Source organism: Passer domesticus, chromosome 9 (genome assembly GCF_036417665.1).
Source record: "Passer domesticus isolate bPasDom1 chromosome 9, bPasDom1.hap1, whole genome shotgun sequence".
Taxonomy (NCBI): Eukaryota; Metazoa; Chordata; class Aves; order Passeriformes; family Passeridae; genus Passer; species Passer domesticus.
The window spans coordinates 19,319,372-19,390,950 of NC_087482.1; positions in this window are offsets into that span (position 1 = coordinate 19,319,372).

The following is a 71,579-nucleotide window of genomic DNA, read 5'->3' on the forward strand; positions in this document are numbered from 1 at the left end:
GCAGGCAGCCGGCCACTCCGGCCACTCTGGGCCCCGGAAAAGAATGATGGCCTTTCCCCAGAGAAACAAAAGTCACCAGGCCAGGTTCCTGATGTCAGTTTGCAGGAGGCACTTGGCACTGTCAAACCAGCCACAGTTGCCTCTGGGGTCATTTTTCATCTGGGAGGCATCCTGATCCATGCGGAATTTCAGCAGGCAGCCGGACACTCCGGGCCCCCAGGCCCTGGACATGAACCATGTCCTTTCCCCAGAGAAACAAAAGTCACCAGGCCAGGTTCCTGATGTCAGTTTGCAGGAGGCACTTGGCACTGTCAAACCTGACGCAGTTTCCTCTGGGGGCATTTTTCATGTGGGAGGCATCCTGATCCTTTTGGAATTTCAGCAGGCAGCCGGCCACTCCGGGCCCCCAGGCCCTGGACATGAACCATGTCCTTTCCCCAGAGAAACAAAAGTCACCAGGCCAGGTTCCTGATGTCAGTTTGCAGGAGGCACTTGGCACTGTCAAACCTGTCGCAGTTTCCTCTGGGGGCATTTTTCATGTGGGAGGCATCCTGATCCATGTGGAATTTCAGCAGGCAGCCGGCCACTCCGGGCCCCCAGGCCGTGGACATGAACCATGGTCTTTCCCGAGAGAAACAAAAGTCACCAGGCCAGGTTCCTGATGTCAGTTTGCAGGAGGCACTTGGCAGTGTCAAACCAGCCACAGTTACCTGTGGGGGCACCTTTCATCTGGGAGGTGTCCTCAACCGTGAGGAATTTCACCAGGCAGCCGGCCACTCCAGGCCGCGGGGCACTGGACACGAATAATGGCCTTTACCCAGAGAAATAAAAGTCACCAGGCCAGGTTCCTGATGTCAGTTTGCAGGAGGCACTTGGCACTGTCAAACCAGCCACAGTTGCCTGTGGGGGCACCTTTCATCTGGGAGGCATCCTGATCCGTTTGGAATTTCAGCAGGCAGCCTGCCACTCGAGCCACCGGGCCCTGGAGAGGAACGATGGCCTTTCCCCAGAGAAACAGAACTCAGCAGGCCAGGTCGCTGATGTCTGTTTGCAGGAGGCACTTGGCAGTGTCAAACCAGCCACAGTTGCCTCTAGTGGTACCTTTCATCTGGGAGGCATCCTGATCCTTTTGGAATTTCAGCAGGCAGCCGGCCACTCCAGGACACCAGGCTCAGGATATGAATGATGGCCTTTCCCCAGAGAAACAAAAGTCACCAGGCCAGGTTCCAGATGTCAGTTGGCAGGAGGCACTTGGCACTGCCAAACCAGCCACAGTTGCCTTGGGTGGTACTTTCGGTCTGGGAGGCATCCTGATCCTTTTGGAATTTCAGCAGGCAGCCGGCCACTCCGGGCCACCGTACCCCGGAAAAGAATCATGGCCTTTCCCCAGAGAAACAAAAGTCACCAGGCCAGGTTCCTGATGTCAGTTTACAGGTAGCACTTGGCACTGTCAAACCAGCCGCCGTTGCCTCTGGTGGTACCTTTCACCTGGGCGGCATCCTGGTCCGTGCGGAATTTCAGCAGGCAGCCGGCCACTCCAGGACACCAGGCTCAGGATATGAACCATGGCCTTTCCCCAGAGAAACAAAAGTCACCAGGCCAGGTTCCAGATGTCAGTTGGCAGGAGGCACTTGGCACTGTCAAACCAGCCACAGTTGCCTGTGGGGGCATTTTTCATGTGGGAGGCATCCTGATCCATGCGGAATTTCAGCAGTCAGCCGGCCACTCCGGGCCACCGTACCCCGGAAAAGAATCATGGCCTTTCCCCAGAGAAACAAAAGTCACCAGGCCAGGTTCCTGATGTCAGTTTACAGGTAGCACTTGGCACTGTCAAACCAGCCGCGGTTGCCTCTGGTGGTACCTTTCACCTGGGCGGCATCCTGGTCCGTGCGGAATTTCAGCAGGCAGCCGGCCACTCCAGGACACCAGGCTCAGGATATGAACCATGGCCTTTCCCCAGAGAAACAAAAGTCACCAGGCCAGGTTCCAGATGTCAGTTGGCAGGAGGCACTTGGCACTGTCAAACCAGCCACAGTTGCCTGTGGGGGCATTTTTCATGTGGGAGGCATCCTGATCCATGCGGAATTTCAGCAGTCAGCCGGCCACTCCGGGCCACCAGGCCCTGGACAAGAATGATGGCCTTTCCCCAGAGAAACAAAAGTCACCAGGCCAGGTTCCTGATGTCAGTTTGCAGGAGGCACTTGGCACTGTCAAACCAGCCACAGTTTCCTCTGGTGGTACTTTCGCTCTGGGAGGCATCCTGATCCATGCGGAATTTCAGCAGGCAGCCGGCCACTCCGGGCCACCAGGCCATGGACATGAACCATGGCTTTTCCCCAGAGAAACAAAAGTCACCAGGCCAGGTTCCTGATGTCAGTTTGCAGGAGGCACTTGGCAGTGTCAAACCAGCCACAGTTACCTGTGGGGGCACCTTTCATCTGGGAGGTATCCTCAACCGTGAGGAATTTCAGCAGGCAGCCGGCCACTCCGGCCACTCTGGGCCCCGGAAAAGAATGATGGCCTTTCCCCAGAGAAACAAAAGTCACCAGGCCAGGTTCCTGATGTCAGTTTGCAGGAGGCACTTGGCACTGTCAAACCAGCCACAGTTGCCTCTGGGGTCATTTTTCATCTGGGAGGCATCCTGATCCATGCGGAATTTCAGCAGGCAGCCGGACACTCCGGGTCACCAGGCCCTGGATATGAACCATGGCTTTTCCCCAGAGAAACAAAAGTCACCAGGCCAGGTTCCTGATGTCAGTTTGCAGGAGGCACTTGGCACTGTCAAACCTGACGCAGTTTCCTCTGGGGGCATTTTTCATGTGGGAGGCATCCTGATCCTTTTGGAATTTCAGCAGGCAGCCGGCCACTCCGGGCCACCAGGCCCTGGACATGAACCATGTCCTTTCCCCAGAGAAACAAAAGTCACCAGGCCAGGTTCCTGATGTCAGTTTGCAGGAGGCACTTGGCACTGTCAAACCTGTCGCAGTTTCCTCTGGGGGCATTTTTCATGTGGGAGGCATCCTGATCCATGTGGAATTTCAGCAGGCAGCCGGCCACTCCGGGCCCCCAGGCCGTGGACATGAACCATGGTCTTTCCCGAGAGAAACAAAAGTCACCAGGCCAGGTTCCTGATGTCAGTTTGCAGGAGGCACTTGGCAGTGTCAAACCAGCCACAGTTACCTGTGGGGGCACCTTTCATCTGGGAGGTGTCCTCAACCGTGAGGAATTTCACCAGGCAGCCGGCCACTCCAGGCCGCGGGGCACTGGACACGAATAATGGCCTTTACCCAGAGAAATAAAAGTCACCAGGCCAGGTTCCTGATGTCAGTTTGCAGGAGGCACTTGGCACTGTCAAACCAGCCACAGTTGCCTGTGGGGGCACCTTTCATCTGGGAGGCATCCTGATCCGTTTGGAATTTCAGCAGGCAGCCTGCCACTCGAGCCACCGGGCCCTGGAGAGGAACGATGGCCTTTCCCCAGAGAAACAGAACTCAGCAGGCCAGGTCGCTGATGTCTGTTTGCAGGAGGCACTTGGCAGTGTCAAACCAGCCACAGTTGCCTCTAGTGGTACCTTTCATCTGGGAGGCATCCTGATCCTTTTGGAATTTCAGCACGCAGCCGGCCACTCCAGGACACCAGGCTCAGGATATGAACCATGGCCTTTCCCCAGAGAAACAAAAGTCACCAGGCCAGGTTCCAGATGTCAGTTGGCAGGAGGCACTTGGCACTGCCAAACCAGCCACAGTTGCCTTGGGTGGTACTTTCGGTCTGGGAGGCATCCTGATCCTTTTGGAATTTCAGCAGGCAGCCGGCCACTCCGGGCCACCGTACCCCGGAAAAGAATCATGGCCTTTCCCCAGAGAAACAAAAGTCACCAGGCCAGGTTCCTGATGTCAGTTTACAGGTAGCACTTGGCACTGTCAAACCAGCCGCGGTTGCCTCTGGTGGTACCTTTCACCTGGGCGGCATCCTGGTCCGTGCGGAATTTCAGCAGGCAGCCGGCCACTCCAGGACACCAGGCTCAGGATATGAACCATGGCCTTTCCCCAGAGAAACAAAAGTCACCAGGCCAGGTTCCAGATGTCAGTTGGCAGGAGGCACTTGGCACTGTCAAACCAGCCACAGTTGCCTGTGGGGGCATTTTTCATGTGGGAGGCATCCTGATCCATGCGGAATTTCAGCAGTCAGCCGGCCACTCCGGGCCACCAGGCCCTGGACAAGAATGATGGCCTTTCCCCAGAGAAACAAAAGTCACCAGGCCAGGTTCCTGATGTCAGTTTGCAGGAGGCACTTGGCACTGTCAAACCAGCCACAGTTGCCTGTGGGGGCACCTTTCATCTGGGAGGTATCCTCAACCGTGCGGAATTTCAGCAGGCAGCCGGCCACCCCAGGCCACTCTGGGCCCCGGACAAGAATGATGGCCTTTCCCCAGAGAAACAAAAGTCACCAGGCCAGGTTCCTGATGTCAGTTTGCAGGAGGCACTTGGCACTGTCAAACCTGACGCAGTTTCCTCTGGGGGCATTTTTCATCTGGGAGGCATCCTGATCCATGTGGAATTTCAGCAGGCAGCCGGCCACTCCGGGCCACCAGGCCCTGGACATGAACCATGGCTTTTCCCCAGAGAAACAAAAGTCACCAGGCCAGGTTCCTGATGTCAGTTTGCAGGAGGCACTTGGCACTGTCAAACCAGCCACAGTTTCCTCTGGTGGTACTTTCGCTCTGGGAGGCATCCTGATCCATGCGGAATTTCAGCAGGCAGCCGGCCACTCCGGGCCACCAGGCCATGGACATGAACCATGGCTTTTCCCCAGAGAAACAAAAGTCACCAGGCCAGGTTCCTGATGTCAGTTTGCAGGAGGCACTTGGCAGTGTCAAACCAGCCACAGTTACCTGTGGGGGCACCTTTCATCTGGGAGGTGTCCTCAACCGTGCGGAATTTCAGCAGGCAGCCGGCCTCTCCAGGCCGCGGGGTACTGGACACGAATGATGGCCTTTACCCAGAGAAATAAAAGTCACCAGGCCAGGTTCCTGATGTCAGTTTGCAGGAGGCACTTGGCACTGTCAAACCAGCCACAGTTGCCTGTGGGGGCACCTTTCATCTGGGAGGCATCCTGATCCATGTGGAATTTCAGCAGGCAGCCTGCCACTCGAGCCACCGGGCCCTGGAGAGGAACGATGGCCTTTCCCCAGAGAAACAGAACTCAGCAGGCTAGGTCGCTGATGTCTGTTTGCAGGAGGCACTTGGCACTGTCAAACCAGCCACATTTGCCTTGGGTGGTACTTTCGGTCTGGGAGGCATCCTGATCCGTGCGGGATTTCAGCAGGCAGCCGGCCACACCGGGCCACCAGGCCCTGGAAAAGAATGATGGCCTTTACACACAGAAACAAAAGTCACCAGGTCAGGTTGCTGATGTCAGTTGGCAGGAGGCACTTGGCACTGTCAAACCAGACGCAGTTGCCTGTGGGGGCATTTTTCATCTGGGAGGCATCCTGATCCATGCGGAATTTCAGCAGGCAGTCGGCCACTCCGAGCTCCCAGGCCCTGGACATGAACCATGGCCTTTCCCCAGAGAAACAAAAGTCACCAGGCCAGGTTCCTGATGTCAGTTTGCAGGAGGCACTTGGCACTGTCAAACCTGACGCAGTTTCCTCTGGGGGCACTTTCCATCTGGGAGGCATCCTGATCCATGTGGAATTTCAGGAGGCAGCCAGCCACTCCGGGCTACCAGGCCCTGGACATGAACGATGGCCTTTCCCCAGAGAAACAAAAGTCAGCAGGCCAGGTTCCTGATGTCAGTTTGCAGGAGGCACTTGGCACTGTCAAACCAGCCACAGTTGCCTGTGGTGGCACCTTCCATCTCGGCGGCATCCTGATCCATGCAGAATTTCAGCCGGCGGCCGGCCACTCCGGGCCCCCAGGCCATGGACATGAACCATGGACTTTCCCCAGAGAAACAAAAGTCACCAGGCCAGCTTCCTGATGTCAGGTTGCAGGAGGCACTTGGCACTGTCAAACCAGCCACAGTTACCTGTGGGGGCACCTTTCATCTGGGTGGTATCCTCAACCGTGAGGAATTTCAGCAGGCAGCCGGCCACTCCGGCAGCTCTGGGCCCCGGACAAGAATGATGGCCTTTCCCCAGAGAAACAGAACTCAGCAGGCCAGGTCGCTGATGTCTGTTTGCAGGAGGCACTTGGCACTGTCAAACCAGCCACAGTTGCCTTGGGTGGTACTTTCGATCTGGGAGGCATCCTGATCCGTGCGGAATTTCAGCAGGCAGCAAGCCACTCCAGGCCGCGGGGCACTGGACACGAATGATGGCCTTTACCCAGAGAAATAAAAGTCACCAGGCCAGGTTCCTGATGTCAGTTTGCAGGAGGCACTTGGCACTGTCAAACCAGCCACAGTTACCTGTGGGGGCACCTTTCATCTGGGAGGCATCCTGATTCGTTTGGAATTTCAGCAGGCAGCCTGCCACTCGAGCCACCAGGCCCTGGAGAGGAACGATGGCCTTTCCCCAGAGAAACAGAACTCAGCAGGCCAGGTCGCTGATGTCTGTTTGCAGGAGGCACTTGGCACTGTCAAACCAGCCACATTTGCCTTGGGTGGTACTTTCGGTCTGGGAGGCATCCTGATCCGTGCGGAATTTCAGCAGGCAGCCGGCCACTCCGGGCCACCGTACCCTGGAAAAGAATGATGGCCTTTCCCCAGAGAAACAAAAGTCACCAGGCCAGGTTCCTGATGTCAGTTTGCAGGAGGCACTTGGCACTGTCAAACCAGACGCAGTTGCCTGTGGGGGCATTTTTCATCTGGGAGGAATCCTCAACCGTGTGGAATTTCAGCAGGCAGCCGGCCACTCCGGCCAATCTGGGCCCCGGAAAAGAATGATGGCCTTTCCCCAGAGAAACAAAAGTCACCAGGCCAGGTTCCAGATGTCAGTTTGCAGGAGGCACTTGGCACTGTCAAACCAGCCACAGTTGCCTGTGGTGGCACCTTCCATCTCGGCGGCATCCTGATCCATGCAGAATTTCAGCCGGCAGTCGGCCACTCCGAGCTCCCAGGCCCTGGACATGAACCATGGCCTTTCCCCAGAGAAACAAAAGTCACCAGGCCAGGTTCCTGATGTCAGTTTGCAGGAGGCACTTGGCACTGTCAAACCAGACGCAGTGGATGTGGGGGCACCTTGCACCTGGGATGTATTCTCATCCGTGCGGAATTTCAGCCGGCAGCCGGCCACTCCGGGCCACCAAGCCCTGGACATGAACCATGGCCTTTCCCCAGAGAAACAGAACTCAGCAGGCCAGGTCGCTGATGTCAGTTTGCAGGAGGCACTTGGCAGTGTCAAACGAGCCACAATTGCCTTGGGTGGTACTTTCGGTCTGGGAGGCATCCTGATCCTTTTGGAATTTCAGCAGGCAGCCGGCCACTCCGGGCCACCGTACCCCGGAAAAGAATCATGACCTTTCCCCAGAGAAACAAAAGTCACCAGGCCAGGTTCCTGATGTCAGTTTACAGGTAGCACTTGGCACTGTCAAACCAGCCGCAGTTGCCTCTGGTGGTCCCTTTCACCTGGGCGGCATCCTGGTCCATGCGGAATTTCAGCAGGCAGCCGGCCACTCCAGGACACCAGGCTCAGGATATGAACCATGGCCTTTCCCCAGAGAAACAAAAGTCACCAGGCCAGGTTCCAGATGTCAGTTTGCAGGAGGCACTTGGCACTGTCAAACCTGACGCAGTTTCCTCTGGGGGCATTTTTCATGTGGGAGGCATCCTGATCCATGCGGAATTTCAGCAGGCAGCCGGCCACTCCGAGCCCCCAGGCCCTGGACATGAACCATGGCCTTTCCCCAGAGAAATAAAAGTCACCAGGCCAGGTTCCTGATGTCAGTTTGCAGGAGGCACTTGGCACTGTCAAACCAGCCACAGTTGCCTGTGGTGGCACCTTCCATCTCGGCGGCATCCTGATCCATGCAGAATTTCAGCCGGCAGCCGGCCACTCCGGGCCACCAGGCCATGTACATGAACCATGGACTTTCCCCAGAGAAACAAAAGTCACCAGGCCAGGTTCCAGATGTCAGTTGGCAGGAGGCACTTGGCACTGCCAAACCAGCCACAGGTGCCTGTGGGGGCATTTTTCATGTGGGAGGCATCCTGATCCATGCGGAATTTCAGCAGTTAGCCGGCCACTCCGGGCCACCAGGCCCTGGACAAGAATGATGGCCTTTCCCCAGAGAAACAAAAGTCACCAGGCCAGGTTCCTGATGTCAGTTGGCAGGAGGCACTTGGCACTGTCAAACCAGCCACAGTTGCCTGTGGGGGCACCTTTCATCTGGGAGGCATCCTGATCCATGCGGAATTTCAGCAGGCAGCCGGCCACTCTGGGCCCCCAGGACCTGGACATGAACCATGGCTTTTCCCCAGAGAAAGAAAAGTCACCAGGCCAGGTTGCTGATGTCAGTTGGCAGGAGGCACTTGGCACTGTCAAACCAGCCACAGTTGCCTGTGGGGGCACCTTTCATCTGGGAGGTATCCTCAACCGTGCGGAATTTCAGCAGGCAGCCGGCCACCCCAGGCCACTCTGGGCCCTGGACAAGAATGATGGCCTTTCCCCAGAGAAACAAAAGTCACCAGGCCAGGTTCCTGATGTCAGTTTGCAGGAGGCACTTGGCACTGTCAAACCAGCCACAGTTGCCTGTGGTGGCACCTTCCATCTCGGCGGCATCCTGATCCATGCAGAATTTCAGCGGGCAGCCGGCCACTCCGGGCCACCAGGCCATGTACATGAACCATGGCCTTTCCCCAGAGAAACAAAAGTCACCAGGCCAGGTTCCTGATGTCAGTTGGCAGGAGGCACTTGGCACTGCCAAACCAGCCACAGGTGCCTGTGGGGGCATTTTTCATGTGGGAGGCATCCTGATCCATGCGGAAATTCAGCAGGCAGCCGGCCACTCTGGGCCCCCAGGACCTGGACATGAACCATGGCTTTTCCCCAGAGAAAGAAAAGTCACCAGGCCAGGTTGCTGATGTCAGTTTGCAGGAGGCACTTGGCACTGTCAAACCAGCCACAGTTGCCTGTGGGGGCACCTTTCATCTGGGAGGTATCCTCAACCGTGCGGAATTTCAGCAGGCAGCCGGCCACCCCAGGCCACTCTGGGCCCCGGACAAGAATGATGGCCTTTCCCCAGAGAAACAAAAGTCACCAGGCCAGGTTCCTGATGTCAGTTTGCAGGAGGCACTTGGCACTGTCAAACCTGACGCAGTTTCCTCTGGGGGCATTTTTCATCTGGGAGGCATCCTGATCCATGTGGAATTTCAGCAGGCAGCCGGCCACTCCGGGCCACCAGGCTCTGGACATGAACCATGGCTTTTCCCCAGAGAAACAAAAGTCACCAGGCCAGGTTCCTGATGTCAGTTTGCAGGAGGCACTTGGCACTGTCAAACCAGCCACAGTTTCCTCTGGTGGTACTTTCGCTCTGGGAGGCATCCTGATCCATGCGGAATTACAGCAGGCAGCCGGCCACTCCGGGCCACCAGGCCATGGACATGAACCATGGCTTTTCCCCAGAGAAACAAAAGTCACCAGGCCAGGTTCCTGATGTCAGTTTGCAGGAGGCACTTGGCACTGTCAAACCAGCCACAGTTACCTGTGGGGGCACCTTTCATCTGGGAGGTGTCCTCAACCGTGCGGAATTTCAGCAGGCAGCCGGCCTCTCCAGGCCGCGGGGTACTGGACACGAATGATGGCCTTTACCCAGAGAAATAAAAGTCACCAGGCCAGGTTCCTGATGTCAGTTTGCAGGAGGCACTTGGCACTGTCAAACCAGCCACAGTTGCCTGTGGGGGCACCTTTCATCTGGGAGGCATCCTGATCCATGTGGAATTTCAGCAGGCAGCCTGCCACTCGAGCCACCGGGCCCTGGAGAGGAACGATGGCCTTTCCCCAGAGAAACAGAACTCAGCAGGCCAGGTCGCTGATGTCTGTTTGCAGGAGGCACTTGGCACTGTCAAACCAGCCACATTTCCCTTGGGTGGTACTTTCGGTCTGGGAGGCATCCTGATCCGTGCGGAATTTCAGCAGGCAGCCGGCCACTCCGGGCCACCAGGCCCTGGAAAAGAATGATGGCCTTTACACACAGAAACAAAAGTCACCAGGTCAGGTTCCTGATGTCAGTTTGCAGGTGGCACTTGGCACTGTCAAACCAGACGCAGTTGCCTGTGGGGGCATTTTTCATGTGGGAGGCATCCTGATCCATGCGGAATTTCAGCAGGCAGCCGGCCACTCCGAGCTCCCAGGCCCTGGACATGAACCATGGCCTTTCCCCAGAGAAAAAAAGTCACCAGGCCAGGTTCCTGATGTCAGTTTGCAGGAGGCACTTGGCACTGTCAAACCTGACGCAGTTTCCTCTGGGGGCATTTTTCATCTGGGAGGCATCCTGATCCATGTGGAATTTCAGCAGGCAGCCGGCCACTCCGGGCTACCAGGCCCTGGACATGAATGATGGCCTTTCCCCAGAGAAACAAAAGTCAGCAGGCCAGGTTCCTGATGTCAGTTTGCAGGAGGCACTTGGCACTGTCAAACCAGCCACAGTTGCCTGTGGTGGCACCTTCCATCTCGGCGGCATCCTGATCCATGCAGAATTTCAGCCGGCAGTCGGCCACTCCGGGCCACCAGGCCATGGACATGAACCATGGACTTTCCCCAGAGAAACAAAAGTCACCAGGCCAGCTTCCTGATGTCAGTTTGCAGGAGGCACTTGGCACTGTCAAACCAGCCACAGTTACCTGTGGGGGCACCTTTCATCTGGGTGGTATCCTCAACCGTGAGGAATTTCAGCAGGCAGCCGGCCACTCCAGGCCGCGGGGCACTGGACACGAATGATGGCCTTTACACACAGAAACAAAAGTCACCAGGCCAGGTTCCTGATGTCAGTTTGCAGGAGGCACTTGGCACTGTCAAACCAGACGCAGTTGCCTGTGGGGGCATTTTTCATGTGGGAGACATCCTCAACCGTGTGGCATTTGAGCAGGCAGCCGGCCACTCCGGCAGCTCTGGGCCCCGGACAAGAATGATGGCCTTTCCCCAGAGAAACAGAACTCAGCAGGCCAGGTCGCTGATGTCTGTTTGCAGGAGGCACTTGGCACTGTCAAACCTGACGCAGTTTCCTCTGGTGGTACTTTCGCTCTGGGAGGCATCCTGATCCATGCGGAATTACAGCAGGCAGCCGGCCACTCCGGGCCACCAGGCCATGGACATGAACCATGGCTTTTCCCCAGAGAAACAAAAGTCACCAGGCCAGGTTCCTGATGTCAGTTTGCAGGAGGCACTTGGCAGTGTCAAACCAGCCACAGTTACCTGTGGGGGCACCTTTCATCTGGGAGGTGTCCTCAACCGTGCGGAATTTCAGCAGGCAGCCGGCCTCTCCAGGCCGCGGGGTACTGGACACGAATGATGGCCTTTACCCAGAGAAATAAAAGTCACCAGGCCAGGTTCCTGATGTCAGTTTGCAGGAGGCACTTGGCACTGTCAAACCAGCCACAATTGCCTGTGGGGGCACCTTTCATCTGGGAGGCATCCTGATCCATGTGGAATTTCAGCAGGCAGCCTGCCACTCGAGCCACCGGGCCCTGGAGAGGAACGATGGCCTTTCCCCAGAGAAACAGAACTCAGCAGGTCAGGTCGCTGATGTCTATTTGCAGGAGGCACTTGGCACTGTCAAACCAGCCACATTTGCCTTGGGTGGTACTTTCGGTCTGGGAGGCATCCTGATCCGTGCGGAATTTCAGCAGGCAGCCGGCCACTCCGGGCCACCAGGCCCTGGAAAAGAATGATGGCCTTTACACACAGAAACAAAAGTCACCAGGCCAGGTTGCTGATGTCAGTTGGCAGGAGGCACTTGGCACTGTCAAACCAGACGCAGTTGCCTGTGGGGGCATTTTTCATGTGGGAGGCATCCTGATCCATGCGGAATTTCAGCAGGCAGCCGGCCACTCCGAGCTCCCAGGCCCTGGACATGAACCATGGCCTTTCCCCAGAGAAACAAAAGTCACCAGGCCAGGTTCCTGATGTCAGTTTGCAGGAGGCACTTGGCACTGTCAAACCTGACGCAGTTTCCTCTGGGGGCACCTTGCATCTGGGAGGCATCCTGATCCATGTGGAATTTCAGGAGGCAGCCAGCCACTCCGGGCCACCAGGCCCTGGACATGAACGATGGCCTTTCCCCAGAGAAACAAAAGTCACCAGGCCAGGTTCCTGATGTCAGTTTGCAGGAGGCACTTGGCACTGTCAAACCAGCCACAGTTGCCTGTGGTGGCACCTTCCATCTCGGCGGCATCCTGATCCATGCAGAATTTCAGCCGGCAGCCGGCCACTCCGGGCCACCAGGCCATGTACATGAACCATGGCCTTTCCCCAGAGAAACAAAAGTCACCAGGCCAGGTTCCAGATGTCAGTTGGCAGGAGGCACTTGGCACTGCCAAACCAGCCACAGGTGCCTGTGGGGGCATTTTTCATGTGGGAGGCATCCTGATCCATGCGGAATTTCAGCAGTTAGCCGGCCACTCCGGGCCACCAGGCCCTGGACAAGAATGATGGCCTTTCCCCAGAGAAACAAAAGTCACCAGGCCAGGTTCCTGATGTCAGTTGGCAGGAGGCACTTGGCACTGTCAAACCAGCCACAGTTGCCTGTGGGGGCACCTTTCATCTGGGAGGCATCCTGATCCATGCGGAATTTCAGCAGGCAGCCGGCCACTCTGGGCCCCCAGGACCTGGACATGAACCATGGCTTTTCCCCAGAGAAAGAAAAGTCACCAGGCCAGGTTGCTGATGTCAGTTTGCAGGAGGCACTTGGCACTGTCAAACCAGCCACAGTTGCCTGTGGGGGCACCTTTCATCTGGGAGGTATCCTCAACCGTGCGGAATTTCAGCAGGCAGCCGGCCACCCCAGGCCACTCTGTGCCCCGGACAAGAATGATGGCCTTTCCCCAGAGAAACAAAAGTCACCAGGCCAGGTTCCTGATGTCAGTTTGCAGGAGGCACTTGGCACTGTCAAACCAGCCACAGTTACCTGTGGGGGCACCTTTCATCTGGGAGGTGTCCTCAACCGTGCGGAATTTCAGCAGGCAGCCGGCCTCTCCAGGCCGCGGGGTACTGGACACGAATGATGGCCTTTACCCAGAGAAATAAAAGTCACCAGGCCAGGTTCCTGATGTCAGTTTGCAGGAGGCACTTGGCACTGTCAAACCAGCCACAGTTGCCTGTGGGGGCACGTTTCATCTGGGTGGCATCCTGATCCATGTGGAATTTCAGCAGGCAGCCTGCCACTCGAGCCACCGGGCCCTGGAGAGGAACGATGGCCTTTCCCCAGAGAAACAGAACTCAGCAGGCCAGGTCGCTGATGTCTGTTTGCAGGAGGCACTTGGCACTGTCAAACCAGCCACATTTGCCTTGGGTGGTACTTTCGGTCTGGGAGGCATCCTGATCCGTGCGGAATTTCAGCAGGCAGCCGGCCACTCCGGGCCACCAGGCCCTGGAAAAGAATGATGGCCTTTACACACAGAAACAAAAGTCACCAGGCCAGGTTGCTGATGTCAGTTGGCAGGAGGCACTTGGCACTGTCAAACCAGACGCAGTTGCCTGTGGGGGCATTTTTCATGTGGGAGGCATCCTGATCCATGCGGAATTTCAGCAGGCAGCCGGCCACTCCGAGCTCCCAGGCCCTGGACATGAACCATGGCCTTTCCCCAGAGAAAAAAAGTCACCAGGCCAGGTTCCTGATGTCAGTTTGCAGGAGGCACTTGGCACTGTCAAACCTGACGCAGTTTCCTCTGGGGGCATTTTTCATCTGGGAGGCATCCTGATCCATGTGGAATTTCAGCAGGCAGCCGGCCACTCCGGGCTACCAGGCCCTGGACATGAATGATGGCCTTTCCCCAGAGAAACAAAAGTCAGCAGGCCAGGTTCCTGATGTCAGTTTGCAGGAGGCACTTGGCACTGTCAAACCAGCCACAGTTGCCTGTGGTGGCACCTTCCATCTCGGCGGCATCCTGATCCATGCAGAATTTCAGCCGGCAGTCGGCCACTCCGGGCCACCAGGCCATGGACATGAACCATGGACTTTCCCCAGAGAAACAAAAGTCACCAGGCCAGCTTCCTGATGTCAGTTTGCAGGAGGCACTTGGCACTGTCAAACCAGCCACAGTTACCTGTGGGGGCACCTTTCATCTGGGTGGTATCCTCAACCGTGAGGAATTTCAGCAGGCAGCCGGCCACTCCAGGCCGCGGGGCACTGGACACGAATGATGGCCTTTACACACAGAAACAAAAGTCACCAGGCCAGGTTCCTGATGTCAGTTTGCAGGAGGCACTTGGCACTGTCAAACCAGACGCAGTTGCCTGTGGGGGCATTTTTCATGTGGGAGACATCCTCAACCGTGTGGCATTTGAGCAGGCTGCCGGCCACTCCGGCAGCTCTGGGCCCCGGACAAGAATGATGGCCTTTCCCCAGAGAAACAGAACTCAGCAGGCCAGGTCGCTGATGTCTGTTTGCAGGAGGCACTTGGCACTGTCAAACCTGACGCAGTTTCCTCTGGTGGTACTTTCGCTCTGGGAGGCATCCTGATCCATGCGGAATTACAGCAGGCAGCCGGCCACTCCGGGCCACCAGGCCATGGACATGAACCATGGCTTTTCCCCAGAGAAACAAAAGTCACCAGGCCAGGTTCCTGATGTCAGTTTGCAGGAGGCACTTGGCAGTGTCAAACCAGCCACAGTTACCTGTGGGGGCACCTTTCATCTGGGAGGTGTCCTCAACCGTGCGGAATTTCAGCAGGCAGCCGGCCTCTCCAGGCCGCGGGGTACTGGACACGAATGATGGCCTTTACCCAGAGAAATAAAAGTCACCAGGCCAGGTTCCTGATGTCAGTTTGCAGGAGGCACTTGGCACTGTCAAACCAGCCACAATTGCCTGTGGGGGCACCTTTCATCTGGGAGGCATCCTGATCCATGTGGAATTTCAGCAGGCAGCCTGCCACTCGAGCCACCGGGCCCTGGAGAGGAACGATGGCCTTTCCCCAGAGAAACAGAACTCAGCAGGTCAGGTCGCTGATGTCTATTTGCAGGAGGCACTTGGCACTGTCAAACCAGCCACATTTGCCTTGGGTGGTACTTTCGGTCTGGGAGGCATCCTGATCCGTGCGGAATTTCAGCAGGCAGCCGGCCACTCCGGGCCACCAGGCCCTGGAAAAGAATGATGGCCTTTACACACAGAAACAAAAGTCACCAGGCCAGGTTGCTGATGTCAGTTGGCAGGAGGCACTTGGCACTGTCAAACCAGACGCAGTTGCCTGTGGGGGCATTTTTCATGTGGGAGGCATCCTGATCCATGCGGAATTTCAGCAGGCAGCCGGCCACTCCGAGCTCCCAGGCCCTGGACATGAACCATGGCCTTTCCCCAGAGAAACAAAAGTCACCAGGCCAGGTTCCTGATGTCAGTTTGCAGGAGGCACTTGGCACTGTCAAACCAGCCACAGTTGCCTGTGGTGGCACCTTCCATCTCGGCGGCATCCTGATCCATGCAGAATTTCAGCCGGCAGCCGGCCACTCCGGGCCACCAGGCCATGTACATGAACCATGGCCTTTCCCCAGAGAAACAAAAGTCACCAGGCCAGGTTCCTGATGTCAGTTGGCAGGAGGCACTTGGCACTGTCAAACCAGCCACAGTTGCCTGTGGGGGCACCTTTCATCTGGGAGGCATCCTGATCCATGCGGAATTTCAGCAGGCAGCCGGCCACTCTGGGCCCCCAGGACCTGGACATGAACCATGGCTTTTCCCCAGAGAAAGAAAAGTCACCAGGCCAGGTTGCTGATGTCAGTTTGCAGGAGGCACTTGGCACTGTCAAACCAGCCACAGTTGCCTGTGGGGGCACCTTTCATCTGGGAGGTATCCTCAACCGTGCGGAATTTCAGCAGGCAGCCGGCCACCCCAGGCCACTCTGGGCCCCGGACAAGAATGATGGCCTTTCCCCAGAGAAACAAAAGTCACCAGGCCAGGTTCCTGATGTCAGTTTGCAGGAGGCACTTGGCACTGTCAAACCAGCCACAGTTACCTGTGGGGGCACCTTTCATCTGGGAGGTGTCCTCAACCGTGCGGAATTTCAGCAGGCAGCCGGCCTCTCCAGGCCGCGGGGTACTGGACACGAATGATGGCCTTTACCCAGAGAAATAAAAGTCACCAGGCCAGGTTCCTGATGTCAGTTTGCAGGAGGCACTTGGCACTGTCAAACCAGCCACAGTTGCCTGTGGGGGCACGTTTCATCTGGGTGGCATCCTGATCCATGTGGAATTTCAGCAGGCAGCCTGCCACTCGAGCCACCGGGCCCTGGAGAGGAAAGATGGCCTTTCCCCAGAGAAACAGAACTCAGCAGGCCAGGTCGCTGATGTCTGTTTGCAGGAGGCACTTGGCACTGTCAAACCAGCCACATTTGCCTTGGGTGGTACTTTCGGTCTGGGAGGCATCCTGATCCGTGCGGAATTTCAGCAGGCAGCCGGCCACTCCGGGCCACCAGGCCCTGGAAAAGAATGATGGCCTTTACACACAGAAACAAAAGTCACCAGGCCAGGTTGCTGATGTCAGTTGGCAGGAGGCACTTGGCACTGTCAAACCAGACGCAGTTGCCTGTGGGGGCATTTTTCATGTGGGAGGCATCCTGATCCATGCGGAATTTCAGCAGGCAGCCGGCCACTCCGAGCTCCCAGGCCCTGGACATGAACCATGGCCTTTCCCCAGAGAAAAAAAGTCACCAGGCCAGGTTCCTGATGTCAGTTTGCAGGAGGCACTTGGCACTGTCAAACCTGACGCAGTTTCCTCTGGGGGCATTTTTCATCTGGGAGGCATCCTGATCCATGTGGAATTTCAGCAGGCAGCCGGCCACTCCGGGCTACCAGGCCCTGGACATGAATGATGGCCTTTCCCCAGAGAAACAAAAGTCAGCAGGCCAGGTTCCTGATGTCAGTTTGCAGGAGGCACTTGGCACTGTCAAACCAGCCACAGTTGCCTGTGGTGGCACCTTCCATCTCGGCGGCATCCTGATCCATGCAGAATTTCAGCCGGCAGTCGGCCACTCCGGGCCACCAGGCCATGGACATGAACCATGGACTTTCCCCAGAGAAACAAAAGTCACCAGGCCAGCTTCCTGATGTCAGTTTGCAGGAGGCACTTGGCACTGTCAAACCAGCCACAGTTACCTGTGGGGGCACCTTTCATCTGGGTGGTATCCTCAACCGTGAGGAATTTCAGCAGGCAGCCGGCCACTCCAGGCCGCGGGGCACTGGACACGAATGATGGCCTTTACACACAGAAACAAAAGTCACCAGGCCAGGTTCCTGATGTCAGTTTGCAGGAGGCACTTGGCACTGTCAAACCAGACGCAGTTGCCTGTGGGGGCATTTTTCATGTGGGAGACATCCTCAACCGTGTGGCATTTGAGCAGGCAGCCGGCCACTCCGGCAGCTCTGGGCCCCGGACAAGAATGATGGCCTTTCCCCAGAGAAACAGAACTCAGCAGGCCAGGTCGCTGATGTCTGTTTGCAGGAGGCACTTGGCACTGTCAAACCTGACGCAGTTTCCTCTGGTGGTACTTTCGCTCTGGGAGGCATCCTGATCCATGCGGAATTACAGCAGGCAGCCGGCCACTCCGGGCCACCAGGCCATGGACATGAACCATGGCTTTTCCCCAGAGAAACAAAAGTCACCAGGCCAGGTTCCTGATGTCAGTTTGCAGGAGGCACTTGGCAGTGTCAAACCAGCCACAGTTACCTGTGGGGGCACCTTTCATCTGGGAGGTGTCCTCAACCGTGCGGAATTTCAGCAGGCAGCCGGCCTCTCCAGGCCGCGGGGTACTGGACACGAATGATGGCCTTTACCCAGAGAAATAAAAGTCACCAGGCCAGGTTCCTGATGTCAGTTTGCAGGAGGCACTTGGCACTGTCAAACCAGCCACAATTGCCTGTGGGGGCACCTTTCATCTGGGAGGCATCCTGATCCATGTGGAATTTCAGCAGGCAGCCTGCCACTCGAGCCACCGGGCCCTGGAGAGGAACGATGGCCTTTCCCCAGAGAAACAGAACTCAGCAGGTCAGGTCGCTGATGTCTATTTGCAGGAGGCACTTGGCACTGTCAAACCAGCCACATTTGCCTTGGGTGGTACTTTCGGTCTGGGAGGCATCCTGATCCGTGCGGAATTTCAGCAGGCAGCCGGCCACTCCGGGCCACCAGGCCCTGGAAAAGAATGATGGCCTTTACACACAGAAACAAAAGTCACCAGGCCAGGTTGCTGATGTCAGTTGGCAGGAGGCACTTGGCACTGTCAAACCAGACGCAGTTGCCTGTGGGGGCATTTTTCATGTGGGAGGCATCCTGATCCATGCGGAATTTCAGCAGGCAGCCGGCCACTCCGAGCTCCCAGGCCCTGGACATGAACCATGGCCTTTCCCCAGAGAAACAAAAGTCACCAGGCCAGGTTCCTGATGTCAGTTTGCAGGAGGCACTTGGCACTGTCAAACCTGACGCAGTTTCCTCTGGGGGCACCTTGCATCTGGGAGGCATCCTGATCCATGTGGAATTTCAGGAGGCAGCCAGCCACTCCGGGCCACCAGGCCCTGGACATGAACGATGGCCTTTCCCCAGAGAAACAAAAGTCACCAGGCCAGGTTCCTGATGTCAGTTTGCAGGAGGCACTTGGCACTGTCAAACCAGCCACAGTTGCCTGTGGTGGCACCTTCCATCTCGGCGGCATCCTGATCCATGCAGAATTTCAGCCGGCAGCCGGCCACTCCGGGCCACCAGGCCATGTACATGAACCATGGCCTTTCCCCAGAGAAACAAAAGTCACCAGGCCAGGTTCCAGATGTCAGTTGGCAGGAGGCACTTGGCACTGCCAAACCAGCCACAGGTGCCTGTGGGGGCATTTTTCATGTGGGAGGCATCCTGATCCATGCGGAATTTCAGCAGTTAGCCGGCCACTCCGGGCCACCAGGCCCTGGACAAGAATGATGGCCTTTCCCCAGAGAAACAAAAGTCACCAGGCCAGGTTCCTGATGTCAGTTGGCAGGAGGCACTTGGCACTGTCAAACCAGCCACAGTTGCCTGTGGGGGCACCTTTCATCTGGGAGGCATCCTGATCCATGCGGAATTTCAGCAGGCAGCCGGCCACTCTGGGCCCCCAGGACCTGGACATGAACCATGGCTTTTCCCCAGAGAAAGAAAAGTCACCAGGCCAGGTTGCTGATGTCAGTTTGCAGGAGGCACTTGGCACTGTCAAACCAGCCACAGTTGCCTGTGGGGGCACCTTTCATCTGGGAGGTATCCTCAACCGTGCGGAATTTCAGCAGGCAGCCGGCCACCCCAGGCCACTCTGGGCCCCGGACAAGAATGATGGCCTTTCCCCAGAGAAACAAAAGTCACCAGGCCAGGTTCCTGATGTCAGTTTGCAGGAGGCACTTGGCACTGTCAAACCTGACGCAGTTTCCTCTGGGGGCATTTTTCATCTGGGAGGCATCCTGATCCATGTGGAATTTCAGCAGGCAGCCGGCCACTCCGGGCCACCAGGCTCTGGACATGAACCATGGCTTTTCCCCAGAGAAACAAAAGTCACCAGGCCAGGTTCCTGATGTCAGTTTGCAGGAGGCACTTGGCACTGTCAAACCAGCCACAGTTTCCTCTGGTGGTACTTTCGCTCTGGGAGGCATCCTGATCCATGCGGAATTACAGCAGGCAGCCGGCCACTCCGGGCCACCAGGCCATGGACATGAACCATGGCTTTTCCCCAGAGAAACAAAAGTCACCAGGCCAGGTTCCTGATGTCAGTTTGCAGGAGGCACTTGGCACTGTCAAACCAGCCACAGTTACCTGTGGGGGCACCTTTCATCTGGGAGGTGTCCTCAATCGTGCGGAATTTCAGCAGGCAGCCGGCCTCTCCAGGCCGCGGGGTACTGGACACGAATGATGGCCTTTACACACAGAAACAAAAGTCACCAGGCCAGGTTCCTGATGTCAGTTTGCAGGAGGCACTTGGCACTGTCAAACCAGACGCAGTTGCCTGTGGGGGCATTTTTCATGTGGGAGACATCCTCAACCGTGTGGCATTTGAGCAGGCAGCCGGCCACTCCGGCAGCTCTGGGCCCCGGACAAGAATGATGGCCTTTCCCCAGAGAAACAGAACTCAGCAGGCCAGGTCGCTGATGTCTGTTTGCAGGAGGCACTTGGCACTGTCAAACCAGCCACAGTTTCCTCTGGTGGTACTTTCGCTCTGGGAGGCATCCTGATCCATGCGGAATTACAGCAGGCAGCTGGCCACTCCGGGCCACCAGGCCATGGACATGAACCATGGCTTTTCCCCAGAGAAACAAATGTCACCAGGCCAGGTTCCTGATGTCAGTTTGCAGGAGGCACTTGGCAGTGTCAAACCAGCCACAGTTACCTGTGGGGGCACCTTTCATCTGGGAGGTGTCCTCAACCGTGCGGAATTTCAGCAGGCAGCCGGCCTCTCCAGGCCGCGGGGTACTGGACACGAATGATGGCCTTTACCCAGAGAAATAAAAGTCACCAGGCCAGGTTCCTGATGTCAGTTTGCAGGAGGCACTTGGCACTGTCAAACCAGACGCAGTTGCCTGTGGGGGCATTTTTCATGTGGGAGACATCCTCAACCGTGTGGCATTTGAGCAGGCAGCCGGCCACTCCGGCAGCTCTGGGCCCCGGACAAGAATGATGGCCTTTCCCCAGAGAAACAGAACTCAGCAGGCCAGGTCGCTGATGTCTGTTTGCAGGAGGCACTTGGCACTGTCAAACCTGACGCAGTTTCCTCTGGTGGTACTTTCGCTCTGGGAGGCATCCTGATCCATGCGGAATTACAGCAGGCAGCCGGCCACTCCGGGCCACCAGGCCATGGACATGAACCATGGCTTTTCCCCAGAGAAACAAAAGTCACCAGGCCAGGTTCCTGATGTCAGTTTGCAGGAGGCACTTGGCAGTGTCAAACCAGCCACAGTTACCTGTGGGGGCACCTTTCATCTGGGAGGTGTCCTCAACCGTGCGGAATTTCAGCAGGCAGCCGGCCTCTCCAGGCCGCGGGGTACTGGACACGAATGATGGCCTTTACCCAGAGAAATAAAAGTCACCAGGCCAGGTTCCTGATGTCAGTTTGCAGGAGGCACTTGGCACTGTCAAACCAGCCACAATTGCCTGTGGGGGCACCTTTCATCTGGGAGGCATCCTGATCCATGTGGAATTTCAGCAGGCAGCCTGCCACTCGAGCCACCGGGCCCTGGAGAGGAACGATGGCCTTTCCCCAGAGAAACAGAACTCAGCAGGTCAGGTCGCTGATGTCTATTTGCAGGAGGCACTTGGCACTGTCAAACCAGCCACATTTGCCTTGGGTGGTACTTTCGGTCTGGGAGGCATCCTGATCCGTGCGGAATTTCAGCAGGCAGCCGGCCACTCCGGGCCACCAGGCCCTGGAAAAGAATGATGGCCTTTACACACAGAAACAAAAGTCACCAGGCCAGGTTGCTGATGTCAGTTGGCAGGAGGCACTTGGCACTGTCAAACCAGACGCAGTTGCCTGTGGGGGCATTTTTCATGTGGGAGGCATCCTGATCCATGCGGAATTTCAGCAGGCAGCCGGCCACTCCGAGCTCCCAGGCCCTGGACATGAACCATGGCCTTTCCCCAGAGAAACAAAAGTCACCAGGCCAGGTTCCTGATGTCAGTTTGCAGGAGGCACTTGGCACTGTCAAACCTGACGCAGTTTCCTCTGGGGGCACCTTGCATCTGGGAGGCATCCTGATCCATGTGGAATTTCAGGAGGCAGCCAGCCACGCCGGGCCACCAGGCCCTGGACATGAACGATGGCCTTTCCCCAGAGAAACAAAAGTCACCAGGCCAGGTTCCTGATGTCAGTTTGCAGGAGGCACTTGGCACTGTCAAACCAGCCACAGTTGCCTGTGGTGGCACCTTCCATCTCGGCGGCATCCTGATCCATGCAGAATTTCAGCCGGCAGCCGGCCACTCCGGGCCACCAGGCCATGTACATGAACCATGGCCTTTCCCCAGAGAAACAAAAGTCACCAGGCCAGGTTCCAGATGTCAGTTGGCAGGAGGCACTTGGCACTGCCAAACCAGCCACAGGTGCCTGTGGGGGCATTTTTCATGTGGGAGGCATCCTGATCCATGCGGAATTTCAGCAGTTAGCCGGCCACTCCGGGCCACCAGGCCCTGGACAAGAATGATGGCCTTTCCCCAGAGAAACAAAAGTCACCAGGCCAGGTTCCTGATGTCAGTTGGCAGGAGGCACTTGGCACTGTCAAACCAGCCACAGTTGCCTGTGGGGGCACCTTTCATCTGGGAGGCATCCTGATCCATGCGGAATTTCAGCAGGCAGCCGGCCACTCTGGGCCCCCAGGACCTGGACATGAACCATGGCTTTTCCCCAGAGAAAGAAAAGTCACCAGGCCAGGTTGCTGATGTCAGTTTGCAGGAGGCACTTGGCACTGTCAAACCAGCCACAGTTGCCTGTGGGGGCACCTTTCATCTGGGAGGTATCCTCAACCGTGCGGAATTTCAGCAGGCAGCCGGCCACCCCAGGCCACTCTGGGCCCCGGACAAGAATGATGGCCTTTCCCCAGAGAAACAAAAGTCACCAGGCCAGGTTCCTGATGTCAGTTTGCAGGAGGCACTTGGCACTGTCAAACCTGACGCAGTTTCCTCTGGGGGCATTTTTCATCTGGGAGGCATCCTGATCCATGTGGAATTTCAGCAGGCAGCCGGCCACTCCGGGCCACCAGGCTCTGGACATGAACCATGGCTTTTCCCCAGAGAAACAAAAGTCACCAGGCCAGGTTCCTGATGTCAGTTTGCAGGAGGCACTTGGCACTGTCAAACCAGCCACAGTTTCCTCTGGTGGTACTTTCGCTCTGGGAGGCATCCTGATCCATGCGGAATTACAGCAGGCAGCCGGCCACTCCGGGCCACCAGGCCATGGACATGAACCATGGCTTTTCCCCAGAGAAACAAAAGTCACCAGGCCAGGTTCCTGATGTCAGTTTGCAGGAGGCACTTGGCACTGTCAAACCAGCCACAGTTACCTGTGGGGGCACCTTTCATCTGGGAGGTGTCCTCAATCGTGCGGAATTTCAGCAGGCAGCCGGCCTCTCCAGGCCGCGGGGTACTGGACACGAATGATGGCCTTTACACACAGAAACAAAAGTCACCAGGCCAGGTTCCTGATGTCAGTTTGCAGGAGGCACTTGGCACTGTCAAACCAGACGCAGTTGCCTGTGGGGGCATTTTTCATGTGGGAGACATCCTCAACCGTGTGGCATTTGAGCAGGCAGCCGGCCACTCCGGCAGCTCTGGGCCCCGGACAAGAATGATGGCCTTTCCCCAGAGAAACAGAACTCAGCAGGCCAGGTCGCTGATGTCTGTTTGCAGGAGGCACTTGGCACTGTCAAACCAGCCACAGTTTCCTCTGGTGGTACTTTCGCTCTGGGAGGCATCCTGATCCATGCGGAATTACAGCAGGCAGCTGGCCACTCCGGGCCACCAGGCCATGGACATGAACCATGGCTTTTCCCCAGAGAAACAAATGTCACCAGGCCAGGTTCCTGATGTCAGTTTGCAGGAGGCACTTGGCAGTGTCAAACCAGCCACAGTTACCTGTGGGGGCACCTTTCATCTGGGAGGTGTCCTCAACCGTGCGGAATTTCAGCAGGCAGCCGGCCTCTCCAGGCCGCGGGGTACTGGACACGAATGATGGCCTTTACCCAGAGAAATAAAAGTCACCAGGCCAGGTTCCTGATGTCAGTTTGCAGGAGGCACTTGGCACTGTCAAACCTGACGCAGTTTCCTCTGGGGGCACCTTGCATCTGGGAGGCATCCTGATCCATGTGGAATTTCAGGAGGCAGCCAGCCACTCCGGGCCACCAGGCCCTGGACATGAACGATGGCCTTTCCCCAGAGAAACAAAATTCACCAGGCCAGGTTCCTGATGTCAGTTTGCAGGAGGCACTTGGCACTGTCAAACCAGCCACAGTTGCCTGTGGTGGCACCTTCCATCTCGGCGGCATCCTGATCCATGCAGAATTTCAGCCGGCAGCCGGCCACTCCGGGCCACCAGGCCATGTACATGAACCATGGACTTTCCCCAGAGAAACAAAAGTCACCAGGCCAGGTTCCAGATGTCAGTTGGCAGGAGGCACTTGGCACTGCCAAACCAGCCACAGGTGCCTGTGGGGGCATTTTTCATGTGGGAGGCATCCTGATCCATGCGGAATTTCAGCAGTTAGCCGGCCACTCCGGGCCACCAGGCCCTGGACAAGAATGATGGCCTTTCCCCAGAGAAACAAAAGTCACCAGGCCAGGTTCCTGATGTCAGTTGGCAGGAGGCACTTGGCACTGTCAAACCAGCCACAGTTGCCTGTGGGGGCACCTTTCATCTGGGAGGCATCCTGATCCATGCGGAATTTCAGCAGGCAGCCGGCCACTCCGGGCCCCCAGGACCTGGACATGAACCATGGCTTTTCCCCAGAGAAAGAAAAGTCACCAGGCCAGGTTCCTGATGTCAGTTTGCAGGAGGCACTTGGCACTGTCAAACCAGCCACAGTTGCCTGTGGGGGCACCTTTCATCTGGGAGGTATCCTCAACCGTGCGGAATTTCAGCAGGCAGCCGGCCACCCCAGGCCACTCAGGGCCCCGGACAAGAATGATGGCCTTTACACACAGAAACAAAAGTCACCAGGCCAGGTTCCTGATGTCAGTTTGCAGGAGGCACTTGGCACTGTCAAACCTGACGCAGTTTCCTCTGGGGGCATTTTTCATCTGGGAGGCATCCTGATCCATGTGGAATTTCAGCAGGCAGCCGGCCACTCCGGGCCACCAGGCTCTGGACATGAACCATGGCTTTTCCCCAGAGAAACAAAAGTCACCAGGCCAGGTTCCTGATGTCAGTTTGCAGGAGGCACTTGGCACTGTCAAACCAGCCACAGTTTCCTCTGGTGGTACTTTCGCTCTGGGAGGCATCCTGATCCATGCGGAATTACAGCAGGCAGCCGGCCACTCCGGGCCACCAGGCCATGGACATGAACCATGGCTTTTCCCCAGAGAAACAAAAGTCACCAGGCCAGGTTGCTGATGTCAGTTTGCAGGAGGCACTTGGCACTGTCAAACCAGCCACAGTTACCTGTGGGGGCACCTTTCATCTGGGAGGTGTCCTCAACCGTGCGGAATTTCAGCAGGCAGCCGGCCTCTCCAGGCCGCGGGGTACTGGACACGAATGATGGCCTTTACCCAGAGAAATAAAAGTCACCAGGCCAGGTTCCTGATGTCAGTTTGCAGGAGGCACTTGGCACTGTCAAACCTGACGCAGTTTCCTCTGGGGGCATTTTTCATCTGGGAGGCATCCTGATCCATGTGGAATTTCAGCAGGCAGCCGGCCACTCCGGGCTACCAGGCCCTGGACATGAATGATGGCCTTTCCCCAGAGAAACAAAAGTCAGCAGGCCAGGTTCCTGATGTCAGTTTGCAGGAGGCACTTGGCACTGTCAAACCAGCCACAGTTGCCTGTGGTGGCACCTTCCATCTCGGCGGCATCCTGATCCATGCAGAATTTCAGCCGGCAGTCGGCCACTCCGGGCCACCAGGCCATGGACATGAACCATGGACTTTCCCCAGAGAAACAAAAGTCACCAGGCCAGGTTCCTGATGTCAGTTTGCAGGAGGCACTTGGCACTGTCAAACCAGCCACAGTTACCTGTGGGGGCACCTTTCATCTGGGAGGTATCCTCAACCGTGAGGAATTTCAGCAGGCAGCCGGCCACTCCAGGCCGCGGGGCACTGGACACGAATGATGGCCTTTACACACAGAAACAAAAGTCACCAGGCCAGGTTCCTGATGTCAGTTTGCAGGAGGCACTTGGCACTGTCAAACCAGACGCAGTTGCCTGTGGGGGCATTTTTCATGTGGGAGACATCCTCAACCGTGTGGCATTTGAGCAGGCAGCCGGCCACTCCGGCAGCTCTGGGCCCCGGACAAGAATGATGGCCTTTCCCCAGAGAAACAGAACTCAGCAGGCCAGGTCGCTGATGTCGCTGTTTGCAGGAGGCACTTGGCACTGTCAAACCAGCCACAGTTTCCTCTGGTGGTACTTTCGCTCTGGGAGGCATCCTGATCCATGCGGAATTACAGCAGGCAGCTGGCCACTCCGGGCCACCAGGCCATGGACATGAACCATGGCTTTTCCCCAGAGAAACAAAAGTCACCAGGCCAGGTTCCTGATGTCAGTTTGCAGGAGGCACTTGGCAGTGTCAAACCAGCCACAGTTACCTGTGGGGGCACCTTTCATCTGGGAGGTGTCCTCAACCGTGCGGAATTTCAGCAGGCAGCCGGCCTCTCCAGGCCGCGGGGTACTGGACACGAATGATGGCCTTTACCCAGAGAAATAAAAGTCACCAGGCCAGGTTCCTGATGTCAGTTTGCAGGAGGCACTTGGCACTGTCAAACCTGACGCAGTTTCCTCTGGGGGCACCTTGCATCTGGGAGGCATCCTGATCCATGTGGAATTTCAGGAGGCAGCCAGCCACTCCGGGCCACCAGGCCCTGGACATGAACGATGGCCTTTCCCCAGAGAAACAAAATTCACCAGGCCAGGTTCCTGATGTCAGTTTGCAGGAGGCACTTGGCACTGTCAAACCAGCCACAGTTGCCTGTGGTGGCACCTTCCATCTCGGCGGCATCCTGATCCATGCAGAATTTCAGCCGGCAGCCGGCCACTCCGGGCCACCAGGCCATGTACATGAACCATGGACTTTCCCCAGAGAAACAAAAGTCACCAGGCCAGGTTCCAGATGTCAGTTGGCAGGAGGCACTTGGCACTGTCAAACCAGCCACAGGTGCCTGTGGGGGCATTTTTCATGTGGGAGGCATCCTGATCCATGCGGAATTTCAGCAGTTAGCCGGCCACTCCGGGCCACCAGGCCCTGGACAAGAATGATGGCCTTTCCCCAGAGAAACAAAAGTCACCAGGCCAGGTTCCTGATGTCAGTTGGCAGGAGGCACTTGGCACTGTCAAACCAGCCACAGTTGCCTGTGGGGGCACCTTTCATCTGGGAGGCATCCTGATCCATGCGGAATTTCAGCAGGCAGCCGGACACTCCGGGCCCCCAGGACCTGGACATGAACCATGGCTTTTCCCCAGAGAAACAAAAGTCACCAGGCCAGGTTCCTGATGTCAGTTTGCAGGAGGCACTTGGCACTGTCAAACCAGCCACAGTTGCCTGTGGGGGCACCTTTCATCTGGGAGGTATCCTCAACCGTGCGGAATTTCAGCAGGCAGCCGGCCACCCCAGGCCACTCAGGGCCCCGGACAAGAATGATGGCCTTTACACACAGAAACAAAAGTCACCAGGCCAGGTTCCTGATGTCAGTTTGCAGGAGGCACTTGGCACTGTCAAACCTGACGCAGTTTCCTCTGGGGGCATTTTTCATCTGGGAGGCATCCTGATCCATGTGGAATTTCAGCAGGCAGCCGGCCACTCCGGGCCACCAGGCTCTGGACATGAACCATGGCTTTTCCCCAGAGAAACAAAAGTCACCAGGCCAGGTTCCTGATGTCAGTTTGCAGGAGGCACTTGGCACTGTCAAACCAGCCACAGTTTCCTCTGGTGGTACTTTCGCTCTGGGAGGCATCCTGATCCATGCGGAATTACAGCAGGCAGCCGGCCACTCCGGGCCACCAGGCCATGGACATGAACCATGGCTTTTCCCCAGAGAAACAAAAGTCACCAGGCCAGGTTGCTGATGTCAGTTTGCAGGAGGCACTTGGCACTGTCAAACCAGCCACAGTTACCTGTGGGGGCACCTTTCATCTGGGAGGTGTCCTCAACCGTGCGGAATTTCAGCAGGCAGCCGGCCTCTCCAGGCCGCGGGGTACTGGACACGAATGATGGCCTTTACCCAGAGAAATAAAAGTCACCAGGCCAGGTTCCTGATGTCAGTTTGCAGGAGGCACTTGGCACTGTCAAACCTGACGCAGTTTCCTCTGGGGGCATTTTTCATCTGGGAGGCATCCTGATCCATGTGGAATTTCAGCAGGCAGCCGGCCACTCCGGGCTACCAGGCCCTGGACATGAATGATGGCCTTTCCCCAGAGAAACAAAAGTCAGCAGGCCAGGTTCCTGATGTCAGTTTGCAGGAGGCACTTGGCACTGTCAAACCAGCCACAGTTGCCTGTGGTGGCACCTTCCATCTCGGCGGCATCCTGATCCATGCAGAATTTCAGCCGGCAGTCGGCCACTCCGGGCCACCAGGCCATGGACATGAACCATGGACTTTCCCCAGAGAAACAAAAGTCACCAGGCCAGGTTCCTGATGTCAGTTTGCAGGAGGCACTTGGCACTGTCAAACCAGCCACAGTTACCTGTGGGGGCACCTTTCATCTGGGAGGTATCCTCAACCGTGAGGAATTTCAGCAGGCAGCCGGCCACTCCAGGCCGCGGGGCACTGGACACGAATGATGGCCTTTACACACAGAAACAAAAGTCACCAGGCCAGGTTCCTGATGTCAGTTTGCAGGAGGCACTTGGCACTGTCAAACCAGACGCAGTTGCCTGTGGGGGCATTTTTCATGTGGGAGACATCCTCAACCGTGTGGCATTTGAGCAGGCAGCCGGCCACTCCGGCAGCTCTGGGCCCCGGACAAGAATGATGGCCTTTCCCCAGAGAAACAGAACTCAGCAGGCCAGGTCGCTGATGTCGCTGTTTGCAGGAGGCACTTGGCACTGTCAAACCAGCCACAGTTTCCTCTGGTGGTACTTTCGCTCTGGGAGGCATCCTGATCCATGCGGAATTACAGCAGGCAGCTGGCCACTCCGGGCCACCAGGCCATGGACATGAACCATGGCTTTTCCCCAGAGAAACAAAAGTCACCAGGCCAGGTTCCTGATGTCAGTTTGCAGGAGGCACTTGGCAGTGTCAAACCAGCCACAGTTACCTGTGGGGGCACCTTTCATCTGGGAGGTGTCCTCAACCGTGCGGAATTTCAGCAGGCAGCCGGCCTCTCCAGGCCGCGGGGTACTGGACACGAATGATGGCCTTTACCCAGAGAAATAAAAGTCACCCGGCCAGGTTCCTGATGTCAGTTTGCAGGAGGCACTTGGCACTGTCAAACCTGACGCAGTTTCCTCTGGGGGCACCTTGCATCTGGGAGGCATCCTGATCCATGTGGAATTTCAGGAGGCAGCCAGCCACTCCGGGCCACCAGGCCCTGGACATGAACGATGGCCTTTCCCCAGAGAAACAAAATTCACCAGGCCAGGTTCCTGATGTCAGTTTGCAGGAGGCACTTGGCACTGTCAAACCAGCCACAGTTGCCTGTGGTGGCACCTTCCATCTCGGCGGCATCCTGATCCATGCAGAATTTCAGCCGGCAGCCGGCCACTCCGGGCCACCAGGCCATGTACATGAACCATGGACTTTCCCCAGAGAAACAAAAGTCACCAGGCCAGGTTCCAGATGTCAGTTGGCAGGAGGCACTTGGCACTGTCAAACCAGCCACAGGTGCCTGTGGGGGCATTTTTCATGTGGGAGGCATCCTGATCCATGCGGAATTTCAGCAGTTAGCCGGCCACTCCGGGCCACCAGGCCCTGGACAAGAATGATGGCCTTTCCCCAGAGAAACAAAAGTCACCAGGCCAGGTTCCTGATGTCAGTTGGCAGGAGGCACTTGGCACTGTCAAACCAGCCACAGTTGCCTGTGGGGGCACCTTTCATCTGGGAGGCATCCTGATCCATGCGGAATTTCAGCAGGCAGCCGGACACTCCGGGCCCCCAGGACCTGGACATGAACCATGGCTTTTCCCCAGAGAAAGAAAAGTCACCAGGCCAGGTTCCTGATGTCAGTTTGCAGGAGGCACTTGGCACTGTCAAACCAGCCACAGTTGCCTGTGGGGGCACCTTTCATCTGGGAGGTATCCTCAACCGTGCGGAATTTCAGCAGGCAGCCGGCCACCCCAGGCCACTCAGGGCCCCGGACAAGAATGATGGCCTTTACACACAGAAACAAAAGTCACCAGGCCAGGTTCCTGATGTCAGTTTGCAGGAGGCACTTGGCACTGTCAAACCTGACGCAGTTTCCTCTGGGGGCATTTTTCATCTGGGAGGCATCCTGATCCATGTGGAATTTCAGCAGGCAGCCGGCCACTCCGGGCCACCAGGCTCTGGACATGAACCATGGCTTTTCCCCAGAGAAACAAAAGTCACCAGGCCAGGTTCCTGATGTCAGTTTGCAGGAGGCACTTGGCACTGTCAAACCAGCCACAGTTTCCTCTGGTGGTACTTTCGCTCTGGGAGGCATCCTGATCCATGCGGAATTACAGCAGGCAGCCGGCCACTCCGGGCCACCAGGCCATGGACATGAACCATGGCTTTTCCCCAGAGAAACAAAAGTCACCAGGCCAGGTTGCTGATGTCAGTTTGCAGGAGGCACTTGGCACTGTCAAACCAGCCACAGTTACCTGTGGGGGCACCTTTCATCTGGGAGGTGTCCTCAACCGTGCGGAATTTCAGCAGGCAGCCGGCCTCTCCAGGCCGCGGGGTACTGGACACGAATGATGGCCTTTACCCAGAGAAATAAAAGTCACCAGGCCAGGTTCCTGATGTCAGTTTGCAGGAGGCACTTGGCACTGTCAAACCAGCCACAGTTGCCTGTGGGGGCACGTTTCATCTGGGTGGCATCCTGATCCATGTGGAATTTCAGCAGGCAGCCTGCCACTCGAGCCACCGGGCCCTGGAGAGGAACGATGGCCTTTCCCCAGAGAAACAGAACTCAGCAGGCCAGGTCGCTGATGTCTGTTTGCAGGAGGCACTTGGCACTGTCAAACCAGCCACATTTGCCTTGGGTGGTACTTTCGGTCTGGGAGGCATCCTGATCCGTGCGGAATTTCAGCAGGCAGCCGGCCACTCCGGGCCACCAGGCCCTGGAAAATAATGATGGCCTTTACACACAGAAACAAAAGTCACCAGGCCAGGTTGCTGATGTCAGTTGGCAGGAGGCACTTGGCACTGTCAAACCAGACGCAGTTGCCTGTGGGGGCATTTTTCATGTGGGAGGCATCCTGATCCATGCGGAATTTCAGCAGGCAGCCGGCTACTCCGAGCTCCCAGGCCCTGGACATGAACCATGGCCTTTCCCCAGAGAAAAAAAGTCACCAGGCCAGGTTCCTGATGTCAGTTTGCAGGAGGCACTTGGCACTGTCAAACCTGACGCAGTTTCCTCTGGGGGCATTTTTCATCTGGGAGGCATCCTGATCCATGCAGAATTTCAGCAGGCAGCCGGCCACTCCGGGCTACCAGGCCCTGGACATGAATGATGGCCTTTCCCCAGAGAAACAAAAGTCAGCAGGCCAGGTTCCTGATGTCAGTTTGCAGGAGGCACTTGGCACTGTCAAACCAGCCACAGTTGCCTGTGGTGGCACCTTCCATCTCGGCGGCATCCTGATCCATGCAGAATTTCAGCCGGCAGTCGGCCACTCCGGGCCACCAGGCCATGGACATGAACCATGGACTTTCCCCAGAGAAACAAAAGTCACCAGGCCAGCTTCCTGATGTCAGTTTGCAGGAGGCACTTGGCACTGTCAAACCAGCCACAGTTACCTGTGGGGGCACCTTTCATCTGGGAGGTATCCTCAACCGTGAGGAATTTCAGCAGGCAGCCGGCCACTCCAGGCCGCGGGGCACTGGACACGAATGATGGCCTTTACACACAGAAACAAAAGTCACCAGGCCAGGTTCCTGATGTCAGTTTGCAGGAGGCACTTGGCACTGTCAAACCAGACGCAGTTGCCTGTGGGGGCATTTTTCATGTGGGAGACATCCTCAACCGTGTGGCATTTGAGCAGGCAGCCGGCCACTCCGGCAGCTCTGGGCCCCGGACAAGAATGATGGCCTTTCCCCAGAGAAACAGAACTCAGCAGGCCAGGTCGCTGATGTCTGTTGGCAGGAGGCACTTGGCACTGTCAAACCAGCCACAGTTGTCTGTGGGGGCACTTTCCATCTGGGAGGCATCCTGACCCATGCGGAATTTCAGCAGGCAGCCGGCCACTTCCCGCCGCAAGGCCCTGGACATGAACGATGGCCTTTCCCCAGAGAAATAAAACTTACCAGGCCAGGTTCCTGATGTCAGTTGGCAGGAGGCACTTGGCACTGTCAAACCAGCCACAGTTGCCTATGGTTTTAGTTTCGGTCTGGGATGTATCCTGATCCGTGAGGAATTTCAGCAGGCTGCAGGCCACTCCGGGCCAGCGGGCCCCGGAAAAGAATGATGGCCTTTCCCCAGAGAAACAAAAGTCACCAGGCCAGGTTCCTGATGTCAGTTTGCAGGAGGCACTTGGCACTGTCAAACCAGCCACAGGTGCCTCTGGGGGCAATTTTCATCTGGGAGGCATCCTGATCCATGCTGAATTTCAGGAGGGAGCCGGACACTCTGGGCCACCAGGCCGTGGACATGAACCATGGCCTTTCGCCAGAGAAACAAAAGTTACCAGGCTAGGTTCCTGATGTCAGTTTGCATGAGGCACTTGGCACTGTCAAACCAGCCACAGTTACCTGTGGGGACACCTTTCATCTGGGAGGCATCCTGATCCATGCGGAATTTCAGCAGGCAGCCGGCCACTCCGAGCTCCCAGGCCCTGGACATGAACCATGGCCTTTCCCCAGAGAAAAAAAGTCACCAGGCCAGGTTCCTGATGTCAGTTTGCAGGAGGCACTTGGCACTGTCAAACCTGACGCAGTTTCCTGTGGGGGCATTTTTCATCTGGGAGGCATCCTGATCCATGTGGAATTTCAGCAGGCAGCCGGCCACTCCGGGCTACCAGGCCCTGGACATGAATGATGGCCTTTCCCCAGAGAAACAAAAGTCACCAGGCCAGGTTCCTGATGTCAGTTTGCAGGAGGCACTTGGCACTGTCAAACCAGCCACAGTTACCTGTGGGGGCACCTTTCATCTGGGAGGTGTCCTCAATCGTGCGGAATTTCAGCAGGCAGCCGGCCTCTCCAGGCCGCGGGGTACTGGACACGAATGATGGCCTTTACCCAGAGAAATAAAAGTCACCAGGCCAGGTTCCTGATGTCAGTTTGCAGGAGGCACTTGGCACTGTCAAACCAGCCACAGTTGCCTGTGGGGGCACCTTTCATCTGGGAGGCATCCTGATCCATGTGGAATTTCAGCAGGCAGCCTGCCACTCGAGCCACCGGGCCCTGGAGAGGAACGATGGCCTTTCCCCAGAGAAACAGAACTCAGCAGGCCAGGTCGCTGATGTCAGTTTGCAGGAGGCACTTGGCACTGTCAAACCAGCCACATTTGCCTTGGGTGGTACTTTCGGTCTGGGAGGCATCCTGATCCGTGCGGAATTTCAGCAGGCAGCCGGCCACTCCGGGCCACCAGGCCCTGGAAAAGAATGATGGCCTTTACACACAGAAACAAAAGTCACCAGGCCAGGTTCCTGATGTCAGTTGGCAGGAGGCACTTGGCACTGTCAAACCAGACGCAGTTGCCTGTGGGGGCATTTTTCATGTGGGAGGCATCCTGATCCATGCGGAATTTCAGCAGGCAGCCGGCCACTCCGAGCTCCCAGGCCCTGGACATGAACCATGGCCTTTCCCCAGAGAAAAAAAGTCAGCAGGCCAGGTTCCTGATGTCAGTTTGCAGGAGGCACTTGGCACTGTCAAACCTGACGCAGTTTCCTCTGGGGGCATTTTTCATCTGGGAGGCATCCTGATCCATGTGGAATTTCAGCAGGCAGCCGGCCACTCCGGGCTACCAGGCCCTGGAAAAGAATGATGGCCTTTACACACAGAAACAAAAGTCACCAGGCCAGGTTGCTGATGTCAGTTGGCAGGAGGCACTTGGCACTGTCAAACCAGCCACAGTTACCTGTGGGGGCACCTTTCATCTGGGTGGTATCCTCAACCGTGAGGAATTTCAGCAGGCAGCCGGCCACTCCAGGCCGCGGGGCACTGGACACGAATGATGGCCTTTACACACAGAAACAAAAGTCACCAGGCCAGGTTCCTGATGTCAGTTTGCAGGAGGCACTTGGCACTGTCAAACCAGACGCAGTTGCCTGTGGGGGCATTTTTCATGTGGGAGACATCCTCAACCGTGTGGCATTTGAGCAGGCAGCCGGCCACTCCGGCAGCTCTGGGCCCCGGACAAGAATGATGGCCTTTCCCCAGAGAAACAGAACTCAGCAGGCCAGGTCGCTGATGTCTGTTTGCAGGAGGCACTTGGCACTGTCAAACCAGCCACAGTTTCCTCTGGTGGTACTTTCGCTCTGGGAGGCATCCTGATCCATGCGGAATTACAGCAGGCAGCTGGCCACTCCGGGCCACCAGGCCATGGACATGAACCATGGCTTTTCCCCAGAGAAACAAATGTCACCAGGCCAGGTTCCTGATGTCAGTTTGCAGGAGGCACTTGGCAGTGTCAAACCAGCCACAGTTACCTGTGGGGGCACCTTTCATCTGGGAGGTGTCCTCAACCGTGCGGAATTTCAGCAGGCAGCCGGCCTCTCCAGGCCGCGGGGTACTGGACACGAATGATGGCCTTTACCCAGAGAAATAAAAGTCACCAGGCCAGGTTCCTGATGTCAGTTTGCAGGAGGCACTTGGCACTGTCAAACCTGACGCAGTTTCCTCTGGGGGCACCTTGCATCTGGGAGGCATCCTGATCCATGTGGAATTTCAGGAGGCAGCCAGCCACTCCGGGCCACCAGGCCCTGGACATGAACGATGGCCTTTCCCCAGAGAAACAAAATTCACCAGGCCAGGTTCCTGATGTCAGTTTGCAGGAGGCACTTGGCACTGTCAAACCAGCCACAGTTGCCTGTGGTGGCACCTTCCATCTCGGCGGCATCCTGATCCATGCAGAATTTCAGCCGGCAGCCGGCCACTCCGGGCCACCAGGCCATGTACATGAACCATGGCTTTTCCCCAGAGAAAGAAAAGTCACCAGGCCAGGTTCCTGATGTCAGTTTGCAGGAGGCACTTGGCACTGTCAAACCAGCCACAGTTGCCTGTGGGGGCACCTTTCATCTGGGAGGTATCCTCAACCGTGCGGAATTTCAGCAGGCAGCCGGCCACCCCAGGCCACTCAGGGCCCCGGACAAGAATGATGGCCTTTACACACAGAAACAAAAGTCACCAGGCCAGGTTCCTGATGTCAGTTTGCAGGAGGCACTTGGCACTGTCAAACCTGACGCAGTTTCCTCTGGGGGCATTTTTCATCTGGGAGGCATCCTGATCCATGTGGAATTTCAGCAGGCAGCCGGCCACTCCGGGCCACCAGGCTCTGGACATGAACCATGGCTTTTCCCCAGAGAAACAAAAGTCACCAGGCCAGGTTCCTGATGTCAGTTTGCAGGAGGCACTTGGCACTGTCAAACCAGCCACAGTTTCCTCTGGTGGTACTTTCGCTCTGGGAGGCATCCTGATCCATGCGGAATTACAGCAGGCAGCCGGCCACTCCGGGCCACCAGGCCATGGACATGAACCATGGCTTTTCCCCAGAGAAACAAAAGTCACCAGGCCAGGTTCCTGATGTCAGTTTGCAGGAGGCACTTGGCACTGTCAAACCAGCCACAGTTACCTGTGGGGGCACCTTTCATCTGGGAGGTGTCCTCAACCGTGCGGAATTTCAGCAGGCAGCCGGCCTCTCCAGGCCGCGGGGTACTGGACACGAATGATGGCCTTTACCCAGAGAAATAAAAGTCACCAGGCCAGGTTCCTGATGTCAGTTTGCAGGAGGCACTTGGCACTGTCAAACCTGACGCAGTTTCCTCTGGGGGCATTTTTCATCTGGGAGGCATCCTGATCCATGTGGAATTTCAGCAGGCAGCCGGCCACTCCGGGCTACCAGGCCCTGGACATGAATGATGGCCTTTCCCCAGAGAAACAAAAGTCAGCAGGCCAGGTTCCTGATGTCAGTTTGCAGGAGGCACTTGGCACTGTCAAACCAGCCACAGTTGCCTGTGGTGGCACCTTCCATCTCGGCGGCATCCTGATCCATGCAGAATTTCAGCCGGCAGTCGGCCACTCCGGGCCACCAGGCCATGGACATGAACCATGGACTTTCCCCAGAGAAACAAAAGTCACCAGGCCAGGTTCCTGATGTCAGTTTGCAGGAGGCACTTGGCACTGTCAAACCAGCCACAGTTACCTGTGGGGGCACCTTTCATCTGGGAGGTATCCTCAACCGTGAGGAATTTCAGCAGGCAGCCGGCCACTCCAGGCCGCGGGGCACTGGACACGAATGATGGCCTTTACACACAGAAACAAAAGTCACCAGGCCAGGTTCCTGATGTCAGTTTGCAGGAGGCACTTGGCACTGTCAAACCAGACGCAGTTGCCTGTGGGGGCATTTTTCATGTGGGAGACATCCTCAACCGTGTGGCATTTGAGCAGGCAGCCGGCCACTCCGGCAGCTCTGGGCCCCGGACAAGAATGATGGCCTTTCCCCAGAGAAACAGAACTCAGCAGGCCAGGTCGCTGATGTCGCTGTTTGCAGGAGGCACTTGGCACTGTCAAACCAGCCACAGTTTCCTCTGGTGGTACTTTCGCTCTGGGAGGCATCCTGATCCATGCGGAATTACAGCAGGCAGCTGGCCACTCCGGGCCACCAGGCCATGGACATGAACCATGGCTTTTCCCCAGAGAAACAAAAGTCACCAGGCCAGGTTCCTGATGTCAGTTTGCAGGAGGCACTTGGCACTGTCAAACCAGCCACAGTTACCTGTGGGGGCACCTTTCATCTGGGAGGTGTCCTCAACCGTGCGGAATTTCAGCAGGCAGCCGGCCTCTCCAGGCCGCGGGGTACTGGACACGAATGATGGCCTTTACCCAGAGAAATAAAAGTCACCAGGCCAGGTTCCTGATGTCAGTTTGCAGGAGGCACTTGGCACTGTCAAACCTGACGCAGTTTCCTCTGGGGGCACCTTGCATCTGGGAGGCATCCTGATCCATGTGGAATTTCAGGAGGCAGCCAGCCACTCCGGGCCACCAGGCCCTGGACATGAACGATGGCCTTTCCCCAGAGAAACAAAATTCACCAGGCCAGGTTCCTGATGTCAGTTTGCAGGAGGCACTTGGCACTGTCAAACCAGCCACAGTTGCCTGTGGTGGCACCTTCCATCTCGGCGGCATCCTGATCCATGCAGAATTTCAGCCGGCAGCCGGCCACTCCGGGCCACCAGGCCATGTACATGAACCATGGACTTTCCCCAGAGAAACAAAAGTCACCAGGCCAGGTTCCAGATGTCAGTTGGCAGGAGGCACTTGGCACTGTCAAACCAGCCACAGGTGCCTGTGGGGGCATTTTTCATGTGGGAGGCATCCTGATCCATGCGGAATTTCAGCAGTTAGCCGGCCACTCCGGGCCACCAGGCCCTGGACAAGAATGATGGCCTTTCCCCAGAGAAACAAAAGTCACCAGGCCAGGTTCCTGATGTCAGTTGGCAGGAGGCACTTGGCACTGTCAAACCAGCCACAGTTGCCTGTGGGGGCACCTTTCATCTGGGAGGCATCCTGATCCATGCGGAATTTCAGCAGGCAGCCGGACACTCCGGGCCCCCAGGACCTGGACATGAACCATGGCTTTTCCCCAGAGAAAGAAAAGTCACCAGGCCAGGTTCCTGATGTCAGTTTGCAGGAGGCACTTGGCACTGTCAAACCAGCCACAGTTGCCTGTGGGGGCACCTTTCATCTGGGAGGTATCCTCAACCGTGCGGAATTTCAGCAGGCAGCCGGCCACCCCAGGCCACTCAGGGCCCCGGACAAGAATGATGGCCTTTACACACAGAAACAAAAGTCACCAGGCCAGGTTCCTGATGTCAGTTTGCAGGAGGCACTTGGCACTGTCAAACCTGACGCAGTTTCCTCTGGGGGCATTTTTCATCTGGGAGGCATCCTGATCCATGTGGAATTTCAGCAGGCAGCCGGCCACTCCGGGCCACCAGGCTCTGGACATGAACCATGGCTTTTCCCCAGAGAAACAAAAGTCACCAGGCCAGGTTCCTGATGTCAGTTTGCAGGAGGCACTTGGCACTGTCAAACCAGCCACAGTTTCCTCTGGTGGTACTTTCGCTCTGGGAGGCATCCTGATCCATGCGGAATTACAGCAGGCAGCCGGCCACTCCGGGCCACCAGGCCATGGACATGAACCATGGCTTTTCCCCAGAGAAACAAAAGTCACCAGGCCAGGTTGCTGATGTCAGTTTGCAGGAGGCACTTGGCACTGTCAAACCAGCCACAGTTACCTGTGGGGGCACCTTTCATCTGGGAGGTGTCCTCAACCGTGCGGAATTTCAGCAGGCAGCCGGCCTCTCCAGGCCGCGGGGTACTGGACACGAATGATGGCCTTTACCCAGAGAAATAAAAGTCACCAGGCCAGGTTCCTGATGTCAGTTTGCAGGAGGCACTTGGCACTGTCAAACCAGCCACAGTTGCCTGTGGGGGCACGTTTCATCTGGGTGGCATCCTGATCCATGTGGAATTTCAGCAGGCAGCCTGCCACTCGAGCCACCGGGCCCTGGAGAGGAACGATGGCCTTTCCCCAGAGAAACAGAACTCAGCAGGCCAGGTCGCTGATGTCTGTTTGCAGGAGGCACTTGGCACTGTCAAACCAGCCACATTTGCCTTGGGTGGTACTTTCGGTCTGGGAGGCATCCTGATCCGTGCGGAATTTCAGCAGGCAGCCGGCCACTCCGGGCCACCAGGCCCTGGAAAATAATGATGGCCTTTACACACAGAAACAAAAGTCACCAGGCCAGGTTGCTGATGTCAGTTGGCAGGAGGCACTTGGCACTGTCAAACCAGACGCAGTTGCCTGTGGGGGCATTTTTCATGTGGGAGGCATCCTGATCCATGCGGAATTTCAGCAGGCAGCCGGCTACTCCGAGCTCCCAGGCCCTGGACATGAACCATGGCCTTTCCCCAGAGAAAAAAAGTCACCAGGCCAGGTTCCTGATGTCAGTTTGCAGGAGGCACTTGGCACTGTCAAACCTGACGCAGTTTCCTCTGGGGGCATTTTTCATCTGGGAGGCATCCTGATCCATGCAGAATTTCAGCAGGCAGCCGGCCACTCCGGGCTACCAGGCCCTGGACATGAATGATGGCCTTTCCCCAGAGAAACAAAAGTCAGCAGGCCAGGTTCCTGATGTCAGTTTGCAGGAGGCACTTGGCACTGTCAAACCAGCCACAGTTGCCTGTGGTGGCACCTTCCATCTCGGCGGCATCCTGATCCATGCAGAATTTCAGCCGGCAGTCGGCCACTCCGGGCCACCAGGCCATGGACATGAACCATGGACTTTCCCCAGAGAAACAAAAGTCACCAGGCCAGCTTCCTGATGTCAGTTTGCAGGAGGCACTTGGCACTGTCAAACCAGCCACAGTTACCTGTGGGGGCACCTTTCATCTGGGAGGTATCCTCAACCGTGAGGAATTTCAGCAGGCAGCCGGCCACTCCAGGCCGCGGGGCACTGGACACGAATGATGGCCTTTACACACAGAAACAAAAGTCACCAGGCCAGGTTCCTGATGTCAGTTTGCAGGAGGCACTTGGCACTGTCAAACCAGACGCAGTTGCCTGTGGGGGCATTTTTCATGTGGGAGACATCCTCAACCGTGTGGCATTTGAGCAGGCAGCCGGCCACTCCGGCAGCTCTGGGCCCCGGACAAGAATGATGGCCTTTCCCCAGAGAAACAGAACTCAGCAGGCCAGGTCGCTGATGTCTGTTGGCAGGAGGCACTTGGCACTGTCAAACCAGCCACAGTTGTCTGTGGGGGCACTTTCCATCTGGGAGGCATCCTGACCCATGCGGAATTTCAGCAGGCAGCCGGCCACTTCCCGCCGCAAGGCCCTGGACATGAACGATGGCCTTTCCCCAGAGAAATAAAACTTACCAGGCCAGGTTCCTGATGTCAGTTGGCAGGAGGCACTTGGCACTGTCAAACCAGCCACAGTTGCCTATGGTTTTAGTTTCGGTCTGGGATGTATCCTGATCCGTGAGGAATTTCAGCAGGCTGCAGGCCACTCCGGGCCAGCGGGCCCCGGAAAAGAATGATGGCCTTTCCCCAGAGAAACAAAAGTCACCAGGCCAGGTTCCTGATGTCAGTTTGCAGGAGGCACTTGGCACTGTCAAACCAGCCACAGGTGCCTCTGGGGGCAATTTTCATCTGGGAGGCATCCTGATCCATGCTGAATTTCAGGAGGGAGCCGGACACTCTGGGCCACCAGGCCGTGGACATGAACCATGGCCTTTCGCCAGAGAAACAAAAGTTACCAGGCTAGGTTCCTGATGTCAGTTTGCATGAGGCACTTGGCACTGTCAAACCAGCCACAGTTACCTGTGGGGACACCTTTCATCTGGGAGGCATCCTGATCCATGCGGAATTTCAGCAGGCAGCCGGCCACTCCGAGCTCCCAGGCCCTGGACATGAACCATGGCCTTTCCCCAGAGAAAAAAAGTCACCAGGCCAGGTTCCTGATGTCAGTTTGCAGGAGGCACTTGGCACTGTCAAACCTGACGCAGTTTCCTCTGGGGGCATTTTTCATCTGGGAGGCATCCTGATCCATGTGGAATTTCAGCAGGCAGCCGGCCACTCCGGGCTACCAGGCCCTGGACATGAATGATGGCCTTTCCCCAGAGAAACAAAAGTCAGCAGGCCAGGTTCCTGATGTCAGTTTGCAGGAGGCACTTGGCACTGTCAAACCAGCCACAGTTGCCTGTGGTGGCACCTTCCATCTCGGCGGCATCCTGATCCATGCAGAATTTCAACCGGCAGTCGGCCACTCCGGGCCACCAGGCCATGGACATGAACCATGGACTTTCCCCAGAGAAACAAAAGTCACCAGGCCAGCTTCCTGATGTCAGTTTGCAGGAGGCACTTGGCACTGTCAAACCAGCCACAGTTACCTGTGGGGGCACCTTTCATCTGGGTGGTATCCTCAACCGTGAGGAATTTCAGCAGGCAGCCGGCCACTCCAGGCCGCGGGGCACTGGACACGAATGATGGCCTTTACACACAGAAACAAAAGTCACCAGGCCAGGTTCCTGATGTCAGTTTGCAGGAGGCACTTGGCACTGTCAAACCAGACGCAGTTGCCTGTGGGGGCATTTTTCATGTGGGAGACATCCTCAACCGTGTGGCATTTGAGCAGGCAGCCGGCCACTCCGGCAGCTCTGGGCCCCGGACAAGAATGATGGCCTTTCCCCAGAGAAACAGAACTCAGCAGGCCAGGTCGCTGATGTCTGTTTGCAGGAGGCACTTGGCACTGTCAAACCAGCCACAGTTTCCTCTGGTGGTACTTTCGCTCTGGGTGGCATCCTGATCCATGCAGAATTACAGCAGGCAGCTGGCCACTCCGGGCCACCAGGCCATGGACATGAACCATGGCTTTTCCCCAGAGAAACAAAAGTCACCAGGCCAGGTTCCTGATGTCAGTTTGCAGGAGGCACTTGGCAGTGTCAAACCAGCCACAGTTACCTGTGGGGGCACCTTTCATCTGGGAGGTGTCCTCAACCGTGCGGAATTTCAGCAGGCAGCCGGCCTCTCCAGGCCGCGGGGTACTGGACACGAATGATGGCCTTTACCCAGAGAAATAAAAGTCACCAGGCCAGGTTCCTGATGTCAGTTTGCAGGAGGCACTTGGCACTGTCAAACCAGCCACAGTTGCCTGTGGGGGCACCTTTCATCTGGGAGGCATCCTGATCCATGTGGAATTTCAGCAGGCAGCCTGCCACTCGAGCCACCGGGCCCTGGAGTGGAACGATGGCCTTTCCCCAGAGAAACAGAACTCAGCAGGCCAGGTCGCTGATGTCTGTTTGCAGGAGGCACTTGGCACTGTCAAACCAGCCACATTTGCCTTGGGTGGTACTTTCGGTCTGGGAGGCATCCTGATCCGTGCGGAATTTCAGCAGGCAGCCGGCCACTCCGGGCCACCAGGCCCTGGAAAAGAATGATGGCCTTTACACACAGAAACAAAAGTCACCAGGCCAGGTTGCTGATGTCAGTTGGCAGGAGGCACTTGGCACTGTCAAACCAGACGCAGTTGCCTGTGGGGGCATTTTTCATGTGGGAGGCATCCTGATCCATGTGGAATTTCAGCAGGCAGCCGGCAACTCCGAGCTCCCAGGCCCTGGACATGAACCATGGCCTTTCCCCAGAGAAAAAAAGTCACCAGGCCAGGTTCCTGATGTCAGTTTGCAGGAGGCACTTGGCACTGTCAAACCTGACGCAGTTTCCTCTGGGGGCATTTTTCATCTGGGAGGCATCCTGATCCATGTGGAATTTCAGCAGGCAGCCGGCCACTCCGGGCTACCAGGCCCTGGACATGAATGATGGCCTTTCCCCAGAGAAACAAAAGTCAGCAGGCCAGGTTCCTGATGTCAGTTTGCAGGAGGCACTTGGCACTGTCAAACCAGCCACAGTTGCCTGTGGTGGCACCTTCCATCTCGGCGGCATCCTGATCCATGCAGAATTTCAGCCGGCAGTCGGCCACTCCGGGCCACCAGGCCATGGACATGAACCATGGACTTTCCCCAGAGAAACAAAAGTCACCAGGCCAGCTTCCTGATGTCAGTTTGCAGGAGGCACTTGGCACTGTCAAACCAGCCACAGTTACCTGTGGGGGCACCTTTCATCTGGGTGGTATCCTCAACCGTGAGGAATTTCAGCAGGCAGCCGGCCACTCCAGGCCGCGGGGCACTGGACACGAATGATGGCCTTTACCCAGAGAAATAAAAGTCACCAGGCCAGGTTCCTGATGTCAGTTTGCAGGAGGCACTTGGCACTGTCAAACCAGCCACAGTTGCCTGTGGGGGCATTTTTCATGTGGGAGACATCCTCAACCGTGTGGCATTTGAGCAGGCAGCCGGCCACTCCGGCAGCTCTGGGCCCCGGACAAGAATGATGGCCTTTCCCCAGAGAAACAGAACTCAGCAGGCCAGGTCGCTGATGTCTGTTTGCAGGAGGCACTTGGCACTGTCAAACCAGCCACATTTGCCTTGGGTGGTACTTTCGGTCTGGGAGGCATCCTGATCCGTGCGGAATTTCAGCAGGCAGCCGGCCACTCCGAGCTCCCAGGCCCTGGACATGAACCATGGCCTTTCCCCAGAGAAACAAAAGTCACCAGGCCAGGTTCCTGATGTCAGTTTGCAGGAGGCACTTGGCACTGTCAAACCAGCCACAGTTACCTGTGGGGGCACCTTTCATCTGGGTGGTATCCTCAACCGTGAGGAATTTCAGCAGGCAGCCGGCCACTCCAGGCCGCGGGGCACTGGACACGAATGATGGCCTTTACACACAGAAACAAAAGTCACCAGGCCAGGTTCCTGATGTCAGTTTGCAGGAGGCACTTGGCACTGTCAAACCAGACGCAGTTGCCTGTGGGGGCATTTTTCATGTGGGAGACATCCTCAACCGTGTGGCATTTGAGCAGGCAGCCGGCCACTCCGGCAGCTCTGGGCCCCGGACAAGAATGATGGCCTTTCCCCAGAGAAACAGAACTCAGCAGGCCAGGTCGCTGATGTCTGTTTGCAGGAGGCACTTGGCACTGTCAAACCAGCCACAGTTTCCTCTGGTGGTACTTTCGCTCTGGGTGGCATCCTGATCCATGCAGAATTACAGCAGGCAGCTGGCCACTCCGGGCCACCAGGCCATGGACATGAACCATGGCTTTTCCCCAGAGAAACAAAAGTCACCAGGCCAGGTTCCTGATGTCAGTTTGCAGGAGGCACTTGGCAGTGTCAAACCAGCCACAGTTACCTGTGGGGGCACCTTTCATCTGGGAGGTGTCCTCAACCGTGCGGAATTTCAGCAGGCAGCCGGCCTCTCCAGGCCGCGGGGTACTGGACACGAATGATGGCCTTTACCCAGAGAAATAAAAGTCACCAGGCCAGGTTCCTGATGTCAGTTTGCAGGAGGCACTTGGCACTGTCAAACCAGCCACAGTTGCCTGTGGGGGCACCTTTCATCTGGGAGGCATCCTGATCCATGTGGAATTTCAGCAGGCAGCCTGCCACTCGAGCCACCGGGCCCTGGAGTGGAACGATGGCCTTTCCCCAGAGAAACAGAACTCAGCAGGCCAGGTCGCTGATGTCTGTTTGCAGGAGGCACTTGGCACTGTCAAACCAGCCACATTTGCCTTGGGTGGTACTTTCGGTCTGGGAGGCATCCTGATCCGTGCGGAATTTCAGCAGGCAGCCGGCCACTCCGGGCCACCAGGCCCTGGAAAAGAATGATGGCCTTTACACACAGAAACAAAAGTCACCAGGCCAGGTTGCTGATGTCAGTTGGCAGGAGGCACTTGGCACTGTCAAACCAGACGCAGTTGCCTGTGGGGGCATTTTTCATGTGGGAGGCATCCTGATCCATGTGGAATTTCAGCAGGCAGCCGGCAACTCCGAGCTCCCAGGCCCTGGACATGAACCATGGCCTTTCCCCAGAGAAAAAAAGTCACCAGGCCAGGTTCCTGATGTCAGTTTGCAGGAGGCACTTGGCACTGTCAAACCTGACGCAGTTTCCTCTGGGGGCATTTTTCATCTGGGAGGCATCCTGATCCATGTGGAATTTCAGCAGGCAGCCGGCCACTCCGGGCTACCAGGCCCTGGACATGAATGATGGCCTTTCCCCAGAGAAACAAAAGTCAGCAGGCCAGGTTCCTGATGTCAGTTTGCAGGAGGCACTTGGCACTGTCAAACCAGCCACAGTTGCCTGTGGTGGCACCTTCCATCTCGGCGGCATCCTGATCCATGCAGAATTTCAGCCGGCAGTCGGCCACTCCGGGCCACCAGGCCATGGACATGAACCATGGACTTTCCCCAGAGAAACAAAAGTCACCAGGCCAGCTTCCTGATGTCAGTTTGCAGGAGGCACTTGGCACTGTCAAACCAGCCACAGTTACCTGTGGGGGCACCTTTCATCTGGGTGGTATCCTCAACCGTGAGGAATTTCAGCAGGCAGCCGGCCACTCCAGGCCGCGGGGCACTGGACACGAATGATGGCCTTTACCCAGAGAAATAAAAGTCACCAGGCCAGGTTCCTGATGTCAGTTTGCAGGAGGCACTTGGCACTGTCAAACCAGCCACAGTTGCCTGTGGGGGCATTTTTCATGTGGGAGACATCCTCAACCGTGTGGCATTTGAGCAGGCAGCCGGCCACTCCGGCAGCTCTGGGCCCCGGACAAGAATGATGGCCTTTCCCCAGAGAAACAGAACTCAGCAGGCCAGGTCGCTGATGTCTGTTTGCAGGAGGCACTTGGCACTGTCAAACCAGCCACATTTGCCTTGGGTGGTACTTTCGGTCTGGGAGGCATCCTGATCCGTGCGGAATTTCAGCAGGCAGCCGGCCACTCCGAGCTCCCAGGCCCTGGACATGAACCATGGCCTTTCCCCAGAGAAACAAAAGTCACCAGGCCAGGTTCCTGATGTCAGTTTGCAGGAGGCACTTGGCACTGTCAAACCAGACGCAGTTGCCTGTGGGGGCACCTTTCATCTGGGTGGCATCCTGATCCATGCAGAATTTCAGCCGGCAGCCGGCCACTCCGGGCCACCAGGCCATGTACATGAACCATGGACTTTCCCCAGAGAAACAAAAGTCACCAGGCCAGGTTCCAGATGTCAGTTGGCAGGAGGCACTTGGCACTGCCAAACCAGCCACAGGTGCCTGTGGGGGCATTTTTCATGTGGGAGGCATCCTGATCCATGCGGAATTTCAGCAGTTAGCCGGCCACTCCGGGCCACCAGGCCCTGGAAAAGAATGATGGCCTTTCCCCAGAGAAACAAAAGTCACCAGGCCAGGTTCCTGATGTCAGTTTGCAGGAGGCACTTGGCACTGTCAAACCAGCCACAGTTGCCTGTGGGGGCACCTTTCATCTGGGAGGCATCCTGATCCATGCGGAATTTCAGCAGGCAGCCGGCCACTCCGGGCCCCCAGGACCTGGACATGAACCATGGCTTTTCCCCAGAGAAAGAAAAGTCACCAGGCCAGGTTCCTGATGTCAGTTTGCAGGAGGCACTTGGCACTGTCAAACCAGCCACAGTTGCCTGTGGGGGCACCTTTCATCTGGGAGGTATCCTCAACCGTGCGGAATTTCAGCAGGCAGCCGGCCACCCCAGGCCACTCAGGGCCCCGGACAAGAATGATGGCCTTTCCCCAGAGAAACAAAAGTCACCAGGCCAGGTTCCTGATGTCAGTTTGCAGGAGGCACTTGGCACTGTCAAACCTGACGCAGTTTCCTCTGGGGGCATTTTTCATCTGGGAGGCATCCTGATCCATGTGGAATTTCAACCGGCAGCCGGCCACTCCGGGCCACCAGGCTCTGGACATGAACCATGGCTTTTCCCCAGAGAAAGAAAAGTCACCAGGCCAGGTTGCTGATGTCAGTTTGCAGGAGGCACTTGGCACTGTCAAACCAGCCACAGTTGCCTGTGGGGGCACCTTTCATCTGGGAGGTATCCTCAACCGTGCGGAATTTCAGCAGGCAGCCGGCCACCCCAGGCCACTCAGGGCCCCGGACAAGAATGATGGCCTTTCCCCAGAGAAACAAAAGTCACCAGGCCAGGTTCCTGATGTCAGTTTGCAGGAGGCACTTGGCACTGTCAAACCAGCCACAGTTTCCTCTGGTGGTACTTTCGCTCTGGGAGGCATCCTGATCCATGCGGAATTACAGCAGGCAGCCGGCCACTCCGGGCCACCAGGCCATGGACATGAACCATGGCTTTTCCCCAGAGAAACAAAAGTCACCAGGCCAGGTTCCTGATGTCAGTTTGCAGGAGGCACTTGGCACTGTCAAACCAGCCACAGTTACCTGTGGGGGCACCTTTCATCTGGGAGGTGTCCTCAACCGTGCGGAATTTCAGCAGGCAGCCGGCCTCTCCAGGCCGCGGGGTACTGGACACGAATGATGGCCTTTACCCAGAGAAATAAAAGTCACCAGGCCAGGTTCCTGATGTCAGTTTGCAGGAGGCACTTGGCACTGTCAAACCAGCCACAGTTGCCTGTGGGGGCACGTTTCATCTGGGTGGCATCCTGATCCATGTGGAATTTCAGCAGGCAGCCTGCCACTCGAGCCACCGGGCCCTGGAGAGGAACGATGGCCTTTCCCCAGAGAAACAGAACTCAGCAGGCCAGGTCGCTGATGTCTGTTTGCAGGAGGCACTTGGCACTGTCAAACCAGCCACATTTGCCTTGGGTGGTACTTTCGGTCTGGGAGGCATCCTGATCCGTGCGGAATTTCAGCAGGCAGCCGGCCACTCCGGGCCACCAGGCCCTGGAAAAGAATGATGGCCTTTACACACAGAAACAAAAGTCACCAGGCCAGGTTGCTGATGTCAGTTGGCAGGAGGCACTTGGCACTGTCAAACCAGACGCAGTTGCCTGTGGGGGCATTTTTCATGTGGGAGGCATCCTGATCCATGCGGAATTTCAGCAGGCAGCCGGCCACTCCGAGCTCCCAGGCCCTGGACATGAACCATGGCCTTTCCCCAGAGAAAAAAAGTCACCAGGCCAGGTTCCTGATGTCAGTTTGCAGGAGGCACTTGGCACTGTCAAACCTGACGCAGTTTCCTCTGGGGGCATTTTTCATCTGGGAGGCGTCCTGATCCATGTGGAATTTCAGCAGGCAGCCGGCCACTCCGGGCTACCAGGCCCTGGACATGAATGATGGCCTTTCCCCAGAGAAACAAAAGTCAGCAGGCCAGGTTCCTGATGTCAGTTTGCAGGAGGCACTTGGCACTGTCAAACCAGCCACAGTTGCCTGTGGTGGCACCTTCCATCTCGGCGGCATCCTGATCCATGCAGAATTTCAGCCGGCAGTCGGCCACTCCGGGCCACCAGGCCATGGACATGAATGATGGACTTTCCCCAGAGAAACAAAAGTCACCAGGCCAGCTTCCTGATGTCAGTTTGCAGGAGGCACTTGGCACTGTCAAACCAGCCACAGTTACCTGTGGGGGCACCTTTCATCTGGGTGGTATCCTCAACCGTGAGGAATTTCAGCAGGCAGCCGGCCACTCCAGGCCGCGGGGCACTGGACACGAATGATGGCCTTTACACACAGAAACAAAAGTCACCAGGCCAGGTTCCTGATGTCAGTTTGCAGGAGGCACTTGGCACTGTCAAACCAGACGCAGTTGCCTGTGGGGGCATTTTTCATGTGGGAGACATCCTCAACCGTGTGGCATTTGAGCAGGCAGCCGGCCACTCCGGCAGCTCTGGGCCCCGGACAAGAATGATGGCCTTTCCCCAGAGAAACAGAACTCAGCAGGCCAGGTCGCTGATGTCGCTGTTTGCAGGAGGCACTTGGCACTGTCAAACCAGCCACAGTTTCCTCTGGTGGTACTTTCGCTCTGGGAGGCATCCTGATCCATGCGGAATTACAGCAGGCAGCTGGCCACTCCGGGCCACCAGGCCATGGACATGAACCATGGCTTTTCCCCAGAGAAACAAAAGTCACCAGGCCAGGTTCCTGATGTCAGTTTGCAGGAGGCACTTGGCAGTGTCAAACCAGCCACAGTTACCTGTGGGGGCACCTTTCATCTGGGAGGTGTCCTCAACCGTGCGGAATTTCAGCAGGCAGCCGGCCTCTCCAGGCCGCGGGGTACTGGACACGAATGATGGCCTTTACCCAGAGAAATAAAAGTCACCAGGCCAGGTTCCTGATGTCAGTTTGCAGGAGGCACTTGGCACTGTCAAACCTGACGCAGTTTCCTCTGGGGGCACCTTGCATCTGGGAGGCATCCTGATCCATGTGGAATTTCAGGAGGCAGCCAGCCACTCCGGGCCACCAGGCCCTGGACATGAACGATGGCCTTTCCCCAGAGAAACAAAATTCACCAGGCCAGGTTCCTGATGTCAGTTTGCAGGAGGCACTTGGCACTGTCAAACCAGCCACAGTTGCCTGTGGTGGCACCTTCCATCTCGGCGGCATCCTGATCCATGCAGAATTTCAGCCGGCAGCCGGCCACTCCGGGCCACCAGGCCATGTACATGAACCATGGACTTTCCCCAGAGAAACAAAAGTCACCAGGCCAGGTTCCAGATGTCAGTTGGCAGGAGGCACTTGGCACTGTCAAACCAGCCACAGGTGCCTGTGGGGGCATTTTTCATGTGGGAGGCATCCTGATCCATGCGGAATTTCAGCAGTTAGCCGGCCACTCCGGGCCACCAGGCCCTGGACAAGAATGATGGCCTTTCCCCAGAGAAACAAAAGTCACCAGGCCAGGTTCCTGATGTCAGTTGGCAGGAGGCACTTGGCACTGTCAAACCAGCCACAGTTGCCTGTGGGGGCACCTTTCATCTGGGAGGCATCCTGATCCATGCGGAATTTCAGCAGGCAGCCGGACACTCCGGGCCCCCAGGACCTGGACATGAACCATGGCTTTTCCCCAGAGAAAGAAAAGTCACCAGGCCAGGTTCCTGATGTCAGTTTGCAGGAGGCACTTGGCACTGTCAAACCAGCCACAGTTGCCTGTGGGGGCACCTTTCATCTGGGAGGTATCCTCAACCGTGCGGAATTTCAGCAGGCAGCCGGCCACCCCAGGCCACTCAGGGCCCCGGACAAGAATGATGGCCTTTACACACAGAAACAAAAGTCACCAGGCCAGGTTCCTGATGTCAGTTTGCAGGAGGCACTTGGCACTGTCAAACCTGACGCAGTTTCCTCTGGGGGCATTTTTCATCTGGGAGGCATCCTGATCCATGTGGAATTTCAGCAGGCAGCCGGCCACTCCGGGCCACCAGGCTCTGGACATGAACCATGGCTTTTCCCCAGAGAAACAAAAGTCACCAGGCCAGGTTCCTGATGTCAGTTTGCAGGAGGCACTTGGCACTGTCAAACCAGCCACAGTTTCCTCTGGTGGTACTTTCGCTCTGGGAGGCATCCTGATCCATGCGGAATTACAGCAGGCAGCCGGCCACTCCGGGCCACCAGGCCATGGACATGAACCATGGCTTTTCCCCAGAGAAACAAAAGTCACCAGGCCAGGTTGCTGATGTCAGTTTGCAGGAGGCACTTGGCACTGTCAAACCAGCCACAGTTACCTGTGGGGGCACCTTTCATCTGGGAGGTGTCCTCAACCGTGCGGAATTTCAGCAGGCAGCCGGCCTCTCCAGGCCGCGGGGTACTGGACACGAATGATGGCCTTTACCCAGAGAAATAAAAGTCACCAGGCCAGGTTCCTGATGTCAGTTTGCAGGAGGCACTTGGCACTGTCAAACCAGCCACAGTTGCCTGTGGGGGCACGTTTCATCTGGGTGGCATCCTGATCCATGTGGAATTTCAGCAGGCAGCCTGCCACTCGAGCCACCGGGCCCTGGAGAGGAACGATGGCCTTTCCCCAGAGAAACAGAACTCAGCAGGCCAGGTCGCTGATGTCTGTTTGCAGGAGGCACTTGGCACTGTCAAACCAGCCACATTTGCCTTGGGTGGTACTTTCGGTCTGGGAGGCATCCTGATCCGTGCGGAATTTCAGCAGGCAGCCGGCCACTCCGGGCCACCAGGCCCTGGAAAATAATGATGGCCTTTACACACAGAAACAAAAGTCACCAGGCCAGGTTGCTGATGTCAGTTGGCAGGAGGCACTTGGCACTGTCAAACCAGACGCAGTTGCCTGTGGGGGCATTTTTCATGTGGGAGGCATCCTGATCCATGCGGAATTTCAGCAGGCAGCCGGCTACTCCGAGCTCCCAGGCCCTGGACATGAACCATGGCCTTTCCCCAGAGAAAAAAAGTCACCAGGCCAGGTTCCTGATGTCAGTTTGCAGGAGGCACTTGGCACTGTCAAACCTGACGCAGTTTCCTCTGGGGGCATTTTTCATCTGGGAGGCATCCTGATCCATGTGGAATTTCAGCAGGCAGCCGGCCACTCCGGGCTACCAGGCCCTGGACATGAATGATGGCCTTTCCCCAGAGAAACAAAAGTCAGCAGGCCAGGTTCCTGATGTCAGTTTGCAGGAGGCACTTGGCACTGTCAAACCAGCCACAGTTGCCTGTGGTGGCACCTTCCATCTCGGCGGCATCCTGATCCATGCAGAATTTCAGCCGGCAGTCGGCCACTCCGGGCCACCAGGCCATGGACATGAACCATGGACTTTCCCCAGAGAAACAAAAGTCACCAGGCCAGCTTCCTGATGTCAGTTTGCAGGAGGCACTTGGCACTGTCAAACCAGCCACAGTTACCTGTGGGGGCACCTTTCATCTGGGTGGTATCCTCAACCGTGAGGAATTTCAGCAGGCAGCCGGCCACTCCAGGCCGCGGGGCACTGGACACGAATGATGGCCTTTACACACAGAAACAAAAGTCACCAGGCCAGGTTCCTGATGTCAGTTTGCAGGAGGCACTTGGCACTGTCAAACCAGACGCAGTTGCCTGTGGGGGCATTTTTCATGTGGGAGACATCCTCAACCGTGTGGCATTTGAGCAGGCAGCCGGCCACTCCGGCAGCTCTGGGCCCCGGACAAGAATGATGGCCTTTCCCCAGAGAAACAGAACTCAGCAGGCCAGGTCGCTGATGTCTGTTGGCAGGAGGCACTTGGCACTGTCAAACCAGCCACAGTTGTCTGTGGGGGCACTTTCCATCTGGGAGGCATCCTGACCCATGCGGAATTTCAGCAGGCAGCCGGCCACTTCCCGCCGCAAGGCCCTGGACATGAACGATGGCCTTTCCCCAGAGAAATAAAACTTACCAGGCCAGGTTCCTGATGTCAGTTGGCAGGAGGCACTTGGCACTGTCAAACCAGCCACAGTTGCCTATGGTTTTAGTTTCGGTCTGGGATGTATCCTGATCCGTGAGGAATTTCAGCAGGCTGCAGGCCACTCCGGGCCAGCGGGCCCCGGAAAACAATGATGGCCTTTCCCCAGAGAAACAAAAGTCACCAGGCCAGGTTCCTGATGTCAGTTTGCAGGAGGCACTTGGCACTGTCAAACCAGCCACAGGTGCCTCTGGGGGCAATTTTCATCTGGGAGGCATCCTGATCCATGCTGAATTTCAGGAGGGAGCCGGACACTCTGGGCCACCAGGCCGTGGACATGAACCATGGCCTTTCGCCAGAGAAACAAAAGTTACCAGGCTAGGTTCCTGATGTCAGTTTGCATGAGGCACTTGGCACTGTCAAACCAGCCACAGTTACCTGTGGGGACACCTTTCATCTGGGAGGCATCCTGATCCATGCGGAATTTCAGCAGGCAGCCGGCCACTCCGAGCTCCCAGGCCCTGGACATGAACCATGGCCTTTCCCCAGAGAAAAAAAGTCACCAGGCCAGGTTCCTGATGTCAGTTTGCAGGAGGCACTTGGCACTGTCAAACCTGACGCAGTTTCCTCTGGGGGCATTTTTCATCTGGGAGGCATCCTGATCCATGTGGAATTTCAGCAGGCAGCCGGCCACTCCGGGCTACCAGGCCCTGGACATGAATGATGGCCTTTCCCCAGAGAAACAAAAGTCAGCAGGCCAGGTTCCTGATGTCAGTTTGCAGGAGGCACTTGGCACTGTCAAACCAGCCACAGTTGCCTGTGGTGGCACCTTCCATCTCGGCGGCATCCTGATCCATGCAGAATTTCAACCGGCAGTCGGCCACTCCGGGCCACCAGGCCATGGACATGAACCATGGACTTTCCCCAGAGAAACAAAAGTCACCAGGCCAGCTTCCTGATGTCAGTTTGCAGGAGGCACTTGGCACTGTCAAACCAGCCACAGTTACCTGTGGGGGCACCTTTCATCTGGGTGGTATCCTCAACCGTGAGGAATTTCAGCAGGCAGCCGGCCACTCCAGGCCGCGGGGCACTGGACACGAATGATGGCCTTTACACACAGAAACAAAAGTCACCAGGCCAGGTTCCTGATGTCAGTTTGCAGGAGGCACTTGGCACTGTCAAACCAGACGCAGTTGCCTGTGGGGGCATTTTTCATGTGGGAGACATCCTCAACCGTGTGGCATTTGAGCAGGCAGCCGGCCACTCCGGCAGCTCTGGGCCCCGGACAAGAATGATGGCCTTTCCCCAGAGAAACAGAACTCAGCAGGCCAGGTCGCTGATGTCTGTTTGCAGGAGGCACTTGGCACTGTCAAACCAGCCACAGTTTCCTCTGGTGGTACTTTCGCTCTGGGAGGCATCCTGATCCATGCAGAATTACAGCAGGCAGCTGGCCACTCCGGGCCACCAGGCCATGGACATGAACCATGGCTTTTCCCCAGAGAAACAAAAGTCACCAGGCCAGGTTCCTGATGTCAGTTTGCAGGAGGCACTTGGCAGTGTCAAACCAGCCACAGTTACCTGTGGGGGCACCTTTCATCTGGGAGGTGTCCTCAACCGTGCGGAATTTCAGCAGGCAGCCGGCCTCTCCAGGCCGCGGGGTACTGGACACGAATGATGGCCTTTACCCAGAGAAATAAAAGTCACCAGGCCAGGTTCCTGATGTCAGTTTGCAGGAGGCACTTGGCACTGTCAAACCAGCCACAGTTGCCTGTGGGGGCACCTTTCATCTGGGAGGCATCCTGATCCATGTGGAATTTCAGCAGGCAGCCTGCCACTCGAGCCACCGGGCCCTGGAGTGGAACGATGGCCTTTCCCCAGAGAAACAGAACTCAGCAGGCCAGGTCGCTGATGTCTGTTTGCAGGAGGCACTTGGCACTGTCAAACCAGCCACATTTGCCTTGGGTGGTACTTTCGGTCTGGGAGGCATCCTGATCCGTGCGGAATTTCAGCAGGCAGCCGGCCACTCCGGGCCACCAGGCCCTGGAAAAGAATGATGGCCTTTACACACAGAAACAAAAGTCACCAGGCCAGGTTGCTGATGTCAGTTGGCAGGAGGCACTTGGCACTGTCAAACCAGACGCAGTTGCCTGTGGGGGCATTTTTCATGTGGGAGGCATCCTGATCCATGTGGAATTTCAGCAGGCAGCCGGCAACTCCGAGCTCCCAGGCCCTGGACATGAACCATGGCCTTTCCCCAGAGAAAAAAAGTCACCAGGCCAGGTTCCTGATGTCAGTTTGCAGGAGGCACTTGGCACTGTCAAACCTGACGCAGTTTCCTCTGGGGGCATTTTTCATCTGGGAGGCATCCTGATCCATGTGGAATTTCAGCAGGCAGCCGGCCACTCCGGGCTACCAGGCCCTGGACATGAATGATGGCCTTTCCCCAGAGAAACAAAAGTCAGCAGGCCAGGTTCCTGATGTCAGTTTGCAGGAGGCACTTGGCACTGTCAAACCAGCCACAGTTGCCTGTGGTGGCACCTTCCATCTCGGCGGCATCCTGATCCATGCAGAATTTCAGCCGGCAGTCGGCCACTCCGGGCCACCAGGCCATGGACATGAACCATGGACTTTCCCCAGAGAAACAAAAGTCACCAGGCCAGCTTCCTGATGTCAGTTTGCAGGAGGCACTTGGCACTGTCAAACCAGCCACAGTTACCTGTGGGGGCACCTTTCATCTGGGTGGTATCCTCAACCGTGAGGAATTTCAGCAGGCAGCCGGCCACTCCAGGCCCCGGGGCACTGGACACGAATGATGGCCTTTACCCAGAGAAATAAAAGTCACCAGGCCAGGTTCCTGATGTCAGTTTGCAGGAGGCACTTGGCACTGTCAAACCAGCCACAGTTGCCTGTGGGGGCACCTTTCATCTGGGAGGCATCCTGATCCATGTGGAATTTCAGCAGGCAGCCTGCCACTCGAGCCACCGGGCCCTGGAGAGGAACGATGGCCTTTCCCCAGAGAAACAGAACTCAGCAGGCCAGGTCGCTGATGTCTATTTGCAGGAGGCACTTGGCACTGTCAAACCAGCCACATTTGCCTTGGGTGGTACTTTCGGTCTGGGAGGCATCCTGATCCGTGCGGAATTTCAGCAGGCAGCCGGCCACTCCGAGCTCCCAGGCCCTGGACATGAACCATGGCCTTTCCCCAGAGAAACAAAAGTCACCAGGCCAGGTTCCTGATGTCAGTTTGCAGGAGGCACTTGGCACTGTCAAACCTGACGCAGTTTCCTCTGGGGGCACCTTGCATCTGGGAGGCATCCTGATCCATGTGGAATTTCAGCAGGCAGCCGGCCTCTCCAGGCCGCGGGGTACTGGACACGAATGATGGCCTTTACCCAGAGAAATAAAAGTCACCAGGCCAGGTTCCTGATGTCAGTTTGCAGGAGGCACTTGGCACTGTCAAACCAGCCACAGTTGCCTGTGGGGGCACCTTTCATCTGGGTGGCATCCTGATCCATGCAGAATTTCAGCCGGCAGCCGGCCACTCCGGGCCACCAGGCCATGTACATGAACCATGGACTTTCCCCAGAGAAACAAAAGTCACCAGGCCAGGTTCCAGATGTCAGTTGGCAGGAGGCACTTGGCACTGCCAAACCAGCCACAGGTGCCTGTGGGGGCATTTTTCATGTGGGAGGCATCCTGATCCATGCGGAATTTCAGCAGTTAGCCGGCCACTCCGGGCCACCAGGCCCTGGAAAAGAATGATGGCCTTTCCCCAGAGAAACAAAAGTCACCAGGCCAGGTTCCTGATGTCAGTTGGCAGGAGGCACTTGGCACTGTCAAACCAGCCACAGTTGCCTGTGGGGGCACCTTTCATCTGGGAGGCATCCTGATCCATGCGGAATTTCAGCAGGCAGCCGGCCACTCCGGGCCCCCAGGACCTGGACATGAACCATGGCTTTTCCCCAGAGAAAGAAAAGTCACCAGGCCAGGTTCCTGATGTCAGTTTGCAGGAGGCACTTGGCACTGTCAAACCAGCCACAGTTGCCTGTGGGGGCACCTTTCATCTGGGAGGTATCCTCAACCGTGCGGAATTTCAGCAGGCAGCCGGCCACCCCAGGCCACTCAGGGCCCCGGACAAGAATGATGGCCTTTCCCCAGAGAAACAAAAGTCACCAGGCCAGGTTCCTGATGTCAGTTTGCAGGAGGCACTTGGCACTGTCAAACCTGACGCAGTTTCCTCTGGGGGCATTTTTCATCTGGGAGGCATCCTGATCCATGTGGAATTTCAACCGGCAGCCGGCCACTCCGGGCCACCAGGCTCTGGACATGAACCATGGCTTTTCCCCAGAGAAAGAAAAGTCACCAGGCCAGGTTGCTGATGTCAGTTTGCAGGAGGCACTTGGCACTGTCAAACCAGCCACAGTTGCCTGTGGGGGCACCTTTCATCTGGGAGGTATCCTCAACCGTGCGGAATTTCAGCAGGCAGCCGGCCACCCCAGGCCACTCAGGGCCCCGGACAAGAATGATGGCCTTTCCCCAGAGAAACAAAAGTCACCAGGCCAGGTTCCTGATGTCAGTTTGCAGGAGGCACTTGGCACTGTCAAACCAGCCACAGTTTCCTCTGGTGGTACTTTCGCTCTGGGAGGCATCCTGATCCATGCGGAATTACAGCAGGCAGCCGGCCACTCCGGGCCACCAGGCCATGGACATGAACCATGGCTTTTCCCCAGAGAAACAAAAGTCACCAGGCCAGGTTCCTGATGTCAGTTTGCAGGAGGCACTTGGCACTGTCAAACCAGCCACAGTTACCTGTGGGGGCACCTTTCATCTGGGAGGTGTCCTCAACCGTGCGGAATTTCAGCAGGCAGCCGGCCTCTCCAGGCCGCGGGGTACTGGACACGAATGATGGCCTTTACCCAGAGAAATAAAAGTCACCAGGCCAGGTTCCTGATGTCAGTTTGCAGGAGGCACTTGGCACTGTCAAACCAGCCACAGTTGCCTGTGGGGGCACGTTTCATCTGGGTGGCATCCTGATCCATGTGGAATTTCAGCAGGCAGCCTGCCACTCGAGCCACCGGGCCCTGGAGAGGAACGATGGCCTTTCCCCAGAGAAACAGAACTCAGCAGGCCAGGTCGCTGATGTCTGTTTGCAGGAGGCACTTGGCACTGTCAAACCAGCCACATTTGCCTTGGGTGGTACTTTCGGTCTGGGAGGCATCCTGATCCGTGCGGAATTTCAGCAGGCAGCCGGCCACTCCGGGCCACCAGGCCCTGGAAAAGAATGATGGCCTTTACACACAGAAACAAAAGTCACCAGGCCAGGTTGCTGATGTCAGTTGGCAGGAGGCACTTGGCACTGTCAAACCAGACGCAGTTGCCTGTGGGGGCATTTTTCATGTGGGAGGCATCCTGATCCATGCGGAATTTCAGCAGGCAGCCGGCCACTCCGAGCTCCCAGGCCCTGGACATGAACCATGGCCTTTCCCCAGAGAAAAAAAGTCACCAGGCCAGGTTCCTGATGTCAGTTTGCAGGAGGCACTTGGCACTGTCAAACCTGACGCAGTTTCCTCTGGGGGCATTTTTCATCTGGGAGGCGTCCTGATCCATGTGGAATTTCAGCAGGCAGCCGGCCACTCCGGGCTACCAGGCCCTGGACATGAATGATGGCCTTTCCCCAGAGAAACAAAAGTCACCAGGCCAGGTTCCTGATGTCAGTTTGCAGGAGGCACTTGGCACTGTCAAACCAGCCACAGTTGCCTGTGGTGGCACCTTCCATCTCGGCGGCATCCTGATCCATGCAGAATTTCAGCCGGCAGTCGGCCACTCCGGGCCACCAGGCCATGGACATGAACCATGGACTTTCCCCAGAGAAACAAAAGTCACCAGGCCAGCTTCCTGATGTCAGTTTGCAGGAGGCACTTGGCACTGTCAAACCAGCCACAGTTACCTGTGGGGGCACCTTTCATCTGGGTGGTATCCTCAACCGTGAGGAATTTCAGCAGGCAGCCGGCCACTCCAGGCCGCGGGGCACTGGACACGAATGATGGCCTTTACACACAGAAACAAAAGTCACCAGGCCAGGTTCCTGATGTCAGTTTGCAGGAGGCACTTGGCACTGTCAAACCAGACGCAGTTGCCTGTGGGGGCATTTTTCATGTGGGAGACATCCTCAACCGTGTGGCATTTGAGCAGGCAGCCGGCCACTCCGGCAGCTCTGGGCCCCGGACAAGAATGATGGCCTTTCCCCAGAGAAACAGAACTCAGCAGGCCAGGTCGCTGATGTCTGTTTGCAGGAGGCACTTGGCACTGTCAAACCAGCCACAGTTTCCTCTGGTGGTACTTTCGCTCTGGGAGGCATCCTGATCCATGCGGAATTACAGCAGGCAGCTGGCCACTCCGGGCCACCAGGCCATGGACATGAACCATGGCTTTTCCCCAGAGAAACAAAAGTCACCAGGCCAGGTTCCTGATGTCAGTTTGCAGGAGGCACTTGGCAGTGTCAAACCAGCCACAGTTACCTGTGGGGGCACCTTTCATCTGGGAGGTGTCCTCAACCGTGCGGAATTTCAGCAGGCAGCCGGCCTCTCCAGGCCGCGGGGTACTGGACACGAATGATGGCCTTTACCCAGAGAAATAAAAGTCACCAGGCCAGGTTCCTGATGTCAGTTTGCAGGAGGCACTTGGCACTGTCAAACCTGACGCAGTTTCCTCTGGGGGCACCTTGCATCTGGGAGGCATCCTGATCCATGTGGAATTTCAGGAGGCAGCCAGCCACTCCGGGCCACCAGGCCCTGGACATGAACGATGGCCTTTCCCCAGAGAAACAAAATTCACCAGGCCAGGTTCCTGATGTCAGTTTGCAGGAGGCACTTGGCACTGTCAAACCAGCCACAGTTGCCTGTGGTGGCACCTTCCATCTCGGCGGCATCCTGATCCATGCAGAATTTCAGCCGGCAGCCGGCCACTCCGGGCCACCAGGCCATGTACATGAACCATGGACTTTCCCCAGAGAAACAAAAGTCACCAGGCCAGGTTCCAGATGTCAGTTGGCAGGAGGCACTTGGCACTGCCAAACCAGCCACAGGTGCCTGTGGGGGCATTTTTCATGTGGGAGGCATCCTGATCCATGCGGAATTTCAGCAGTTAGCCGGCCACTCCGGGCCACCAGGCCCTGGACAAGAATGATGGCCTTTCCCCAGAGAAACAAAAGTCACCAGGCCAGGTTCCTGATGTCAGTTGGCAGGAGGCACTTGGCACTGTCAAACCAGCCACAGTTGCCTGTGGGGGCACCTTTCATCTGGGAGGCATCCTGATCCATGCGGAATTTCAGCAGGCAGCCGGCCACTCCGGGCCCCCAGGACCTGGACATGAACCATGGCTTTTCCCCAGAGAAAGAAAAGTCACCAGGCCAGGTTCCTGATGTCAGTTTGCAGGAGGCACTTGGCACTGTCAAACCAGCCACAATTGCCTGTGGGGGCACCTTTCATCTGGGAGGTATCCTCAACCGTGCGGAATTTCAGCAGGCAGCCGGCCACCCCAGGCCACTCAGGGCCCCGGACAAGAATGATGGCCTTTACACACAGAAACAAAAGTCACCAGGCCAGGTTCCTGATGTCAGTTTGCAGGAGGCACTTGGCACTGTCAAACCTGACGCAGTTTCCTCTGGGGGCATTTTTCATCTGGGAGGCATCCTGATCCATGTGGAATTTCAGCAGGCAGCCGGCCACTCCGGGCCACCAGGCTCTGGACATGAACCATGGCTTTTCCCCAGAGAAACAAAAGTCACCAGGCCAGGTTCCTGATGTCAGTTTGCAGGAGGCACTTGGCACTGTCAAACCAGCCACATTTGCCTTGGGTGGTACTTTCGGTCTGGGAGGCATCCTGATCCGTGCGGAATTTCAGCAGGCAGCCGGCCACTCCGGGCCACCAGGCCCTGGAAAAGAATGATGGCCTTTACACACAGAAACAAAAGTCACCAGGCCAGGTTGCTGATGTCAGTTGGCAGGAGGCACTTGGCACTGTCAAACCAGACGCAGTTGCCTGTGGGGGCATTTTTCATGTGGGAGGCATCCTGATCCATGCGGAATTTCAGCAGGCAGCCGGCCACTCCGAGCTCCCAGGCCCTGGACATGAACCATGGCCTTTCCCCAGAGAAAAAAAGTCACCAGGCCAGGTTCCTGATGTCAGTTTGCAGGAGGCACTTGGCACTGTCAAACCTGACGCAGTTTCCTCTGGGGGCATTTTTCATCTGGGAGGCATCCTGATCCATGTGGAATTTCAGCAGGCAGCCGGCCACTCCGGGCTACCAGGCCCTGGACATGAATGATGGCCTTTCCCCAGAGAAACAAAAGTCAGCAGGCCAGGTTCCTGATGTCAGTTTGCAGGAGGCACTTGGCACTGTCAAACCAGCCACAGTTGCCTGTGGTGGCACCTTCCATCTCGGCGGCATCCTGATCCATGCAGAATTTCAGCCGGCAGTCGGCCACTCCGGGCCACCAGGCCATGGACATGAACCATGGACTTTCCCCAGAGAAACAAAAGTCACCAGGCCAGCTTCCTGATGTCAGTTTGCAGGAGGCACTTGGCACTGTCAAACCAGCCACAGTTACCTGTGGGGGCACCTTTCATCTGGGTGGTATCCTCAACCGTGAGGAATTTCAGCAGGCAGCCGGCCACTCCAGGCCGCGGGGCACTGGACACGAATGATGGCCTTTACACACAGAAACAAAAGTCACCAGGCCAGGTTCCTGATGTCAGTTTGCAGGAGGCACTTGGCACTGTCAAACCAGACGCAGTTGCCTGTGGGGGCATTTTTCATGTGGGAGACATCCTCAACCGTGTGGCATTTGAGCAGGCAGCCGGCCACTCCGGCAGCTCTGGGCCCCGGACAAGAATGATGGCCTTTCCCCAGAGAAACAGAACTCAGCAGGCCAGGTCGCTGATGTCTGTTTGCAGGAGGCACTTGGCACTGTCAAACCAGCCACAGTTTCCTCTGGTGGTACTTTCGCTCTGGGAGGCATCCTGATCCATGCAGAATTACAGCAGGCAGCTGGCCACTCCGGGCCACCAGGCCATGGACATGAACCATGGCTTTTCCCCAGAGAAACAAAAGTCACCAGGCCAGGTTCCTGATGTCAGTTTGCAGGAGGCACTTGGCAGTGTCAAACCAGCCACAGTTACCTGTGGGGGCACCTTTCATCTGGGAGGTGTCCTCAACCGTGCGGAATTTCAGCAGGCAGCCGGCCTCTCCAGGCCGCGGGGTACTGGACACGAATGATGGCCTTTACCCAGAGAAATAAAAGTCACCAGGCCAGGTTCCTGATGTCAGTTTGCAGGAGGCACTTGGCACTGTCAAACCTGACGCAGTTTCCTCTGGGGGCACCTTGCATCTGGGAGGCATCCTGATCCATGTGGAATTTCAGGAGGCAGCCAGCCACTCCGGGCCACCAGGCCCTGGACATGAACGATGGCCTTTCCCCAGAGAAACAAAATTCACCAGGCCAGGTTCCTGATGTCAGTTTGCAGGAGGCACTTGGCACTGTCAAACCAGCCACAGTTGCCTGTGGTGGCACCTTCCATCTCGGCGGCATCCTGATCCATGCAGAATTTCAGCCGGCAGCCGGCCACTCCGGGCCACCAGGCCATGTACATGAACCATGGACTTTCCCCAGAGAAACAAAAGTCACCAGGCCAGGTTCCAGATGTCAGTTGGCAGGAGGCACTTGGCACTGCCAAACCAGCCACAGGTGCCTGTGGGGGCATTTTTCATGTGGGAGGCATCCTGATCCATGCGGAATTTCAGCAGTTAGCCGGCCACTCCGGGCCACCAGGCCCTGGACAAGAATGATGGCCTTTCCCCAGAGAAACAAAAGTCACCAGGCCAGGTTCCTGATGTCAGTTGGCAGGAGGCACTTGGCACTGTCAAACCAGCCACAGTTGCCTGTGGGGGCACCTTTCATCTGGGAGGCATCCTGATCCATGCGGAATTTCAGCAGGCAGCCGGCCACTCCGGGCCCCCAGGACCTGGACATGAACCATGGCTTTTCCCCAGAGAAAGAAAAGTCACCAGGCCAGGTTCCTGATGTCAGTTTGCAGGAGGCACTTGGCACTGTCAAACCAGCCACAGTTGCCTGTGGGGGCACCTTTCATCTGGGAGGTATCCTCAACCGTGCGGAATTTCAGCAGGCAGCCGGCCACCCCAGGCCACTCAGGGCCCCGGACAAGAATGATGGCCTTTACACACAGAAACAAAAGTCACCAGGCCAGGTTCCTGATGTCAGTTTGCAGGAGGCACTTGGCACTGTCAAACCTGACGCAGTTTCCTCTGGGGGCATTTTTCATCTGGGAGGCATCCTGATCCATGTGGAATTTCAGCAGGCAGCCGGCCACTCCGGGCCACCAGGCTCTGGACATGAACCATGGCTTTTCCCCAGAGAAACAAAAGTCACCAGGCCAGGTTCCTGATGTCAGTTTGCAGGAGGCACTTGGCACTGTCAAACCAGCCACAGTTTCCTCTGGTGGTACTTTCGCTCTGGGAGGCATCCTGATCCATGCGGAATTACAGCAGGCAGCCGGCCACTCCGGGCCACCAGGCCATGGACATGAACCATGGCTTTTCCCCAGAGAAACAAAAGTCACCAGGCCAGGTTCCAGATGTCAGTTGGCAGGAGGCACTTGGCACTGCCAAACCAGCCACAGGTGCCTGTGGGGGCATTTTTCATGTGGGAGGCATCCTGATCCATGCGGAATTTCAGCAGTTAGCCGGCCACTCCGGGCCACCAGGCCCTGGACAAGAATGATGGCCTTTCCCCAGAGAAACAAAAGTCACCAGGCCAGGTTCCTGATGTCAGTTGGCAGGAGGCACTTGGCACTGTCAAACCAGCCACAGTTGCCTGTGGGGGCACGTTTCATCTGGGTGGCATCCTGATCCATGTGGAATTTCAGCAGGCAGCCTGCCACTCGAGCCACCGGGCCCTGGAGAGGAACGATGGCCTTTCCCCAGAGAAACAGAACTCAGCAGGCCAGGTCGCTGATGTCTGTTTGCAGGAGGCACTTGGCACTGTCAAACCAGCCACATTTGCCTTGGGTGGTACTTTCGGTCTGGGAGGCATCCTGATCCGTGCGGAATTTCAGCAGGCAGCCGGCCACTCCGGGCCACCAGGCCCTGGAAAAGAATGATGGCCTTTACACACAGAAACAAAAGTCACCAGGCCAGGTTGCTGATGTCAGTTGGCAGGAGGCACTTGGCACTGTCAAACCAGACGCAGTTGCCTGTGGGGGCATTTTTCATGTGGGAGGCATCCTGATCCATGCGGAATTTCAGCAGGCAGCCGGCTACTCCGAGCTCCCAGGCCCTGGACATGAACCATGGCCTTTCCCCAGAGAAAAAAAGTCAGCAGGCCAGGTTCCTGATGTCAGTTTGCAGGAGGCACTTGGCACTGTCAAACCTGACGCAGTTTCCTCTGGGGGCATTTTTCATCTGGGAGGCATCCTGATCCATGTGGAATTTCAGCAGGCAGCCGGCCACTCCGGGCTACCAGGCCCTGGACATGAATGATGGCCTTTCCCCAGAGAAACAAAAGTCAGCAGGCCAGGTTCCTGATGTCAGTTTGCAGGAGGCACTTGGCACTGTCAAACCAGCCACAGTTGCCTGTGGTGGCACCTTCCATCTCGGCGGCATCCTGATCCATGCAGAATTTCAGCCGGCAGTCGGCCACTCCGGGCCACCAGGCCATGGACATGAACCATGGACTTTCCCCAGAGAAACAAAAGTCACCAGGCCAGGTTCCTGATGTCAGTTTGCAGGAGGCACTTGGCACTGTCAAACCAGCCACAGTTACCTGTGGGGGCACCTTTCATCTGGGAGGTATCCTCAACTGTGAGGAATTTCAGCAGGCAGCCGGCCACTCCAGGCCGCGGGGCACTGGACACGAATGATGGCCTTTACACACAGAAACAAAAGTCACCAGGCCAGGTTCCTGATGTCAGTTTGCAGGAGGCACTTGGCACTGTCAAACCAGACGCAGTTGCCTGTGGGGGCATTTTTCATGTGGGAGACATCCTCAACCGTGTGGCATTTGAGCAGGCAGCCGGCCACTCCGGCAGCTCTGGGCCCCGGACAAGAATGATGGCCTTTCCCCAGAGAAACAGAACTCAGCAGGCCAGGTCGCTGATGTCTGTTTGCAGGAGGCACTTGGCACTGTCAAACCTGACGCAGTTTCCTCTGGTGGTACTTTCGCTCTGGGAGGCATCCTGATCCATGCGGAATTACAGCAGGCAGCTGGCCACTCCGGGCCACCAGGCCATGGACATGAACCATGGCTTTTCCCCAGAGAAACAAAAGTCACCAGGCCAGGTTCCTGATGTCAGTTTGCAGGAGGCACTTGGCACTGTCAAACCAGCCACAGTTACCTGTGGGGGCACCTTTCATCTGGGAGGTGTCCTCAACCGTGCGGAATTTCAGCAGGCAGCCGGCCTCTCCAGGCCGCGGGGTACTGGACACGAATGATGGCCTTTACCCAGAGAAATAAAAGTCACCAGGCCAGGTTCCTGATGTCAGTTTGCAGGAGGCACTTGGCACTGTCAAACCTGACGCAGTTTCCTCTGGGGGCACCTTGCATCTGGGAGGCATCCTGATCCATGTGGAATTTCAGGAGGCAGCCAGCCACTCCGGGCCACCAGGCCCTGGACATGAACGATGGCCTTTCCCCAGAGAAACAAAATTCACCAGGCCAGGTTCCTGATGTCAGTTTGCAGGAGGCACTTGGCACTGTCAAACCAGCCACAGTTGCCTGTGGTGGCACCTTCCATCTCGGCGGCATCCTGATCCATGCAGAATTTCAGCCGGCAGCCGGCCACTCCGGGCCACCAGGCCATGTACATGAACCATGGACTTTCCCCAGAGAAACAAAAGTCACCAGGCCAGGTTCCAGATGTCAGTTGGCAGGAGGCACTTGGCACTGCCAAACCAGCCACAGGTGCCTGTGGGGGCATTTTTCATGTGGGAGGCATCCTGATCCATGCGGAATTTCAGCAGTTAGCCGGCCACTCCGGGCCACCAGGCCCTGGACAAGAATGATGGCCTTTCCCCAGAGAAACAAAAGTCACCAGGCCAGGTTCCTGATGTCAGTTTGCAGGAGGCACTTGGCACTGTCAAACCAGCCACAGTTGCCTGTGGGGGCACCTTTCATCTGGGAGGTATCCTCAACCGTGCGGAATTTCAGCAGGCAGCCGGCCACCCCAGGCCACTCAGGGCCCCGGACAAGAATGATGGCCTTTACACACAGAAACAAAAGTCACCAGGCCAGGTTCCTGATGTCAGTTTGCAGGAGGCACTTGGCACTGTCAAACCTGACGCAGTTTCCTCTGGGGGCATTTTTCATCTGGGAGGCATCCTGATCCATGTGGAATTTCAGCAGGCAGCCGGCCACTCCGGGCCACCAGGCTCTGGACATGAACCATGGCTTTTCCCCAGAGAAAGAAAAGTCACCAGGCCAGGTTCCTGATGTCAGTTTGCAGGAGGCACTTGGCACTGTCAAACCAGCCACAGTTTCCTCTGGTGGTACTTTCGCTCTGGGAGGCATCCTGATCCATGCGGAATTACAGCAGGGAGCCGGCCACTCCGGGCCACCAGGCCATGGACATGAACCATGGCTTTTCCCCAGAGAAACAAAAGTCACCAGGCCAGGTTCCTGATGTCAGTTTGCAGGAGGCACTTGGCACTGTCAAACCAGCCACAGTTACCTGTGGGGGCACCTTTCATCTGGGAGGTGTCCTCAACCGTGCGGAATTTCAGCAGGCAGCCGGCCTCTCCAGGCCGCGGGGTACTGGACACGAATGATGGCCTTTACCCAGAGAAATAAAAGTCACCAGGCCAGGTTCCTGATGTCAGTTTGCAGGAGGCACTTGGCACTGTCAAACCAGCCACAGTTGCCTGTGGGGGCACGTTTCATCTGGGTGGCATCCTGATCCATGTGGAATTTCAGCAGGCAGCCTGCCACTCGAGCCACCGGGCCCTGGAGAGGAACGATGGCCTTTCCCCAGAGAAACAGAACTCAGCAGGCCAGGTCGCTGATGTCTGTTTGCAGGAGGCACTTGGCACTGTCAAACCAGCCACATTTGCCTTGGGTGGTACTTTCGGTCTGGGAGGCATCCTGATCCGTGCGGAATTTCAGCAGGCAGCCGGCCACTCCGGGCCACCAGGCCCTGGAAAAGAATGATGGCCTTTACACACAGAAACAAAAGTCACCAGGCCAGGTTGCTGATGTCAGTTGGCAGGAGGCACTTGGCACTGTCAAACCAGACGCAGTTGCCTGTGGGGGCATTTTTCATGTGGGAGGCATCCTGATCCATGTGGAATTTCAGCAGGCAGCCGGCTACTCCGAGCTCCCAGGCCCTGGACATGAACCATGGCCTTTCCCCAGAGAAAAAAAGTCACCAGGCCAGGTTCCTGATGTCAGTTTGCAGGAGGCACTTGGCACTGTCAAACCTGACGCAGTTTCCTCTGGGGGCATTTTTCATCTGGGAGGCATCCTGATCCATGTGGAATTTCAGCAGGCAGCCGGCCACTCCGGGCTACCAGGCCCTGGACATGAATGATGGCCTTTCCCCAGAGAAACAAAAGTCAGCAGGCCAGGTTCCTGATGTCAGTTTGCAGGAGGCACTTGGCACTGTCAAACCAGCCACAGTTGCCTGTGGTGGCACCTTCCATCTCGGCGGCATCCTGATCCATGCAGAATTTCAGCCGGCAGTCGGCCACTCCGGGCCACCAGGCCATGGACATGAACCATGGACTTTCCCCAGAGAAACAAAAGTCAGCAGGCCAGCTTCCTGATGTCAGTTTGCAGGAGGCACTTGGCACTGTCAAACCAGCCACAGTTACCTGTGGGGGCACCTTTCATCTGGGAGGTATCCTCAACCGTGAGGAATTTCAGCAGGCAGCCGGCCACTCCAGGCCGCGGGGCACTGGACACGAATGATGGCCTTTACACACAGAAACAAAAGTCACCAGGCCAGGTTCCTGATGTCAGTTTGCAGGAGGCACTTGGCACTGTCAAACCAGACGCAGTTGCCTGTGGGGGCATTTTTCATGTGGGAGACATCCTCAACCGTGTGGCATTTGAGCAGGCAGCCGGCCACTCCGGCAGCTCTGGGCCCCGGACAAGAATGATGGCCTTTCCCCAGAGAAACAGAACTCAGCAGGCCAGGTCGCTGATGTCTGTTGGCAGGAGGCACTTGGCACTGTCAAACCAGCCACAGTTTCCTCTGGTGGTACTTTCGCTCTGGGAGGCATCCTGATCCATGCAGAATTACAGCAGGCAGCTGGCCACTCCGGGCCACCAGGCCATGGACATGAACCATGGCTTTTCCCCAGAGAAACAAAAGTCACCAGGCCAGGTTCCTGATGTCAGTTTGCAGGAGGCACTTGGCAGTGTCAAACCAGCCACAGTTACCTGTGGGGGCACCTTTCATCTGGGAGGTGTCCTCAACCGTGCGGAATTTCAGCAGGCAGCCGGCCTCTCCAGGCCGCGGGGTACTGGACACGAATGATGGCCTTTACCCAGAGAAATAAAAGTCACCAGGCCAGGTTCCTGATGTCAGTTTGCAGGAGGCACTTGGCACTGTCAAACCAGCCACAGTTGCCTGTGGGGGCACCTTTCATCTGGGAGGCATCCTGATCCATGTGGAATTTCAGCAGGCAGCCTGCCACTCGAGCCACCGGGCCCTGGAGTGGAACGATGGCCTTTCCCCAGAGAAACAGAACTCAGCAGGCCAGGTCGCTGATGTCTGTTTGCAGGAGGCACTTGGCACTGTCAAACCAGCCACATTTGCCTTGGGTGGTACTTTCGGTCTGGGAGGCATCCTGATCCGTGCGGAATTTCAGCAGGCAGCCGGCCACTCCGGGCCACCAGGCCCTGGAAAAGAATGATGGCCTTTACACACAGAAACAAAAGTCACCAGGCCAGGTTGCTGATGTCAGTTGGCAGGAGGCACTTGGCACTGTCAAACCAGACGCAGTTGCCTGTGGGGGCATTTTTCATGTGGGAGGCATCCTGATCCATGTGGAATTTCAGCAGGCAGCCGGCAACTCCGAGCTCCCAGGCCCTGGACATGAACCATGGCCTTTCCCCAGAGAAAAAAAGTCACCAGGCCAGGTTCCTGATGTCAGTTTGCAGGAGGCACTTGGCACTGTCAAACCTGACGCAGTTTCCTCTGGGGGCATTTTTCATCTGGGAGGCATCCTGATCCATGTGGAATTTCAGCAGGCAGCCGGCCACTCCGGGCTACCAGGCCCTGGACATGAATGATGGCCTTTCCCCAGAGAAACAAAAGTCAGCAGGCCAGGTTCCTGATGTCAGTTTGCAGGAGGCACTTGGCACTGTCAAACCAGCCACAGTTGCCTGTGGTGGCACCTTCCATCTCGGCGGCATCCTGATCCATGCAGAATTTCAGCCGGCAGTCGGCCACTCCGGGCCACCAGGCCATGGACATGAACCATGGACTTTCCCCAGAGAAACAAAAGTCAGCAGGCCAGCTTCCTGATGTCAGTTTGCAGGAGGCACTTGGCACTGTCAAACCAGCCACAGTTACCTGTGGGGGCACCTTTCATCTGGGTGGTATCCTCAACCGTGAGGAATTTCAGCAGGCAGCCGGCCACTCCAGGCCGCGGGGCACTGGACACGAATGATGGCCTTTACCCAGAGAAATAAAAGTCACCAGGCCAGGTTCCTGATGTCAGTTTGCAGGAGGCACTTGGCACTGTCAAACCAGCCACAGTTGCCTGTGGGGGCACCTTTCATCTGGGAGGCATCCTGATCCATGTGGAATTTCAGCAGGCAGCCTGCCACTCGAGCCACCGGGCCCTGGAGAGGAACGATGGCCTTTCCCCAGAGAAACAGAACTCAGCAGGCCAGGTCGCTGATGTCTATTTGCAGGAGGCACTTGGCACTGTCAAACCAGCCACATTTGCCTTGGGTGGTACTTTCGGTCTGGGAGGCATCCTGATCCGTGCGGAATTTCAGCAGGCAGCCGGCCACTCCGAGCTCCCAGGCCCTGGACATGAACCATGGCCTTTCCCCAGAGAAACAAAAGTCACCAGGCCAGGTTCCTGATGTCAGTTTGCAGGAGGCACTTGGCACTGTCAAACCTGACGCAGTTTCCTCTGGGGGCACCTTGCATCTGGGAGGCATCCTGATCCATGTGGAATTTCAGCAGGCAGCCGGCCTCTCCAGGCCGCGGGGTACTGGACACGAATGATGGCCTTTACCCAGAGAAATAAAAGTCACCAGGCCAGGTTCCTGATGTCAGTTTGCAGGAGGCACTTGGCACTGTCAAACCAGCCACAGTTGCCTGTGGGGGCACCTTTCATCTGGGTGGCATCCTGATCCATGCAGAATTTCAGCCGGCAGCCGGCCACTCCGGGCCACCAGGCCATGTACATGAACCATGGACTTTCCCCAGAGAAACAAAAGTCACCAGGCCAGGTTCCAGATGTCAGTTGGCAGGAGGCACTTGGCACTGCCAAACCAGCCACAGGTGCCTGTGGGGGCATTTTTCATGTGGGAGGCATCCTGATCCATGCGGAATTTCAGCAGTTAGCCGGCCACTCCGGGCCACCAGGCCCTGGAAAAGAATGATGGCCTTTCCCCAGAGAAACAAAAGTCACCAGGCCAGGTTCCTGATGTCAGTTGGCAGGAGGCACTTGGCACTGTCAAACCAGCCACAGTTGCCTGTGGGGGCACCTTTCATCTGGGAGGCATCCTGATCCATGCGGAATTTCAGCAGGCAGCCGGCCACTCCGGGCCCCCAGGACCTGGACATGAACCATGGCTTTTCCCCAGAGAAAGAAAAGTCACCAGGCCAGGTTGCTGATGTCAGTTTGCAGGAGGCACTTGGCACTGTCAAACCAGCCACAGTTGCCTGTGGGGGCACCTTTCATCTGGGAGGTATACTCAACCGTGCGGAATTTCAGCAGGCAGCCGGCCACCCCAGGCCACTCAGGGCCCCGGACAAGAATGATGGCCTTTCCCCAGAGAAACAAAAGTCACCAGGCCAGGTTCCTGATGTCAGTTTGCAGGAGGCACTTGGCACTGTCAAACCTGACGCAGTTTCCTCTGGGGGCATTTTTCATCTGGGAGGCATCCTGATCCATGTGGAATTTCAACCGGCAGCCGGCCACTCCGGGCCACCAGGCTCTGGACATGAACCATGGCTTTTCCCCAGAGAAACAAAAGTCACCAGGCCAGGTTCCTGATGTCAGTTTGCAGGAGGCACTTGGCACTGTCAAACCAGCCACAGTTTCCTCTGGTGGTACTTTCGCTCTGGGAGGCATCCTGATCCATGCGGAATTACAGCAGGCAGCCGGCCACTCCGGGCCACCAGGCCATGGACATGAACCATGGCTTTTCCCCAGAGAAACAAAAGTCACCAGGCCAGGTTCCTGATGTCAGTTTGCAGGAGGCACTTGGCACTGTCAAACCAGCCACAGTTACCTGTGGGGGCACCTTTCATCTGGGAGGTGTCCTCAACCGTGCGGAATTTCAGCAGGCAGCCGGCCTCTCCAGGCCGCGGGGTACTGGACACGAATGATGGCCTTTACCCAGAGAAATAAAAGTCACCAGGCCAGGTTCCTGATGTCAGTTTGCAGGAGGCACTTGGCACTGTCAAACCAGCCACAGTTGCCTGTGGGGGCACGTTTCATCTGGGTGGCATCCTGATCCATGTGGAATTTCAGCAGGCAGCCTGCCACTCGAGCCACCGGGCCCTGGAGAGGAACGATGGCCTTTCCCCAGAGAAACAGAACTCAGCAGGCCAGGTCGCTGATGTCTGTTTGCAGGAGGCACTTGGCACTGTCAAACCAGCCACATTTGCCTTGGGTGGTACTTTCGGTCTGGGAGGCATCCTGATCCGTGCGGAATTTCAGCAGGCAGCCGGCCACTCCGGGCCACCGTACCCTGGAAAAGAATGATGGCCTTTACACACAGAAACAAAAGTCACCAGGCCAGGTTCCTGATGTCAGTTTGCAGGAGGCACTTGGCACTGTCAAACCTGACGCAGTTTCCTCTGGGGGCATTTTTCATCTGGGAGGCATCCTGATCCATGTGGAATTTCAGCAGGCAGCCGGCCACTCCGGGCTACCAGGCCCTGGACATGAATGATGGCCTTTCCCCAGAGAAACAAAAGTCAGCAGGCCAGGTTCCTGATGTCAGTTTGCAGGAGGCACTTGGCACTGTCAAACCAGCCACAGTTGCCTGTGGTGGCACCTTCCATCTCGGCGGCATCCTGATCCATGCAGAATTTCAGCCGGCAGTCGGCCACTCAGGGCCACCAGGCCATGGACATGAACCATGGACTTTCCCCAGAGAAACAAAAGTCACCAGGCCAGGTTCCTGATGTCAGTTTGCAGGAGGCACTTGGCACTGTCAAACCAGCCACAGTTACCTGTGGGGGCACCTTTCATCTGGGAGGTATCCTCAACCGTGAGGAATTTCAGCAGGCAGCCGGCCACTCCAGGCCGCGGGGCACTGGACTCGAATGATGGCCTTTACACACAGAAACAAAAGTCACCAGGCCAGGTTCCTGATGTCAGTTTGCAGGAGGCACTTGGCACTGTCAAACCAGACGCAGTTGCCTGTGGGGGCATTTTTCATGTGGGAGACATCCTCAACCGTGTGGCATTTGAGCAGGCAGCCGGCCACTCCGGCAGCTCTGGGCCCCGGACAAGAATGATGGCCTTTCCCCAGAGAAACAGAACTCAGCAGGCCAGGTCGCTGATGTCTGTTTGCAGGAG